This window comes from Cornus florida, unplaced genomic scaffold, assembly GCF_030987335.1.
Source record: "Cornus florida cultivar Cherokee Brave unplaced genomic scaffold, ASM3098733v1 CherokeeBrave_3.0.0_Hap2_Chr11, whole genome shotgun sequence".
NCBI classification, from domain to species: domain Eukaryota; kingdom Viridiplantae; phylum Streptophyta; class Magnoliopsida; order Cornales; family Cornaceae; genus Cornus; species Cornus florida.
Window position 1 is genome coordinate 62897814 of NW_026775581.1, and position 71666 is coordinate 62969479.

General features: G+C 34.7%; 7 protein-coding genes and 1 pseudogene across 7 annotated transcripts; 4 read left to right on the forward strand and 4 right to left on the reverse strand.

Annotated features, from left to right (window-relative positions):
- Positions 1–628: 628 nt before the first annotated feature.
- LOC132282957 (small ribosomal subunit protein bS21c-like) lies at positions 629–8391 on the reverse strand. Its single transcript, XM_059784807.1, has 2 exons — positions 7756–8391; positions 629–1384 (listed from the first exon to the last, which is right to left on the reverse strand). Exons 1-2 carry the CDS (start codon positions 8205–8207, stop codon positions 1267–1269), a joined length of 570 nt encoding a protein of 189 aa, XP_059640790.1. The 5' UTR covers positions 8208–8391; the 3' UTR covers positions 629–1266.
- Positions 8392–9695: 1304 nt separating this feature from the next.
- On the forward strand, positions 9696–20799 carry LOC132283541 (elongator complex protein 3). Its single transcript, XM_059785505.1, has 9 exons — positions 9696–10238; positions 11941–12010; positions 12118–12290; positions 12847–13021; positions 18167–18333; positions 18519–18738; positions 18822–18926; positions 19983–20135; positions 20358–20799. Exons 1-9 carry the CDS (start codon positions 9769–9771, stop codon positions 20514–20516), a joined length of 1692 nt encoding a protein of 563 aa, XP_059641488.1. The 5' UTR covers positions 9696–9768; the 3' UTR covers positions 20517–20799.
- A 571-nt stretch (positions 20800–21370) lies between these two features.
- Positions 21371–23565, forward strand: LOC132284214 (uncharacterized). Its single transcript, XM_059786299.1, has 2 exons — positions 21371–22359; positions 22438–23565. The coding sequence occupies exons 1-2, from the start codon at positions 21566–21568 to the stop codon at positions 23063–23065; spliced, it is 1422 nt and encodes a 473-aa protein (XP_059642282.1). The 5' UTR covers positions 21371–21565; the 3' UTR covers positions 23066–23565.
- A 735-nt stretch (positions 23566–24300) lies between these two features.
- On the reverse strand, positions 24301–25295 carry LOC132281173 (GDSL esterase/lipase 7-like). Its single transcript, XM_059782900.1, has 3 exons — positions 25290–25295; positions 24878–25132; positions 24301–24558 (listed from the first exon to the last, which is right to left on the reverse strand). Exons 1-3 carry the CDS (start codon positions 25293–25295, stop codon positions 24301–24303), a joined length of 519 nt encoding a protein of 172 aa, XP_059638883.1.
- Positions 25296–25951: 656 nt separating this feature from the next.
- On the forward strand, positions 25952–32522 carry LOC132286683 (uncharacterized; annotated as a pseudogene).
- On the reverse strand, positions 29749–32362 carry LOC132281174 (GDSL esterase/lipase At5g08460-like). Its single transcript, XM_059782902.1, has 5 exons — positions 32122–32362; positions 31723–31850; positions 30831–31082; positions 30160–30403; positions 29749–29963 (listed from the first exon to the last, which is right to left on the reverse strand). The coding sequence occupies exons 1-5, from the start codon at positions 32360–32362 to the stop codon at positions 29749–29751; spliced, it is 1080 nt and encodes a 359-aa protein (XP_059638885.1).
- A 20067-nt stretch (positions 32523–52589) lies between the features above and the next one.
- LOC132284575 (E3 ubiquitin-protein ligase AIRP2-like) lies at positions 52590–55991 on the forward strand. The gene is made up of 5 exons (XM_059786684.1): positions 52590–53014; positions 54121–54283; positions 54408–54474; positions 54770–55004; positions 55588–55991. Exons 1-5 carry the CDS (start codon positions 52926–52928, stop codon positions 55796–55798), a joined length of 765 nt encoding a protein of 254 aa, XP_059642667.1. The 5' UTR covers positions 52590–52925; the 3' UTR covers positions 55799–55991.
- A 1129-nt stretch (positions 55992–57120) lies between these two features.
- On the reverse strand, positions 57121–61182 carry LOC132286494 (probable phosphopantothenoylcysteine decarboxylase). Its single transcript, XM_059788842.1, has 3 exons — positions 60920–61182; positions 59324–59714; positions 57121–57614 (listed from the first exon to the last, which is right to left on the reverse strand). Exons 2-3 carry the CDS (start codon positions 59666–59668, stop codon positions 57321–57323), a joined length of 639 nt encoding a protein of 212 aa, XP_059644825.1. The 5' UTR covers positions 59669–59714; positions 60920–61182; the 3' UTR covers positions 57121–57320.
- Between the last annotated feature and the right edge of the window lie 10484 nt (positions 61183–71666).

Here is a 71666-nt window from a genome sequence, read left to right on the forward strand (position 1 = left end):
GCTTATTTGTTAAAATGCTTTATTTGTTTTTGTTTTTTGTTTTTTTCTTCTAAGCTTATTTGTTAAATTTCAAGTTTTCTAAGTAACCGAGACATGTTCTTATTTCTAAATCATTTCAGAAATTACAGCATACTTTACTAGTGGTTCAAAGTGCTCAAAATTTTAAATATTTTAAGACATTAACTAATTTGCAACTATAAATCAAATATATTAAGGGCAAAAAATGTTTGCAGAAGCAAAGCCTAACAAATCCCAGCTGTAGCTGCTGCGTGGATGAAAGGGGTAACTGAAATGACCAGATTACCAAAAATTGTCCCACACACGAACCAGATGGACTATCAAGGTTTTACACTACAAAATGAGGCTCATGATCATTTCTCACAAGTTTAACATGCGAATTTTCTATATGTTCTACACACACACACAGACACACATATATATATATAATCATAAATGATCTCTTGCTTATAGGTAATCAACAACATTGGCTTCGAATTCTGCTGTTTTCCATCCTTAAGAATGAAACAAAGCATGGAAGTTTCACAAAGTTGCTACACCTTAATGCTGTTTATCCAAAGCTCCTCTTGTACTGTATAGGTCAATTATCTAAAACAACTTTTAAAATCACTAGTAACAAAAAAGAAACTTTTAGAGAGTAATAAAAATTCTATACCATCAACCAAATGTATTGAACTGTCTTCTGTCAGAATTTGCTTATAAATGCAAATTTTGATAGCCATTCTTGTACATCCCTCTCTATCAATCTCAACTTCAGTCCTACCATCTCCTGGACTTCCATAAGATTATCACAATCTTAATAAGCAGACCAAGAATCAAAATCTCAATATATGGTAGAACCTCAAAGCTACTTTGCTTCGACGTTCATGTTCTTTTTATTGGTCAACCCCCCACAAAGTGAAGTCGTATGAAGTGGTAAAACGTAATTGCAATAACATTTTTTTTTTGCTCAGGAAGCCATTTTTCAGCAGCTGTCTAAAGTTTCACTAATAAACTATAAGAGCAATCAAGTAGCTCAAGCAAATAGAACTTCTTCCACTAATTAGTAGCTACTAGCTACACTGTTGAACAATGTAGCAAAACATACATTCACAAGAAAGTATAGTTAGTATATGCAAAAATGGTGTGTTATGCTGCACGGTAGTCTCTACTCTCTACACCTCCAGAACGGTAAAACCCAAAACCAAAAATATCAAGAATCCGCTTTATATTCTCGGCATTTCCAGTACAGCATTGTCTCTATTCCTTTCACAGATAGGGGAGGTCTACATCAATGAATTCCCAGTTATCCTTTTCGTCGTCGTCGTCGTCGTCCTTCTTTGTGCCTCCCTGCTTGTCCTGTTGCGGAGCTTTTGCTAGTGGGCGCCTGGTTATAGAATGAACAGATAAGTAGAGAGATAATCATTCTTAAGGAAATTCAAAGAAATAAAATTCATTAATACTGAAATTAGCCGTGTCGTTACAAATAGGAGAGGGAAAAAAGAGTCTATAAACAAGGAGAACAGCCTAAGAGAACTATCACACCCACATATGAACAAAATAGCAATGGCAAATAGCTCAAGTACTCCAGATCAGACAATCAAGTTCAATTCTAGCATATGAAAGAAGAATTTTAGTGATTTTTAAACAAGACAGAAGGTGGGAGCAGGGGTTTAATTATTAAAAACAAAAGAGAAAAAGGAAACTAACCGCTCTTTTCCACTTAACACTGCCTCTCAATTAATAAAATTCAACAAACCAGGGATGTTATATACAGAGTTCCGGTCCTAACACTCCTAGAGAGGTCAGTGATTTGTTTAATTCCCTCTTTTGGAGGGATTAACACATTAAAATCTTTGCTAGATCTTCTTCTTCTTTATGCAAGACGATATATTTGGGGCTCCTCAAGAATGAGGTTGTTCTGGAGATTCAAGGCTGACGGCAGCTGCTTTCTCACTTGAAATTCAAATATTTGTAAATTAAGTACTAAAAATTTTAAGAACTGGATTTTAGGTGCTGAATTTTTGAAGTGCTAGCTATAAATGGTTTCGATATTTTTTTGACCAAAAGTGTTCAGTGTTCAATGATAAGTGAAGTCTCCATCAATTAAAATTTTACTTCTTTTAAGTGGTATCCTAATTGCGTTATCAAAAGCACTTAATTAAACAACCTTCAATCTTTTCAAAATTAAATACTTAATTGGATTATCAAATAATGCATTAGTGTCAGCAATTTTCGTAACAAATGCCGAAGTATATATTCTAATTTCTAGCTTTGATTAGATTTGCACAAGTCAGTTTAGAGCTTGTTTGCCAAACGGGTCATAGTTAGTTAGTTATTGGTGGTACCTAGGTCCAAGGGTAAAATTAGAATTTGAAATTACGTCAAAGGGCAAAAAGGTAAAACTACCTATTGAATAACTAACTAATTAAGATTTACGCTCATGCATTCATATCGTAACTTGTTTTAGGGCACAATTTGGTAGACAAGCATCATTCCATTCCAAATATTAATCAAAGCTTGGAAACTACACACTGTAAGGTTGGACACTGCTGCAACTACCTCACTTTCTTGGTTTCATTGATTCAATGATCTGCTGGTGCAGTGGGACAAGCATGAGGATAAAGAAGACATGTTGTGCCTTGTTGCCTATCTTTGTAGGAGCATAGAGTCAAAATAAATTTGTGTTTGAGGGTAAATGCATTAATGAGCAGGAAATTCTCTCGTGCTCCATAAAGCAGCAAGATATTTCGAAAATGCAGAGATAACTCAACTACAGCTCAGACCAGATCTTCTGTTGCTTCTCGGATACATTGGAGGCGTCCTGATGTAGGTTTTATAAAAACCAATTTTGATGACTCGTTCAACAATCTCACAGGGAAGCTGCAGGAGGGATGATCTTGAGAGATCCTTTGGGCAATATTCTGAAACCTGCTATATGTTTCTTCCCTATGGTTGCATTGTGCTTATAGCTGAGGTTATGGTGGCTAAAGATGCAGTCAAATGGGCTTCTAGTTGGGGTTTGAAGAGAGTAATTTTTTAAAGTGAGTGCAGGTTAGTTATAATCCCAACTAATCCTAATTCTTCTATAGCTGCAACTTGAGAAGACTTAAGAGTTTTCTACTGACTAAGCAACCTTTCTGGAGGGTGAAATGATCAAGCAAAAAGGAATGGCGTGGCTCACTTATGGGCTCAACTAGCTTTGTCTAGGAACTGTGGTATTGAATGATGCCATTCCTGCATCTGTTATGGAATTAGCTAATGCTGAATGTAGCTAGAACTGCTCTTATCAATAAACTTTTGATCTTACTTGCCTTGGGGAAAAAAGAGTTACGGAATTATACATGCTTTGATTCATGAAAAAAGATGTTTTAAATACATGAAATTATTTTCAGATCAAATACATTTAAACAGGACAAAAGACAATAAGCCTCGACTGATATGTCAACAAATTAAAAATTTCTAGAAAAGTTTTATAGAAGTCCAAAATGCTTCAATCAAAGGCTCGATTGATTAAAGCAGTACTAGTGTCGTTTGATTGAAGGCTCGTTCGATCAATTGGCACGAAATATTTTGTGAAAACTTCTCAAATCATTATTCTAAAGGTTTAGGTTTCCTTTTCTGACAACAACTAAGAAATTCTAATTCCTTTGAGCTCAAAGCACTATATAAACACCTCTAGGTACTCATAACAAATGCATATCGATATAGAGAACTCTACACACATTATTGCTACTTGCTAGAGCATATAGAGAGAGGTCATAAAAATTTTTTAGAAAGCATTTTTTCTTTCATAATTCATTATTGCATTAGATGGTGAGAATATGTTCTTGAAGTGTCGATCTTTATTGTTGTTGTGCTTACGGAGAATTCAAAACTCAAGTGTTTATACACAATAAACACACAACTTGGACAACTGGTCATGGAAATCAATGTGTTTATGGAGAAGCAGATCAAATGAGAAGCGGGCTGTTGGCGAAGGGAATGACCTGGAGACTTGAGTAGAGAGCTTGGCATCAGTCTATGTCAAGAGGTGAGGTTATATAGAATTTGGAAAACTGCTAACCTAGTTGTAAAATCTCTTTCTCATAGTGGATTTGATCTACCTGGACTAGGTCCCATGATTTTTTCCATTGGGGTTTTTCAAGTAAACTGAGTGTTTATATGTGATCTTGATTTCTCACAAATGCAAGCTGTTGCATCAAAGTTTCCCAAAAACCTCTGAGGAGATCAACTCAAAAGTAAATTCTTTGGGGAATGAATTTCAGAAGGGATTACCGGATTAGTGAATTGAAAAACTTATCTACATTGGAACTCAAGGGTGGGATGACCTCCAACATTCTCTAACTTCAATTAACCAGTCTGAGCTTGCAAACGTTGGAGAATCACATTGCTTCCTATTTTCGATTTATTAAGGTGGTTTAATTTTCATAGACTTGCTCAGAACCTATAACTTAAAAATGCATATATACTTCTAGACAGGTGTCTTATCTGTATCATATCCTTACTAGATATGGATAATCCTTCTAGGATTCTCTTCTTTTTTCTATGAATCTCGTGCACACAATACTTTCCAAAATTATCCACAATTTGAAACAAACTACTTAATCTCCAAACTTATCAGCAAAACATTACACAAAATTCGATACAAATTGGATAGGATACTCAAGGACCTGTTTCTGATATCTCCTAAAATATGGGATGTGACATTTCAAGTACAACAATGGAGTATATGAATTGAAATATCACCAGGATGAAAAGACAAGTGAAATTTCTTAAAAGAAGAAGAATTCAGATATAATAAAAGGTAAAATGTGTCAACTTTGGTTCCAAATCCATGTTTTTGCAACATTATGTGAATTCTGACACTAAGAAACTTAAAAGTATTTCATGGAACCATAAAAAATGACTACTTGACATAACATGTTTATTTAAATATGCCAATAACTACTTGACATAACATGTTTATTTAAATATGCCAATAACTACTTTAATTTTTACACACACAAATACACTTTGTCCTCTCCTTGTCATATCCATATCCTGTTTTTTATAATAGGTCATATTGCGTCATATCCATGCTTCATAGCCATAAGCCCTCTCAGGCAAGGCCTATTTTCTCCAAAGGTAGAAAGCTAATTCTGTACATAATGATTTGGCAGTTTCTGATGGCAAGTACATACATGAAAGAAGGGGGAAATTAGTTGACTCATTTTTGCGGAAGAGGTGAGGATATAAACAAAATCTCCAGGTTTTCATTCCATTAAGCCATATCTTCTTGGCCATGAAGAAAGGGTCAAAAGCAGTAAGTTCATACATTACTCCATCAATGTCATGGAAAAGAAAATTGGAGTGGACATGGTACTTCAGTCTTCAGGTGTGAATGTTATTTAGAGTGAACCCATTTGCAAAATCAATATCAATGTATTGCTCATTTGCAACATCAGGGAGAATACATCATTAAGGATATTCAGCTTGCTGAAATCAGAGATCTTTACCAAGGACAGAGCTCTCCTTTATCTTTCATGACAAACATTTTTGAATAGAATACAAATAGTAGCTTGGTTGTTTCTCATTGCCTTATACAATCTAAGTAATGTAAATGTCATGCGTATGTGTGTGTGAGAAGGAACCATAACTATATTTGAAATGTATAGGAAACATATATGTTCTACATACATCAAACACAGTATTATTAAAGGTTCAAGGCGCGTGCTAGAGGTCCTTTGGAGCCTAGGCGCACAGCTGAGTGAAGTGAGGCGCACAATTGAACTTTTAAACTACCATAAAAGCATTCATATCTCATAAGTCATATCAACATTTAAAAAATTAATATCAAATATAAAAAAGTAAATCCATCAACTATATAAGCATTCAAGAACCATAAAACAAAGCACAAATTTGTTTTTTTGAAATGCAAAATAAAGAACAAAAAGAAATAAATCTATTAACGAAAAAAAAAATGTTAACAAGAAAAGAAAAGAAAAAGACGCAGAAACGAAAGAAGTAGATGAAGAGAGAGAAAGTGTTAAAGAAGAAAAAGGAGAAACAATAGAGCCCGAAAAAAAAAAAGACGGAGAGGAGAGCTAGACGAAGGAAGAGAGAAAAGTAAACAAAGATGAAAAGAGAAGAGTAGAGGAGAAGAAAGAGACAGAAGTAGAGGAGAAGAGAAAGAAGAAGAAGAAGAAGAAGAAGAAGAAAGAACTGACATGGCTTCGTCGTCCATCTCTGCCACTAGGGCTTCCTCATCCGTCTCACAGTCTCACTCTTTCTATTTTCGGTTAATACTTTGACTCTTAGGCTTTATTATTTGTTTATTAAGTTGCCAAAATTACCCTTTTTTGCTTAAGAAATAGAACAATCATTTTAAAATAAAATAAAAATGATGAGGCGCGCCTAGGCACGCCTGACAAATAGGACAAGGCGCAACCGAGGCACGCGCCTAGTAAACATTAGTGCGCCTAGGATGACAATAGGCGCTAGAATTACGCCTCGAGCCTAGGTGCATAATAGATACTGTCTAGACACTTCAATAATTTGAGAATTAATTTTTGATCTCCTTGATACATGTATGGCATGCCTTAGGCATTGAGCAACCATTCTAATAAAAAATTGGAGTATAATTGTAAGAGAATTCATGCTATAGGTTTTGAAGAATCGAAGCACAAAAACGAAGTAGATAAGATAAGGCTAAATCAAGTCAACCACGATATAACTTAAAAACAAAAAGACAAAACAAAACAAAAATTTGAAGCTTGATATTTTAATTAATTCATATAAATGATTGTTTATCTATATTTAAGCCTTTTGATGCATCCACACTATATCCCTATCCCTATTATGTGACATTATCCCTACCAGTGTGTTTCTATTGTGTCATGTAGAAATCCTAAATCTCTTACATGCTTCATAGGTTACAATCCCAAATGGTACAGTGTCGCCAGGTTTGCCACGTTCGTGCCAAATTGAATACAGATTTTACTCTAAGGAAATTGATCCTCTTTATTCTTTAAATGGGTCTTCAGGACTAACACCTGAAATTAAATAGCTCTCTCCACTCCATTCTTTAAATGGGTTGCCATGCCATCGGTTGGTCGAATGAAGTTCAAATGAAGCAAATCTTTTTCGATCGTTATTCGAAAAAGATCACCATACAGCTCTTTTCATGGGGTGATCTGTCTTATTTTCCTATAATTTCGTTAGATCAGCTCTCACTCACCCTTACAAGTGCTGTTTAGAGAGAGCTTTAGAGAGACTAAAACAAAAATAACAAAACCTGAAACACCTACGAAAACCAAAAATTCAACCAAAAGTTCAAATACCTCCACATAGATTAAGCAATCAAATCAATCTCTCCATCCAATACAACACCCACTAAATCATAAATTCTACAAACACATAGCAAAACTAATAACAACCGCATTTACAATAAGAACATAACAAACACACATACATATATATATGTGCATATGAATGTATATAAGTTATCGCCTATCGGTGTCTTCCTTTCATGTTTTGATCTGTGTCATTCTCATCCTTACAAGTGATGCTTCTAGATAGTGTATTAATATGTATGAAAACCAAAAATTCAATCAAAAGTTCTAATATCTTTACATAGATTGAGCAACCAAATCAATAACTTTGCCCACTAAATCACAAATTTTAGTAGCATCTAGTAAAACTAATACTGACCACATTTTACGTTAGGAAAAAAATAAAAAAACGCACACATATATATGTCTTATATATAACCCTAACCTTTTGCGATTGCGCTTAGCAGCCTCACGAGTCTTCCTCTTCTTCGCTTCCCGCTTAGTCTCGAAGAACCTCCTTCGCTTACATTCTTGGATGACACCAGCCCTCAATACCTCCCTGCGAAACCGACCGATCAGCTTCTCTTCGTGCTCGTTCTCGCCGACTATGACCTGAACGTTGTACGCCGATTTGAAGAAAAGGGTATTTGCGAAAGCCAGTGAAGGACACACCACTGAGAGAAAATCAGAAGATTGATGTTGGTTGGGAATTACTGGGACCAACCCATCTCTGTCTTTGAGAGTCAGAGACAATGCAGGAGTGATGGTGGTTGCTTTTGACGACGACGATGAGGAGGAGGAGAGAGAGAGGAGAGAGGAAGAGGAGAGAGAAGGGGTTGGCGTTGGTTCTGAAAGGGAGAGAGACAAGAGGAAGTTGGACAGAGAGGAAACAGCCATTGATTCTTTTGGCCCTTCTTCTTTGTGGGGGTTTTTTTTTTTTTTTTTTTCCGGAAATTTCTTCTTCTTTGTGGGTTTGATTTGCTGGTTTTCTTCGTCCCTGCGACTTCAACTCATGTACAACAGTCCAATCGCATTAAACGAAAATTTCGAAGATAAAATAAACATGAATAAAATTTATAGAAATGATACAGATAACCATTTTTTTTTTTTTTTTTTTTTTTTTTTCTCTTTTTATATTTTAGCGGGGTGAAGACACGCGCACTCATTCAGGCACGAGCCGCACAAACCCATTCGAAAAGTTGAACCACTCATTCAGGCACGAAAGAGGACACACCCATCCTTTAGGTCATGAAAGGTACACACCATTCGGGAGCTGAAGACACTCATTCAAGGCACGAAAGATGGAGACACTCATTTCGAAAGTTCGACGTCATTCCATCTAGACTACTGAGTTGGGTAATGCTCCAAAAGTGTCCTTGTAATATTTTATCTCTCTCTCATAATGAACGATGGACATTTGAGTTTTCAAATAACTAAAATAGGTAAATAAGTAGTGTGTGAGTTTTTTGTCAATAAAAATATATATATATACACACAGTTAATTTAATTTAACTTTTCTAACTTCAAATATAATGTTACAATATTTTAATATAACTTTTCACCTTTAGATAAAATATTTGTGTGAAAATATTTTACTTAACAAAAATATTTTTTGATCATGTTGGATTAAAAGAATAAGGAAATTGAGAAAATGTGATAGAATGAGTCGTGCTATAAGCGTATAACACAGGCAAGCACTCTAATTAATAATTTATTGGTTAAATTAGTAAGCTACAAATAGAATAATATAATGTTTTAGATAATAGATAGTTATCTAAATTTAATTTGCTCTGACAAATTGAATTATTTATCATTTTTTAATATTTTCATATTTCATGTCATGATATATAATCTACCATTTATGATTTAAGGGATGATGTTAGATTTATGACTACGGGGAATTTTATTATTGAAGTTCATGAAAAGAAAAAGTGATATATTTTTTTTAGCACAAGAAAAAATGAAGATCAAATATTGTTTAATTTGTTTGAACATACCCAAATGTAGTATTTGGCCTGAAACTGTTATTTAGTATCCAATCACTCAACACAAACGCACACAAGTAAATACAAAAAAAAAAAAAAATGAATAAAGGTTATTAATTTCAATCTTCACTATTACACAAATATTGATCTCTCTTAAATATATGAGTACCCAAAAAAAATATATATATATATATATATATATTTATTTATTTAAAGAGAGGACTAACCTATAAAAAATCATTCAAGCAAACTATTGTTGTCAATCTTACTTTCCGATAAAAAAAATATATATTCAACAATTAATATTTGTTATACTTACCCCTACAAAATTTAAAATTGTAATTTTTGACAAGCTTAGACGCTTATTACATAATAACATACCCCATTTTTTAAATTAATTCTACATAAGAACTAATATATCAAAATATATCTCTCTCTCTATTTTCTCTGTTTCTCTCTCCTCTCTCTCTCTCATGGCGACGGCGGTGGTGGCCGAGCCTCGGAAGCTCCCTCGGCCGGGTCGCGGCGGCGTCATTTCGCAGGGACTCAGCGAAGAAGAAGCCCGTGTCAAAGCCATAGCAGAGATCGTCAACAACATGGTGGACCTTTCACGCAGAGGCGAGAACGTCGACCTCAACGCCCTCAAATCCGCCGCGTGCCGCAAGTACGGCCTGGCTCGCGCTCCCAAGCTTGTTGAGATGATTGCGGCTCTGCCGGAGTCAGAACGTGATGCCCTGCTCCCCAAACTCCGAGCCAAGCCGGTCCGAACCGCCTCCGGCATCGCCGTCGTGGCCGTCATGTCGAAGCCCCACCGGTGTCCACACATCGCCACCACCGGTAACATATGCGTGTACTGTCCTGGTGGTCCTGATTCGGATTTCGAGTACAGTACGCAGTCCTACACTGGATACGAGCCCACCAGTATGCGCGCAATTCGTGCCAGGTTAGGGTTTTTCTGAGTACTAATGCTATGGATTTTTTTTTTTCTTTCCTGAATATAATGCTATGAATTTCACATTTTCACAATTCGTGCAAGAGCCAAGAGGTGTGCTTTAGCAGACAAATTATTGCCAATTTGAAAGCTAAATCTATCTATGTTATATATATATCACATATACACACATGTATAACTCTTTGGATTATATGGAAAACTAAACTATTCTGTTTCCTTGGTATAGTGGATGTATAGTTAGGAATATTTTCCCTTCTTTTCTGCTCTTGTATGCTTCATGTGCAATTGTTTCGCACCCTCATGGAAGATTATCATTTGCCTATCAAGAAAAAGGAAATTTTCAATTCCACTCTTGAATATAAATACTGCAAATGCCCCTTAACATGCTCCCGCACATAAATACACTATACTGAGGGTAAGTAGCTACAAAAAGTACTCTCTCTCTTTTTCTTTCTAATAATAAAAATTGTTGAAAGTAACACCTCAAATATATATATATATATATATATATGAACTTCTTTATTAAAGAAACTATTGCTACTATGAAATTTTTAAAATTATGAGTTTCGATACAAGAAAGTAAGTAATTTGTTTCTCAAGGGATTTGTTAAATTTATCTAATTTCTAATTTTGAGTTGCATTGTTAGTTGCATTTATGGTCATTTGTGTGGGAACTAATGTAGTGATCTTGTGTGGAATCGTGTTACTCTATGCAATTTCCTTTGAAGGAGGAGAAAAAGATTTTCTCCCAAGTCAAATTGATTTTAAAAAATCTGTAGATCGTGCTTGAAAAATTTCAATGCCTTCATAGAAATCTCTTTTGATAAGTGAAGCTACTGAAAGGTTGATATTTATGCTACTTGATAGTAAGTCAAATTTATGGTAATTGCATCTCTCTATATTAACTTATTGCTTCTCTATGTATTTTCTATTTGTAGGTTTTAAAATTTACTTAAATTGTTTTCAGATACGGGTGTCATCCCAATAGTTGTTTTCTTCTAGGCTCTACCTATAGGATCATTTATAAATTTGAATCTCACAACATGTTTTTGGCAATATAGTGATGGTTGAATAGGAGGCATCTCCTAAGGTGGATATAGTGTGGATTAGAAGAGAAAGGGGGGACAATAAGGTATTGGGGAATTTTAACCATTTTGCAGTATTCGAATTTTTGTGAAAACTGGCACTATAAATGTCATAGTGCAGCAATGCATTCTTGAAAGAGGGATTCAAGGTTCAGCCAATTGCCAAAGTTATTTATTAGTCCATAGTCAGGATGGCAATTTACCCACCCCGATGGATATTGGGATAGGGTTGAGGGAGTTTATTGGGGGCATGGGTATTGGGGGGAGAAAAAGACCGTGCAGCGTTGTGGAAAGGCCCTCCCTCCCAGCCCCTCCCAATTTATATATAAATTCGTAATCGTACCCTTTACATTTTAGTATTTGGGTGAATGACAGAGGCAGAGATGGGGGTGGGCTGGGTATCTAAAACGGGGACATTGATGGGAGTTTTTTCAGATGGGACCGGGATGGGTGTGGGTATGTTTTCTTAAATAGGGTAGGGAGAGGAGGGGGGAACCGAACCTGCCCCATTGCCATCCCTTTTCTTTTTCCTGATATTTGTGTGAATAATGTATCTGAAATTGTATATCCTATAGGAAAATCATTAACTGTTACCTTCTTGGTTTCAGATATAACCCGTATGTCCAGGCCAGAAGCAGGATAGATCAGCTGAAGCGATTGGGTCATAGTGTAGATAAGGTTTGGATTTTTCCATATATTCTGATCTTCTAAATTTCAACTGGGCAAATCCTCATGATTTAGTCAAACATTCTTGTTCTTTATTGATATGCTCATTTATTGTGCAGGTTGAATTCATCCTGATGGGCGGTACTTTCATGTCACTGCCATCAGAATATCGTGATTACTTTATAAGGAACCTTCATGATGCTTTGTCAGGGCACACTTCTGCCAATGTTGAAGAGGCAGTTTCCTACTCTGAGCACGGTGCAACAAAGTGCATTGGGATGACTATTGAAACGTGAGTTACTACTTCTGTTCCATATTATGGAAAGTTCAATCCACCAGAACCCACTGCTGAACTTGCATTTTAGTTAGACTGGCCTTTCTAATTGATCCTACCAAAGTGATCTACTTGACTAAAGCTTTGTCACACACATAATTGTAACCATGCAAACTACATATTTTGAAATTTGTTGCATCCAGATGATTCTTGCCCTATAAAATTATCGTATATTTAAAAATTTTAAAACTTTGATACATTATATAAGTATGCATGAAGTCAGGTTTCTTTTATTTTTATCTTTTATGGTTGTTCTTTTTGAGGGTAAGAAGGAGAGGTGGTTATCTAGGTCTTTCTAGATGGATTGATCTAGTTTCACTATCTGAAAACAGAACTTGTTTCCACTCTCCCTTATTCTAGATGCTTTATTTATTTATTTATTTATTAAAAGTGTCATGTGTTATATTTACTTACCACAATTTGGAATGCTATATATATATATATATATATATATATAGATGCTATATTTATTATATTAGTGATGTGATGTCTTTTGTTTCTTAAAAACTATCAGGAGGCCAGATTATTGTCTTGGACCTCATTTGAGGCAGATGCTTACTTATGGTTGTACACGACTGGAGATTGGAGTTCAAAGCACATATGAGGATGTTGCCCGTGACACTAATAGAGGACATACAGTAGCTGCTGTGGCTGACTGCTTTTGCTTGGCAAAGGATGCTGGTTTTAAGGTGCAACCCTGTCCTATCTTATAAATATGTCCCTTAATTGCAAATCTGAATTTAGCTTCCATGGGTTCAATTTTATTTCAACCTAAGTTGTTTCCTCATAAAATGATTTTGGGACCTCGTTGACAAATTTACCTTAAAATTTAGCTTTGCAGCTTAAACTTGACTTCTTATAAATCAAGTCCAAATGAAGGCATGCTCTCCATTAATTTAGTGAAAAAAAAATGTTTTTATGAATTCAAGAGCAAGATGTTTTTATTCTTTTTCTCTAGAACAAGAGGAGGCACATGTATCCTCGTAGCCCGCAGTTTTTTTCTAATAAAGCCACTTTTTGATGTCTTTCTCCTTAGAGTGATTTTTGTACAATGGGGACCTTAGCATAAAATTTTCGTGCTAATCATTTTTTCTTTTTTCCTTTTTAGAGTGTTGGAAGAGAAAGAGTGAGAAAGAGAATATATGAAAACGTATATGTTATCGAGTGAGTAATACAATAATACAATGGTGTTTATATAGGAGAAGCTACGGGAGTAGGTGAGTGGAGAACAAGTAAACCCTATACATGGTAATTCTATATATGGTAATGAGGGGTAGGTGACAACTCATACAATACTAACTGTACACGTGTGACAACTCGTACAATGCTAACTGTACACGTATAACAACTCATACAACATTGTACAACACTCCCCCTCAAGCTGGAGAGTAAATGTCAATTACTCCCAACTTGTTACATATGGAATCAATAGAGTTCTTGGGAAGCGCCTTAGTGAAAATGTTTGGCAGCTGTCTACTAAAAGGAACAAAAGGTGTAACAATCTCATTCGAGTCAACTTTAGATCGAATGAAATGGCAATGTACTTCAATGTGTTTAGTCCTCTCATGGTAGACTGGATTTTTAGCAATATGAATAGTTGCCTGATTGTCACAATAGAGAGGAATTGGGTACTGGCTGAAATCCCAAGTTCCTGTAAAAGAGTTTTCGACCAAGTAAGTTCACAGGCAGTGTGTGCCATGGCACGATGCTCTGCTTCAACACTGGAACGAGCCATAACTGACTATTTCTTACTCCTCCAAGGTACTAGATTTCCTCCTATGAAGGTGCAGTAACCCGTGGTAGACCGTCGATCAGAAGGAGAACCGTCCAATCTGCATCTGTGTATCCCTCAATCCAAAGATGTCCAGAAGATTAATAAAGCAGACCACGTCTTGGAGCAGATGCATACAATTGCCTCCATGTGAGGTACCCGAGGACTGGTCATGAACTGGCTCACAACACTGACTACATAGGAGATGTCTGGATGAGTGATTGTGAGATAAATAAGTTTATCTACAAGTCTCCGATACATCTCTGGATCATCGAGTGGGTCACCATCATCCACCTTAAGTTTTACATTAGTCTCCATGGGTGTAATTACAGGTTTCGAACCAAGATATCCAGTATCCTGTAAGAGATCAAGAGTATACTTCCGCTGAGAAAGACAAATGCCTTGCTTCAACCGAGCCACCTCAATTCACAGAAAATACTGAAGTTTGCCCAAATCCTTAGTAAGGAAGCTAGAACTTGTATCCCATCTTTGTCACTGCCAGTGATAACGATATCATCTACATACACCACAAGAATCACAATATCACGTTTCGTTTTCTTAAAAAGGCGAGTGGCCAGCTTGGCTTCTTGTCATACCATGAGCTACCACTGCTTTACTGAACTTATCCAACCATGGACAAGGGGACTGGTTGAGGCCATAGATAGACTTCTTGAGATGACACACACACTCCCCTTTATACTCAAACCCAGGTGGTTGAGTCATATAGACTGTCTCACTACGATCACTGTACAGAAAGGCATTTTTAACATCAAATTGATGAAGTGGCTGGTCTAGGTTAGTTGCAAGAGAGATTATCACACGAACATAATTCAGTTTGGCCACAGGAGAGAACGTCTTAGTATAATCAAGGCCACAAGTCTGAGTGTAGCCTTTAGCAACAAGTCGAGCTTTGAGACGGTCAACAGTACCATCAGGCTTATGTTTAACAGTAAAAACCCAACGACAACCAACAACCTGAGTATCAGCAGGCTTAGGAACAAGGTCCCAAGTATGATTCAATTTTAAAGCGTTTATTTCTTCTTCCATAGCTTTCCTCCACCCTGGATGAGAAAGTGCCTCCCTGTAGAACTTAGGAAGAGCAATAGAGGATAATGGCAAAGAAAAAGCTTGAAAGGAGGAGGACAATTTATTATACGATACAAAATTGGAGATAAGGTGATTGGTACAAGACAGTTTACCTTTCCAAACAACAATATGTTGATCAAGATTAGAGTCTGAAGAGATGGAAGAATCTCCAAGCGTTGAAACGACTAGTGGAAGTGGCAAGGCTAGGTTTACTACTTTAGTCTTTGGAACATGATTAACTACTCTTTTCCGGCGACGAGTATAGACACGAAGAGCTGGTGGGATGCCAGAATAAAAAACTGGAGTTAGAAGAACAGATTCTTGAAGAACAGAGTCCTCCAGACGACTGCCTTCCTGGGAATAATAAGGAACATCCTCAAAGAAAGTTACATCTGCACGCACAAATTATTTATGAAGAGTTGGACTGTAACATTTATATCCCTTTTGAGTGCGAGAATAACATAAGAAAATACATTTGTGAGCACAAGGATCAAGTTTATCTCGTCCCGGGCTTTCATTATGAACAAAACAGACAAACCCAAACACATTTGGAGGGATGGAAAAAGGGTTTTTGTCAGAAAACATCATTTAGAAGGGTGATTTTCCTTGAAGGACCCTAGAAGGCATGCGGTTTAAAAGATAAGCAGCAACCAGAACTGCATTTGCCCAAAAATGTTTTGGAACATGCATTTGAATTATTAAGGCACGAGCAATAGCTGGGAGTGGGCCATTCTTCCGTTCAGCAACTCCATTTTTTTGAGGGTATCAACACAAGATATTTGATGGATAATGCCTCTAGACTCAAGAAACTTTTGAAAAACTTTAAGTTTATATTCAAGGGCATTTTTAGTTCTAAGAACAAGTAATTTTGCATCGAACTGATTTTGAATTTCAGCATAAAAGATTGAAAAACAAAGAATACTTGAGATCTATCTTAAAAAATATAAACCCAAGTTAAATGTGAATAATCATCAATAAATGACACAAAATAACGAGCACCAAATAAACAAGTAGTACGAGTTGGTCCCCTAACATCCAAATGTACTAACTCAAAAGGTTTTAAATTTTTATTATCAAAACAAGACTCAAAAGTAGCCCGACGATGTTTACTAAGTTCGCAAGTAGCACAATTAAACTTAGAAAAATCAACTAAAGAAGGGACCAAGGCTCGAAGATTTTTTGAAGAGGAATGTCCAAGGCGGCAATGCCATTGGTAAGCTGAAGAGGAGGTGGAATGTAGGGCTGTTGGAGCAGTAGTTGGCTGGAAGTAGTAAAGACCATCCTTCTCAAACCCCCACCAATCGTCTTTTTCGTCTTGAAATCCTGAAAGACACAACCAGAAGGAGAAAAAGTAACTGAGCAATTTAAATCTAATATGATTTTGCGAACTGACAATAAATTGAATGAAAATTGAGGGATATATAAAACTAATGAAAAAGTGAGACCCGAAGTGCGGAAGGTACCAATTCCATGAACAGGTGATTTGGCACCATTCTCTATAGTAGCAACCGACGGTGAGAAAACATGAAAAATATTATAAAGATGGAGCATGGAGACACGTATTACCTGAAGTAACGATAGTAGCGGTGGAGGAGGGCTGATTTGCATGCTTACGCTTTACCAGAGAATCATATTCGGCTTTGGAGAGAACGACTTGTTCATTTGCAGGAGTGGGAGTAGTCTCCTCCGAAATCAAAGCTTGATTAGCCCAAGTTGGCTTGCCATGAAGAGCCCAGCAGAAGTCAATAAAGTGATTGTTTCGGCCACAATGAGTACAGTTCTTGCTGCTGTGACCCCCTCTATCGCCATGAGTACCACGACCGGGGTTGGAAGGACCTCTGCCCCTTCGTCCTCCACGGAAAGTATAATGTCGCTCAGTAGGAACAACAAGAGAAAAGCTCTTCGAACTCGAGCAAATGTCTCACTTGATGTGGGTATCTCCTTGCCAGACAAAATTTGCGAACTGATCGGAGCGAGTTCAGGTTTAAGTCCAGATAAAAATTTTGCCACCTGAAACTCCTCCCTGTGCCCTTTTTTTTATTCTATGTCTATAGTCAATGGTTGGTAGACATTCAATTCTTCCCATATGCCCTTCAGTTCTGAGTAATAATCTTCAACATAACGATCTCCCTGCTGGAGACTAAATATATCTTGGTACAACTAATAAATACGAGAATACATGACCCTGAGATTTTCCCAGATATCTTTGGCAGATTCTAAGAATGACACATTGTTGAAGATCTCAGGCTCCAAGCTGTTCCATAACCAAGTCATAATCGGAGCATCTTCTTTCTCCCAAGCCTCAATAATCTTTTCATCACTGGTGGGTTTGGTTGATTTAAGATAGGACAATTTTCCTCGAGTCCGTAAGAACACCTCTACTGCTCGAGACCATTGAAGGTAGTTCGAGCCTTTCAGTTTGGTGCTGGTGATTGACCCAAGAAGATGGGATTCCTTGATATCCATCACAAGAGTTACCGAACAAATGAGATATAGTAGCGAGAGGGAGCCGAGATAAGAGAACCAAGCTCTAGCCGAGGTGAACCCGAGAGAAATTATTGAGGAGAGAGCTGAGGAGGATCCGAGAGAGATTGCCGAGACGAGCTGAGATCACCGAGGAGAGATCGCCGAGAAGAGATTGAGAGAAAGCCGAGATGGAATGAAGATTGGAGTCTGAATAAGACTTAAAAAAAAAAAATTAAAGAGGGATTGATTTCTGCTCTGATACCATGTTGAGAGAGAGAGAGAGAGAGAGAATATATGAAAACGTATATGTTATTGAGTAACACAATGGTGCTTATATAGGAGAAGCTACGGGAGTATGTGAGTGGAGAACAAGTAAACCCTATACATGGTAATTCTATATATGGTAATGAGGGGTAGGTGACAACTCATACAATACTGTACAACATAGAGTTACTCAGACATCCTTTTGTCTTTGCTTTCATGATGCTAATTTTCATGCATTTTGTTGTAGGTTGTTGCTCATATGATGCCTGATCTTCCAAATGTTGGGGTTGAAAGGGACTTGGAAAGTTTTAAGGAGTTCTTTGAAAGTCCTTCATTCAGAGCTGATGGGCTTAAGATCTATCCCACTCTTGTAATTCGTGGAACGGGGCTTTATGAGCTCTGGAAAACTGGCAGGTACTCATTTTAGATTCATTTATAGACATAATGTTTTCTTCTTCTTTTTTGGGGGTCATTTGAACGGATCAATTTTCTTATTATTGATTTTAAGATATATGCGTTGTAAGCACCGTTTTGAACTATTATATAAGCTGATGATGGATTGCAGCTTGTGGTAAGTACTATTTTTTTTCCATGTGCAGATACAGAAATTACCCACCTGAGCAGCTTGTGGACATTGTAGCCAGGATTCTAGCCATGGTACCCCCTTGGACACGTGTTTATAGAGTTCAGCGAGATATTCCCATGCCTCTAGTTACTTCTGGGGTTGAAAAAGGGAACCTTCGCGAGCTTGCTTTAGCTCGGATGGATGACTTGGGCTTGAAGTGTCGTGATGTTCGAACACGTGAAGCTGGAATCCAGGTAAGTGAACGTTGTCATACTCACTTACCATGTATGTACTAAAGGGTGTAACAGAGAAAATTTTGTCAATTTTATATATTCAGGACATTCACCACAAAATAAAGCCAGAAGAAGTTGAGTTAGTCCGGCGTGATTATACAGCAAATGAGGGTTGGGAAACTTTTCTTTCATATGAAGATACACGCCAGGTATCTGGATCTGCCCCTTTTCTTTTTTCTACCTCTCTGTGTATGTGTGTACACCTCCACTGGTTGTTGTTTATAGTACATGCCCATTGACCATGTTTGCATGCTCCATTGTTGATTTGAGACATTGCAAAAGGATCTAGACATCATTTCAGTTTTAACTTATTAGATTTCATATAAAAAGTTTTACTTGAAAATATATTGAAAGATAATCTGATTCTAATCCTGGGAATCATGTTGCTGTGGATCTTCGAGTGTACGCATATTCATGTCTAAGGTGTATTTTTAGTGCCAATGTACGAAAGCAGAAATGAGTGCTGCTTGTTTCATCTTCGCTGCTGCTATTGGTTGATGAAATGGAAGCTCAGACGTTCTCATTGAAGTTATCACTTTTTTTTCCCGTATTCCTTTTTTTCGAGTGGAGTTTAGTTTGCTTATTTCCAGACACAGAATCCTATGAAAACTATTATTCGAAAATCCAAATTATTTGAAGTTTGTATCAATGAAATTACATCAGTGTGATGTCAAAACATGCAACCCCAATTACATCAGTGTGGTTTCTTTTCCAAAAGCAAATTTGCATTCTTTTTTTTTGGTCTAATATCAAACATATTTTGCACTGGAGTAGTTTGTTCATGTTCTTAACAAGTTCAAGAAAAAAAGAAAAAAAAAAGATTTTTTGTACACAAGCCTGTTTTTTCTTCATGCTTGTAACATCTAAATGTAGCTGATCATTATCTTCCTGGGTAATGACTATTGAGAACCTTACACCTCTGACTGTAATCATCATCTTGGGTAACTTGGTCTTCACGTAAATAGTTTGTAGATGAATTTTTTAATCATATTGATCCACAACCAAGCATGTCTCTTGCCGTTATTGGTAATTTGTAGTTTAAGTCGGGGTTCTAGTGCCTTGCTTTGTCTTGTTTGCTTCCAAAAAAAAACAAAAGTATAGGTTTTTATTGGAGCAACTTGGCCTTGCTTAACTTTCGGAAAAAGAAAAAAAAAAAAATTGGCCTTGCTGACATAGGATGTGCCACTATCCCTTTCTGGGTGCAGGATATTCTTGTTGGGTTACTGCGCTTGCGAAAATGTGGCCGGAACACGACTTGCCCAGAACTTATTGGGAAATGTTCTATTGTTCGTGAACTCCATGTTTATGGGACTGCAGTTCCAGTTCATGGGCGGGATGCTGATAAGCTGCAACACCAGGTAATTATGTATTGTTTTTTATGTTGGATAAACGTAAAATTAATCGAAGTGTAATTCTACTGGTTGCCATTAAGTCACCCTATTCAAGTCGTTATATATCCTACTACTGTGGGTGCATTTCATTTCGTTTTGACACCATAAAATCTTAAATGAAGGTGAATTTATTTGTAAATTTGTCTCTTACTGGATTGTTTTTCTTTTCTTTCTCGTTGATGTTCGCAGGGTTATGGAACTCTGCTGATGGAGGAGGCAGAGCGGATTGCTCGTAGGGAGCATAGGTCAACAAAGATGGCTGTTATTTCAGGAGTCGGAACGCGTCACTACTATAGGAAATTGGGATATGAGCTCGAAGGTCCTTACATGGTGAAGTACCTTGTGTAAGAAAAAGCTTGATGTTCAACACAGTTTTGTAATCCATGTTTTGGAGTTGAGAGTTTTCTGACATGTAACATAACAATAATTATATATTAGTAGTATATAGTGGTTTTGTTTGTGCCATTTTCTTTCTTATTTCTTACCTAATGACTACCTAGGATTCAAATTGCGTTTGACTTTGCGAACTTTGTAAAAGATTAAGAAAACTGTTGCCATTGCTATTGTACATTTATTTAAATTTTGAAGAAGGTCAATAATCTAGAAAAGTAAAAGTTTTGGTTTATTAGTATTTTGGTTGTGAATCTTGTATTTGGTCGATTACGGTGGTGTCGTTAGAGCACTTAATAATTCGTTACCGGAAAATTTCTTGAGTTGGCTCCAATTGGATGTAGTCCCTCTTACCACATGCCCTATTACTGAGTAAACAAAAAAATAGTGTAAACCATATCTATACACGAAAATAGTGTAAACTATATATATAAACTATTTATGTACACAGTGTATATAATGGTTATACAATGATTTAAATAATCTCTTTCGAACTTAACCAAATGCATGAAATTAGGACAATCTCTCTTACGAGCTTTCTTTTTTATCAAAACTTGCAAAAAAATGCTGACTACAAGTTAATTGGAGTTATCCTAAAGTTTTAGGCTCTATTTATTTGTCGCTCATAAAATAATTATTAATAATTAATATATATATATATATATGTTTTTATAGAATTATAAAAAACAATTATCTAAAAATAAATATTTTTTAAAACTGAATTTAAAAAAAATGGCTTTCAGAAATGATTCAGTTTATATATATATATATATATATATATATATATATATATTGTATCAGCAAATTGAACTGAGCGTGCCGTTAATTTTGCAAGTAGACATCCCTTAAAAAAAATAATAATAATAAATAAAATAAAAACTCCAAACTTTTTCTCATCCTGCTACTTCCTGAAACGAAGCCATAGAACTCAATCCACATTATTTGGCCCCTTCCGTCCTCTTCTCTCTCTAGCCTTTGTTCCCTTCGTCGTCCACTTATGCATTGCAATGCTCAGAGCAACATTCATTCCCATCTTGACAACCATTCCCACCAAAACTAGCCATCTAAAGCTTTCACGAGCTTTCACCAATGCACTGAGTCATACCCCAGCAACTGTTCGACAAAATGACTCACCCAACTCTCCAATCACAACCCCATCACACAAACTGCCTCCATCTTCGGCTTACGTCCACCTGCCTTTCTGTCGGAAACGCTGCCACTACTGTGACTTCCCCATTGTCGCTCTTGGCTCGTCCTCAAGCCAGACCGATGACGACCCACGAATTTCCAACTACGTTGAACTCATCTGCCGCGAAATTAAAGCAACCCAATTGGATTTCAACTACAACCCACCCCTTGAAACGGTCTTTTTTGGAGGTGGCACGCCTTCACTCGTGTCGCCAAGGCTCGTTTCCTTGGTCCTCGAGGCGTTGAGTTTGAAATTCGGGTTGTCATCGAATACCGAGATAAGTATGGAAATGGACCCTGGAACATTTGATGCTAAGAAAATGAAGGAAATGATGGAGTTGGGTGTGAATAGAGTGTCTTTGGGTGTTCAGGCTTTTCAGGATGAGTTGCTCAAGGCTTGTGGGAGAGCCCATGATGTTAAGGAGGTTTACAGCGCAATTGAGATTGTTGGGTCATGTGGGGTTGAGAATTGGAGTATGGACCTCATATCTTCTCTCCCTCATCAGACACCAGAAATGTGGGAAGAGAGTTTGAGGCTGACTATTGAAGCACAGCCGACCCATGTATCGGTCTATGATTTGCAAGTTGAACAAGGCACCAAATTTGGTATATTGTAAGTAAACTAGTAGTTGTAGTAGTTGAGAAAACAGTTGGTGTTTAATTTTTGAAATTGATATTGGAGTGTTTACAGGTACACACCAGGGGAGTCCCCTCTGCCATCCGAGACCCAATCAGCCGAATTCTATAAAATGGCTTCAATAATGCTTCCCGGTGCTCTTTACGACCATTACGAAATCAGCAGTTATTGCAAGAGTGGTTTCGAGTGCAAACACAATTATACGTACTGGAAGAACAGGCCTTTCTATGGTTTTGGCCTTGGATCGGCCAGCTTTCTTGGTGGAGTGAGGTTTTCAAGGCCAAAGAAGATGAAAGGATACATGAATTATGTGCAGGATTTGGAGGATGGTGTGGTGGATCGATGTGAGAATAATTGCATTGATGCCAAGGACATGGCCATGGATGTTGTGATGCTGTCTCTTAGAACTTCAAAGGGCTTGGACTTGAAGTCCTTTATTGAAACATTTGGTAACTCTTTTGTTCTCTCTCTTTGTGAGGCTTATAAACCATATGTTGAAAGTGGGCATGTGATTTGCTTGGATGAGCATAGGAGGACCATAACAGCAGATGAATTCAGCTCCATACTATCTGACAAGCACAAGATTGAAAAAGTCTTGGCATTTATTAGACTCAGTGATCCGGATGGTTTCCTCCTCTCTAATGAGTTAATATCCCTTGCATTTCGGGCCATAGCGCCATAAACTGCAATCTTACTTCAAAGAATTTTGGATGTCATTAAGATTGCTGGCCTCAACATCTATCAAGTGGATGTTTTTAAAGATCATCAGATATTTGCAATGCAGTTGAGTGCAATGATGCTATCCTGTAAGAAGTTTGTGTGGTCAAATCAAACTTTGTCTCCACTAAAACCTCCCTTCCTGCATCTGGCTTGTGCATCTGAATGGATTTAATATTTCATCATCCAGGCTGGACTAATCAGGTGATAATTTTTACATGTAGCAACCAGTTTGATTTTGATTAGAAAAATCTGTATTCATATTAAGCTCTTTCAGTCCTCTTTATAGTTTAACCATAAGTAAAGCAATCAAGTTGACAAGAGTAAGCAATTTGAGAACATATATTGTACAGATTAAGTCTTTTGCACTTTGAGAACATCCTTTTTTTGATATGTGTACTTTGAGAACAGCCTAAGAACATGAAATCTGTTTAATGAACAAATGCATCTGTTATTTATTAAGAAGTTGGATAATTGTTTGAGTATTTGTTTCTTTTCTTTTCCCTTTTTGTGCTTACATTCGTCAGTGTGAAGATTAAGAATCGCTTCGTGTTCACATAACAGACACACACGTATATATATGAGAGTGAGAGAAACGAAATTAAAGTACAATTTAGAAGCAATTTTCACAATAAAATTTTTACCAACTAGTTTTTTTTTTTTTTTTTTTTCATAAGTAATGTTATTTTTTCTTCTCTTTTCTATCCTACTTATCCAAACGAAGCCTGATTTCAGGAGTCCTGAACGTATTAGAGCTTATAAAGGCCGACATCTTAAGTTTTGTGCGTGTTTTACTGTAAATAATTCTCTGAACTAGTTGGGGTCGAGTAGAACTACAATTCAGGAGCTTTGAGCGAACATGTTGAAGCTTGCAAGGCTTGACACTTTAATTTTTTTGCATGAGTTCAACCATATTCATTGGAGTGCACACTCCAGTGCCATTAAAACATTTTCTTGCGAAAATCAAATTTGATGCTTCTGTTGGGTGACCAAAATCCCAAAACTGATATGACTTCCTATCTTGGCAAGGAACTTGATTCCTCATGCATGGTCCTGTTCCATCTCCACTCGCGCAACATGGTTTCCTAGTCTCTTTAAAGCCTGCTGAGAATGGCTTAACTTCGATGGGTTTTCAAGATACAACAACAATCATCGTAAATAACATTAAAAAGGAAAAATAAAATAGTAATAACATAATATCTAACCATAGCTACTGGGATTTTCCAAAATTTCTCGAGCAATAGTGTAAATATTTCCCATAATGAATGTTGAGCCTTTGAGAGTAGAGCCCAATTCCTTAAGCTTGGCCTCAAGCTTGGTGTTGAAAACTTTGACTACATCATTCAGACTCTCGACGCACCTCGTCTCAGTTTTCATCTTATCTAGGATACAAGGTAAACAACCCAGTGGACTGATTCCAAACACTGAAAGTTTCCTGGCTCCCAGATTGTATAAATCCTACAAAAGTATATAACCAAAAAGATGGTGATTGCAAATACATATGTTTAACTTCACTTCTTCTTCTCCTCCTCCTCCTCCTCTGAGCATGAAAGAACTGAGGGCAGACTACCAAACCACGTAAAGCAAGTTTTACGCGGTTTGGTAGTCTGCCCATGTATAATAGTATCATAAAATCTAGAACAACACCAAGCCTTTTCATACAATCTAAAGCACTAAATTTCTATTCCATTTTGTCATCTCAATTTAGAATTTTTCTTCAATTTCTCAAGATTAGAAAATAAAATTGCTGATAACAAGTGCTAAAGAATTGAATTACCTGTAAACTTTTTCCTAATTCTGTAACTAGAAGATCGGCAAATTGTTCAGGATTGTATTGTTGGGCTGTAGTTCCATTAGGAACGAAATAGTTCAAGAGATAGTCATCACTGCCCATATGAACAATGAAAAGAGACTTTGCTATATGGCCTGACAGTTGAGCTGCTTTATTGTTGTACATTTGCAAGGATGGCAGGTATTCTTTAACAGACTTTTTAAATAAATCCACCTGTCTACCCAAGCATAATGGGTTTTTCTGTAAAAACAAACCAAGTTGTTAAATGAACAAATAGCTCTATACTCTTCAGGTTATACATGCATTTTCTACCCTCATTTTTCCTTTTTGATCTTTGATTTACATTTTCTGACTCTAGCATATAATTTTTTTTTTTTTTTTTTTTTGGTACTCACACACGCATGTCTCTTCTAAGACTTGAACCTTGACCTCCCTTTGGGAAGTAAGAGACTGATACCGCTAGGCCACTGGCCCGTTGGTTAAATTACTATAAGGTTTTTTTTTTTTTTTCCTAGTTGAATTACTGTAAGATTTAGTTTCATAGAACCTTATACCGCCACCAAAGACTGTAATTTAGTGGTGTCTTGTTCAAGTCCCCATATGAAAAAATGTATGTGTGTGTATCCATCTTTTCTTTTGTTTGGTTGAACTGAAAGGAAGCAAAGAAATGATATTATTATTTTATTTCTTTCCTATCTCTGTAGTCTAAACTCTCTTTACCCTTAAATATATGTAAATGATGTTAATAACATCTTTTACATTTTATTCAACAATCCTTGTTTCTCTCTCCTCTTCCTTCGGATTTTGATTGGAAATAAAATGGTGGCCTAGGAGGGATGCCACATCCGTCCTCTTATCCTTTCTTCAACCAAACAATGTAAGTTTGCTCCATCCTCCTCCCTAACCTCTCTTCTCTTCCCTTCCCTCCTAACAAAGGAAGGCTTCAGGCACTTTTAATGGGTTATTATATTGCCCATATATTGCAGTTAATCAAGAGTGTTAGTAGGAATAGACTGGATACAAACCTAATTATTGGCATTATTTACACAAAGTGACTGCTCTCAGAGTATGAACTCACACTGCCATTTTCGACAGACCGAGCATTTATCTGTACAACAAGCAATGACCTCTTGTCAAATTGTCATGTGGTTTGTTCAAAATCTGTTTACAACATGTGGCATTCAGATGGGATTTATTTCAAGGTATGTAGATGCATAATTTATCATTTGTCAAATTAAAGGTGCTTGTTTCCTAGACAAATTTATGGTACAGATCTAGGATGAGCTCCTACCTCTATCATGTTGAGGGTTCTTAAAGGTATTGACTAGATAAGGTTATCACTCTTATGTAGACATTGAAGACTTGTGAGTGTGATTTGTGAACAGAAAAATAATAGATGTAGGGACAAGAGACGGTATTTCTTACAGTAACTTCACAGGTCTTGGGGAGTATACCAGCTGAACCAGATGCATAGTTAAAACCTTTAGTGTTTGCACCCTCTGTACTCTGACTATCCATGATTGGGGCTGGGAAGCTTTGGCCAAACCATTGAGCTGCATACAAATTCAAAATGTTAAAAAGTGTTACATACAAAAAACTTCTGCATTTTTGGTTCTTAAACCGGAATGAGTGACACCTTCCTTTACAAGTCCTAGATCAGCCAGGCTTAATTCACACCATGCAAGAACAAAACTGGCAATTAATATCTATATATATGCTGTTGCATGTGGCTTACCCATGAAATCAACAAATGTATAGCCGTTTGTGAATCTGCCTGTGGTTCCGCCTGGGTAATCTATGCCATAAGGTGCAAAATTCACTTTTGCTTCTATGTCTAAGAAATTGTTGTTACCAGTGTCCACAGCTGAGTCTCCAAATGCATAGATGGCTGGTGGTGACGAATGTGAGTGTGTGTGAGTACAAAGAAGAAGAATAAGCAAAATCAGACAAGTTAGAGTCAATGCTGTTGCCAATATGTTTGTTGCCATCTTCCTTGCCTTTGTGCTCCTTTGTTCTACTTCTGCATATGGTGTCATGGAAGACAACGGAAGGGGGTCACAACATACTCACACACACACAAGCAAATGCTTGAAAACAGTTGGAGGGTATCCAATCGAGGGTCACAACATACATATATACATACAAATAACTGAAAACAATAAGTGGGTACCCCTTTGTATGAGATTGTTACATTACAGGAGAGAATGAAGGGTAACTCATTCTAATTTATTATTAGGCGACTCAAAATTAGTATCTGTCAAGCTTTTTGGGATTAAAATCTAACAAAAACAATCTAAGACTTAGAACTCCTCATTCCACATTATTATCCCTTTCCACCCTCTTCTCTTTATCTAGCCTTGCTTCATTGTCAACTTAACCATTGCAATGCCCAGATCAACATTCGGTCTCATTTTGACAATCATTCCCAACAAAACCAGCCTCTAAAGCTTTCGCGTCCTATCATCAATGCGCTGACTTGTACCCCACCAACTGTTTGATAAAATGCCTCACCCAACTCTCCAATCACAACCCCATCATACAACCTGTTGGAGTTATGTTTCAAAATTATTAGCTATTAAATTTAATGAAACTCCAAATGAAGTCTTAATGAAGTTTCAGTGAAGTAATTAATAAAGGTCTTTACCTGATGCAATTAATCTAATTTAATTAATAAAGGTCTTCACCTAAAACAGTTAATCTAATTTATTTAACATGCTATTTATGTATAATTAATTACAAGTTCATTAAATGTTTGGTTAAATGTCAAGTCTTCTAAACTAGCATAAATAGAAGTCCTACGAAGCCTACAAAACACACACTTCTAAACAAGAAGAGATTAGTGAGAGAAGAATTTTGTAGGAACTTTGAGAAATATTTTTAAACTATTGAGTTTGAGTGTGAGTATTCTACTATGAGTTGATTGGACGGAGATGAATACATGGGTTCATGAAGAGATGTGCAACCTTCATGAACATACAAATTTCATATATGAGCTTAGTTGAATCACAGAGTGAGAGAAGCATGGAAATGGACCGTGGGAGAGAGAATATACTGATGGAGTTGGGTGTGAATCGAGTGTCTTTTGGAGTTCAGGCCTTTCAGGATGAGTTGCTCGAGGCTTGTGGGAGAGCCCATGATGTCAAGGAGGTTTATGAGGCGATTAAGATTGTTGGGTGATGTGGGGTTGAGAATTGGAGTATGTACCTCACATCTTCTCTCCTTCATCAAACACCAGAAATGTGGGAAGAGAGTGTTAGCCTAACTATTGAAGCACAATCGACCCATGTATCGGTCTAAGATTTGCAAGTTGAACTAGGCCCCAAACTTTGTATATCGTAAGTAAACTAGTAGTTGTAGCTGTTGAGAAAACAGTTGGTGTTTAATTTTTGAAATTGACATTGTAGTGTTTACAGGTACACACCAGGGGAGTCCCCTCTACCCTCTGAGACCCAATCAGCCGAATTCTATAGAATGGCTTCAAGAATGCTATCCCATGCCCTTTATGACCATTACGAAATCAGCAGTTACTGCAAGAGTGGTTTTGAGTGCGAGCACAATTATACGTAGTGGAAGAACAGGCCTTTCTGTAGTTTTGGCCTTGTAGCTATATTGGTGGAATAAGGTTTTCGAGGCCAAAGAAGATGAAAGGATACATGAATTATGTGCAGGATTTGGAGGATGGGGTAGGCGATCTATGTGAACATAATTGTGTTGATGCCAATAACATGGCCATGGATGTTGTGATGCTGTCTCGTAGAACTGCGAATGGATTGGATTTGAAGTCCTTTAGAGAAGCATTTGGTAATTCTTCTATACTCTCTTTGAGGCTTATAGATCATATGTTGAAAGTGGGCACGTGATTTGCTTGGATGGGCACAGGAGGACCATCACAGCAGATGAATTCAGCTCCTTGCCATCTGATAAGCACAAGATTGAAAAAATCTTGGCAGGTATTAGACTCGGTGATCCAGATGTCGAATGAATCAGGAAGATCATTGAATATTTACCCATTAAGAGCGATCCTACTTCAGAGCATTTCGGTTGAATCTGGAAGATTATCGGATATTTGCAATGCAGTTGAGTGGCAAGGATGCAATCCTGTGAGAAGTTTGGCTGGTCAGATCAAACTTTGGCTCCACGAAAATCAGCCATCTTGCATCTGGCTTGTGCATCTGAATGGATGTAAGATTTGTATCATCCAGGCGGACTAATCAGGTGATAATTTTTTATTTTAGTAACCAGTTTGATTTTGATTAGAAAAATATGCGTTCGTATTAAGCTCTTTCAGTCCTCTTTATAGTTTTTTTCTGGATGAGTAATCCTCTTTATAGTTTAACCATTAGTAAAGCAATCAAGTTGAAACTTATCAAAAAAAAAGCAATCAAGTTGACAACATTAGACATTTTGAGGACATATATTTTGAGGACAAAAAAATCTTAAGGCACTTTTTTTTTTTTTCGCGAGTCTTGGCACGTTGAGAACATTCTAAGAACATAAAACATGTTTCATGAACAAATGCATCTGTTTCTTATATAGAAGTTGGATAATTGCTCGAGTCCTTGTTCCTTTTCTTTCCCCTTTCTGCGCTAACATTCATCAGTGAAAATTAATAACCTCTTCGTGCTCACATCACATAGACACAAATATGAACTTAAATTCAGGAACATTTTCTACAATACAATATTTTCCCAACTAGTTAGAGTCGGCTCACACTCAGTTCAGGATCTCTAAACGTAGGGTCAACGTCTCGAGTTTATTGCATTTTTTGCAATAAATCATTCTCCAAACTAGTTGGGGTCGATTAGAAAACTACAATTCAGGAGCTGCAAACAATATTCTTTCAAGGGCTCGATGCGCTAAATCTTTTGCATGAGTTCAATCAAATTCAATGGAGTGCACACTCCAGTGCCATCAAAACATTTTTTTGCTAAAAGCTCATGTGTTGCTTGTGTTGGGTGAGTAAAATCCCAGAATTTGTATGCCGTCCTATCTTGGCAAGGAACTTGATTCCTCGAGCATGGTCCTTTTCCATCTCCACTTCCGCAACATGGTTTTCTAGTCTCTTTAAAGCCTGCAGAGAATGGCTTAACTTCGATCAGTTTTCAAGATGAGTGAGATGATACAACGTCCGAAAGTCGAACAATATTTCCGTTGAATTTATGTGAGTGGGAGATGACCTCATCCCACATTCACATAAAACAGTCGGATATGTCTATAACATTAAAAAGGAAAGAAATAGTAATAACATAATTTCTCACCATAGTTACCGGGGTTGTCCATAACTTCTCGACCAAGATTGTAGGGATTTCCCATAGTGAATGTTGAGCCCTTGAGAGTAGAGCACAATTGGACAAGCTTAGCCTCAAGCTTGGTGTTGAAAATTTTAACTGCTTCATTCACACTCTCAGCGCACTTCGTCTCTACTTTCATTTTATCTATGACAACAGGCGTACAACCCAATAGACCGATTCCGAACACTATAAATTTCCTGGCTCCCAGATTGCTCAACTCCTACAAATATATATTACCGAAAATGTTATTACAACCACCGTGAATCAAGAACAAGAATTAAGCAAAAAAGTTGACGCTGGGTGAAGATCTGGCTCCAAACCCTAGCTCTCTCTCTCTCTCCCCCTCTCCTTCCGGCCCTTATATACTGAGCTACAAGAGAGTCCTAAATAAGGTCTTGACCTATAAGAGAAAAACGGGTAAAATTTTGTTTTTCCCCGCACAAAGTCCATTTTATGGATCAGAAACAAAATTCCAGCCACAATATCATAGAAATGATGATGAGTGAAAATGCGTTTTAAAATTTTCATACCATCTAAAGCACTACATTTCTATTGCATTTTGTCATCTCAATCATAGAATTTAACTTCAATTTCTACAAGATTAAACGATAGAATTACTAATGAGAAGTGCTAAAGAATTGGATTACCTCTAAACTTTTTCCTAATTCTGTAACGAGAAGATCGGCAAATTGTTCAGGATTGTGTTCTTTGGCTGTAGAAAAATTAGGATCGAAATAGTTCAACATATAGTCATTACTGCCCATATGAACAAGGAAAAAAGACTTTGACAAGTCGCTTGACAGAGCTGCTTTATCCTTGTACATTGGCAAGGATGGCAGGTATTCGTTAACAGTCTTTGTAAATAACTCCACCTGTTTTCCCATGCTCATGGGGTTTTTCTGTTCAGAAAAACAAAACACCAAGTTAGTCAATGAACAAAAAACTCTATAGGGTTGTACATGCATTTTTTACCCTCATTTTTTTCTTTTTCATCTTTGATTCACGTTTTCTGACGAGTAATGATAGGGAGTCTGACGGTTGGACAATTCCGAAAGGATCACCATGAATGGGGACGTGGGTCTCACATAGTAATCCTTTCGAATATGTTCTACATTCTGACTCCAAATAATTTTTCTTTCCCGACACTAGCATATTAACTGCCTATAAGATTTATATTCATAGAACCTATACCACTACGAAGGACTCTAACTCAGCGGTATCTCGTTCAAGTCCCCTCTGAGTAAATGGTTATGTGAGTATCCTTCTTTTCTCTTGTTTGGTTGAATGGAAAGGAGGCGAAGAAGTTGATAGATCTAAGATGAACTCCCACCTCTATCATGTTGGAGTCAGATGTATGTAACCTTATCTTCATATGAAGAGAGGTTATGTGCGGTTTAAAAATATTGGTTACATAGGTTGGTTGGGATTTCATCATCATGTATGCGTTGAGGACTTGTGATTAATTTGTGAAAAAAAAAATAATAATAAATAAATAAATCAAAACTAATAGATGTAGGGATGAGAATGAGAATTACTTACAGTAACTTCGCAGGTCTTGGGGAGTAAACCAGCTGCAGCGGATGCATAGTTGAAACCTTTAGTGTTTGCACCCTGTGTAGAATGACCATCCATGATCGGCGGTATGAGCATTAGGCCAAACCATTGAGCTGCATACAAATTCAAAATATTAAAATGTTTTTACATATAAAAAACTTTAGCATCGTTTGCTTTTAAAACCAGAATGTGTGTGTGTGTGTCTATATATATATGTGTGTGTGTGTGTGTGCGTGCTGCTGTTGCATGTAGTTATATAATACTGAGAGTTATAACAAAATGATCATTAAGGAGTTGAGAATAGGATCGAGCCCTGCTAAGGGCAATATTGTGATTGTGTGCGTTTGCTTGTAACGTTCGAAAAAAACACGAAAAAAAACTTACAAATGAAATCAGCAAACGTAAGACCGTTTGTGAATCTGCCTGTAGCGACTCCACCGGGGTAATCTATGCCATAAGGTGCGAAATTCGATTTTATTTCTATGTCCAAGAAATTGTTGTTACCGGCGTCCACAGCGGAGTCGCCAAAGACGTAGATGGCCGGCGGTGAAGTCGAGTGTGCGGGTGTAGAAAGAAGAAGAAGAAGAAGAGCCAATGTCAGGAGGGTCAATGTGGTTTTGGCCATCTTTGCTTTCTCTTGCAGCTGCAAATGGTGATTATGTGTAAAATGGATACATATATAGATAATGTTAGTTGAAAACAGTTGGTGAGTATCCCCTTTGGATAGCTAAATTTAGTGTGTACATATGTAATTTCATTCTAATTATGAATAGGAGGTTCCAATCTATCTGTCAAATATTTTTTTCAAATAAGTTTGAAGGCCCTAAATCTATGGTACAGTACAGATCATATGGATCTTTGTCCCATATTATATAGGACATGTGGAGTAACTATTTAGTTAGCAACTGCTTAGTTAGTAACTAATCGTTAGTTAGCAACTGTTTAGTTAGTAACTAATCAGTTTGTATCTACAACACTGCTGACAGTTCGTGAACTTCTTGAGCTAAACGAGAATACACCATTTTTAAACTTTCTGTTAAAGGTCAAAAAATGAAGGTGTAATCACCCAAAAACAACCATTTTTAAGTATTATTAGCATTGCATGCTCTTCATACTGATTGATTTCAAAATGTATCTACATATTTAAGAGGTATCACACATATAAGTGCCAACCAAGTTCGGGTGTCACATATAAGGCAAACTTTTCGTTAACAAAACCCCTGCTTCAAAAATACTATTCTAAGATCTTTTCATGAAGCATTGGTTATATTTATAACATAATAGTATTCAATGGTTAATTGTTGGGTATTCCCTTCATTCATCACAATCACATCAACAATCAATTATGTATGAAAATCCAATCACACAACAAATAATTAATACACAACATTTACTTGGTTTATCCCAACTATATGGTTGCCAACCTGGAAAGAATAGTTTCACTGTCATGAATTAAGAAGAGAACGAATAATTCCAGCCAGTGGATGATTGTTTGGTGTTAGTTTCACCTAATAACTTAAGCTTTTGGGTTGGATCGCAAAGCACCCACCCGTTGGTGTCAGAATCAAACACAATCATTGATTCGGGGTCAAAGCTAATCGTCTTGCTCGGATGTGTCCGGGTAGACAGGGTGATCCGACTACAACAAGAGCGTTGCAAGTTTGGGAAGGAGAGACTTGTCCCACATCAGATTCTGTTGCGAAGCACCCACCCGTTACAAGATGCCACCAGGCTACACCATCTTTGGTTATTTTTTAAAATAATTAAAAAGGAAAATAAATGAAAATCATTTCAAAGAAAAGTTAAATTTTATATTAAGGGAAAATTTTGTCATTATAACATTATTTTAATGTTATAAATTTTTTTTAAAATTCTATTTTTTGGAAATTAAAAAGAAAAAGAATACCAATAATGAAAATTATTTTTTTAGAAAAAAAAAATCAAATTTTCTTAAACTTCTGTTAAGGGACCTTTTCGTCATTAGAAAATCACTTTAATTGTGCGTAATCTTCAAAATTTTCTTAATTTTCTATTTATTATAAATTAAAAAGAGAAAGAAAACCTAAAATGAAAATTATTTTGAAGATTTGATTTAATAATTTTCTTAAATTTCTATTCTCTTAAATTTCTATTAAGGGAGTTTTGTGTAAAAATTTAATAGTTCAAGGGGATTTTATGCAATTTAATCTTTTTAAAATTTCTATTAAGAAGCATTTTTGCCATTACAATCTGACATTGGTCTCAAAGTTGCAATAATTGAATAGTCCAGAGGCCATAAGGTTAAATTATTAGCTAACGGAGAGTTTTGTGCCAATTTCATATAGTCAAGGGGAATGTTTTACAATTTGATCTTTTAAGAGATGCATAATCTTCAATATAGCTTATGTAGCAGTGGGTCCTGAACTACCAGATGCATCTTCATGCCTCCTATTTTAGGTGTTAGAGACAGAGTTGATGTATGTAGTAATTGTTTTATTATTATTATTATTTTGTTTTATTTTTGTTGGATTAGGTAAGCAATTGACATAAACGCACACAATTTTGTTTCCACGAAAGCTTGAATTCTCGCCTCTCTTTTGAAAAAAAATACATCAACCGTTAAATTAATTAATTGTTCGTATAGTTATATTTAAAATTATCTTAGATATGATGATTTCATGGATGATACTTGGCTAATTTTTTTTGGTAAATAAATAAATGAATTGTTCATATGATTACAGATTAAAATTTCTTGGATTTTGCCTACAGTGTTTTTTAATAGTTATGAAGCAAGTATGATTTTTTTCGATAATCGGATGTCCAGAATTTTACCCTGACTAATCGACAGGAATCGTCCAAAGACCTCCTACACGAATCAAGTAAAATTCAAACTATATTTGTGATTATGGCTCAAAAGAAAAGCAAGTATGATTTCGCAATGACATATCCAACACAAAAATGTCAGTGACAGCCACTGCTTCAATTGTTACACAAAAAAAGGTAGATTATTATTATTATTATCATTATTAGTATTATTATAAGGCAAATAGTTATAAGGGTAGTTGAGTTAGTTGATCTCATGCTAAGTCAAAGGCTCTCTCTCTCTCATCAAAAAGTGTGATACCCAAGTTTTGACCATTTCAAGGTCTCCATATTTTATATCTGCGTTATTGCTTGTTAGTGAAAGTTTGAATTATAATGTTTCTTTTTGGTGATGGTTGTTTAATTATCATTCATTACAAATTATAAATACACACAAATGCATATATGGAATCTACATACTAACTTTGAAATAATAAGATGCTTAAACGCAGCCGCACGAATGTAGACAGGGTTTGTATAGTCAGGTTCCCAATTTTTTTTTAAGGATTCGATATCGTAATCAGCCAATTTATATCGATATTTATCCGAACCCGTTACACGATTACATGGCGACCACAAACAATATTTTAACCGATACCGCGACTGCGAACTATGATGTAGGTATACACATGTATATTTATTGGGTTAATTATATTGACCTCTTTCAAGATTTGGAAAAAATTACATAGGTTTGGATAGACTATTCAACGTTTACTACGTTGACCTCCCTTAAACCCATTTTTCCGACATCAAAAAAGTGAGTTTGAGTGTAAAAGTTCATAATGCCCTTATATTATAGTAATATATTATTCTACATTTTATACCACAAAAAAAAAAAAAAAGGGAAGAAGAAGATAAAATTGTCATTTTATATAATTTGATCAACAAGGATGTCGAAAAGAAAATACTAGGGATTTTGTTAAGCATGGCACCAAAACTTAAAAGAGGTCAAAGTAATAAATATTAAACAATTTATTTGTGTCTAATTTGTCCAAACTTCAATAGAAATCTATCGTGTGTGCGTGTGTATTAGTGCTTCTTTTTGTGGGTTGGGGATACAAGTTCATATGATTCATCAAAACCATTTGTATGTTGTGCTCATATATTATTATATTTATCTTCGTTTATAATGAATTAGAATATTTAGTTGGTAGAGAGTAAATCCAATAACCTCAAATTATTGACTTGATCACATTAGTCTACTGAACTTGGAACCTTAGTTATTCTTAATTGCTAGGAAGTAGTATAAGGTATCTAATATCTTATTATGTTAGGCACAGTAATAACAATTTTATTTTGTTACTTATATTATATTGTTAATTAAATAAGATCATTGGTCTCATAAATCATAGTGTCCATATTGGACTAAGTAGCAATAGTAAGTTTAGTGAAGTGTCACACATCAACGAGTGCATGCTAATTTATCTTCAAGCGAGTCACTTGACTTTATCCATACAATAATTTAATTGCATAGTCGTATATGTCCTGCTAATTTCAACTAGAAATTGGATTTTTTATTTTTTTATTTTTATTTTCACAATGGAACATGTACTATGTATGATAAAATGTGATGACAATAGTATAGGGAAAGAAATTTTATGATTTTTTTTTTTTAATTGACGATAGTGGTGTTGTACCTCTTAAAATATCTGATAATTCATCACCGGTCACATATAATCACCCGTCTCACAAAATCTTAAGAGAATTCAAATTTGTTTTCTCTTGTTTAAAAATGTGATTGCTAAAATTTGTCAATAAAAAACACCTATAAAATTTGGCATAAAAAATGAGGCAAAATTCTGTAAACACCCGGTACTTTCAAAAAGTGATCATAAAACCCCAACCAGTTTTAAAAACCCCCAACAATATAATAACGTTATCATTTTACTCCAACTCTGTCAATTGACAGTCAAGGGTATGTGAAATGACTAAATTACCCTTATTATATTCCCTTATATTTAAAAAACCAAAAATTTTTATTTTTGAAATTACAATATTATCCTTTAGAACAAAAGGACCGTTTTTATTTATTTTTTTTTTTTGTATTTGTTGGAGCTTCATCTCTCTGTTAGCACCCTTTTGATTTCTGAATCCTATAACCAAAAAAAAAAAAAATGATTTATGGGCATTGTATTTTCTCCTATCTCTGTTTACCCCACCGACTATAGATTTGCTCTCTGTTGTTGAGATTCGGGATCTGTTGCTTCTGATAATATGCTGTAACAAAATATATATATATATATATATATATATATATATATATATATAATAAATAATAAAATCTGTTATCGTTCTTATTGTCACCGGTTCTTTATCTCTCTGCTCTGCTTCCATTGATGTTGTTGCCATCACCGTCAGGCCAATCCCTGGTCACCGGCCTCGGTGCGTCTTCACCGCCGCTCCTTGAAGACTGTCATTTTTGTTATCATCTCGCCGTCGAACTCGCCGAAATCTGCCATAGTCGCCAGTGACCTGTCCTCTCTGCCGAATCCCGGTTCAACCCTGCCGCCTCACTGCCGAACCAGTCACTCACCATCACCGGCGACCTGTTCCTCCCTCTGGTTCAGTTCGAACCAAATGAACATGCCCAGATTAAGATTTACTCAAAAAAACACACCCAGATAAAAAAAGAGAAAATGATTCAATAATTCACAAAAGAATCTCAAATTTATTGATAAATCAAAAGTGAACAAGAGCTTACTTTGCTCAAATTGGCTACGAGCGAACTCCTCTCAAGAAGGAAGGGATCTTACTAATCTTTCATGAACTGAAATTGGAAACAAAACAAGTAAGAAGGGAATAACTCCAATCCTCCAGCATCATAATATAGGTCTTGACTGGAAACTGAACCTTTTCTTGATTTAAAAGATTGGAATATGAATAAGCATTTATGGATTTCCAAACATATTATTAGAAAGGTGCTCGCTATCTTTCAAATAATCCAAGTTGGAAACGGATGATCTATTGAGATTGGTGATGAAGAAAGCTTACCGGAACTTACACTTAGATGACAACCACGGAACTTGACGTGAATTTTATGCCAGGCATTTTTCGTTTTTATTGAGTATTGAGTAAGTGAACATTTTGTTGGCTTGCCACTTCACCCATTGTAAACTCTTCCTGAGTAGCCATTTTCAAGGAACCATAATAATAGAAAAGTGAATGAACGTACCCCACTCTTACTAAAATACCTGTTCCTCCCTCTGGTTCAGTCCGCACCAAATGAACATGCCTAGATTAAGATTTACCCAAAAAAACACACCCAGATAGAAAGAGAAAATGGTTCAATAATTCACAAAAGAATCTCAAATTTATTGATAAATCAAAAGTGAACAAGAGCTCACTGTGCTCAGATCAGATCTAGAGGCCATAGGAAAGGAATGTCTGAACACACTCAATTGAATCCGAGCACAAATGAGCCTGGTACAGACGAATACAAGCTTGGGGGTATTTTCGGTATAACATTTTTAAATACACACTACTTGTTTGGCACATGTGACAGCAGGGGTATTTTCGTCACAAAAGTCAAATTGTCAAAGCAATTGTTAAGCACGCGCTGGGTTAACGGCCCCAATTGACAGAGTTGGGGTAAAATGATAACGTTATTATATTGTTGGGGGTTTTTTAAACTAGTTGGGGTTTTAGGATCATTTTTTGAAAGTATTGAGGGTTTACAAAAATTTGCCCTAAAAAATGTGTAAGTTCTTCACATATCTAGATTCTTTCTTCTTTCAACTTGGATGGGCTGACTTGGGCACAAGGTGGAGGGAAAGGAAAGAGGAGGTTTGCTTGGTTCATTTTTTTAAGAACGGTTTTTAAATTTTTTTGATAACTGAAAATTAGAAAATTATACAAAAACTTACTTACGTTGAAAATTATTTTCTAAAAACTCAGTAAAAAAATAATATTTTTCAATAAATTGTTTTTAAAAATAGTTTGATGTTTTTTAAGTGACAAATGATGATACCCTAAGTTTTTTTTTCTCGAATGCTTTGAACTTTTTTCAAGAGAGAGGGGAAATTAATAAAAGGAATGGATCCCTCTAGCTGAGCCTTCATTATGCTGTCAAAAAATAGTAGAAAAAATAGAGAGGAAAAATAGAAAAGAAATTATTGATTTTATCCTCTTTTTCTAAAAAATAAATAATAATATATTTTTTTTTCTTATTCTCTCCCCTCATTATTGCATTATTCCCTTTCTTTTTTATTTTCCATTTTACTTAAATCATTATGAGTAAAAAAACAAACACCCACATCAATTTAGTGAAGAAAATCCAACTCATTAAAAAGTTAACTCTCCCTTGCAAAAACAAAATTATGTATTTCACCACTTCTTAAATTTTTTGCACCTTTTAAATGGTAAGAATTTTAGCAAATTTAAAAAAAAAAATTAAAAAAAAAAATAATTATGTGTTTTTTTCCCCTTCCAACGGTAACTTTTTAATGCTTTAATATCACTCAATCCTCCCATGGAAAAAACTAATTTCTATTTTCTAACATTTATACTTGGGTCTTCGTTCTCCATACCCATGTTTGACCAACTATACGAATGTTGACTTTTAACTTGATTTAATGCAAAGACAATTGATCTCTATCTCTCCCAAATTTCAACATGCTGAATCTAAATTTAAAGTTCGTTAGTCTTTTAAGGGCAATGAATTGCAGTCAGAGTTGAAAATCAATAGAGTTGACTATTTTTTTCTTAATAAGGGTTTGATTATTAAGCATAGCTTGTAGAATGGATAATGAGTGAGTTGCGCATATCAAGTTAATTGTATATTTGATTAATGAAAATCATCATAATAGTTAATTGTTAAGAACAATTTTAAACAATAAGTAAGATTAATTTTTTTAAAGTGAAACAAAATAAGTATTTTGTTTTATGGTATTTTTAATAATAATTGAAAATAAAAGTATGTTTGGTAATGTTTGTTTGTTATAAAAAAAATTAAAAATTAAAATATAAAAATATGTTTGGTGGAAAAGTATTGTAAATTAAAAAAATATAATAGCTAGTTGAAAAAGTCATTTAAGAGTTTTTTTTTTTTTTTTTTTTTTTTTTACTATTCATTATTACAGTAGTCGTTGTTACAATACGGAAACATGTAAAAAATACTAAATTTGTGTTTCGACTTTTGGCCACTATTCACGAAACGTTTCGATATTGTACAAAACGAAACATTTTTTACGAAATTCGTTTTTTCCACTGTTTACTGTTACATCGCCTAACAAAAATAAAAACACCAAAAACAAAATGTATACCAAACGGACCCTAAATAATATATATATATATATATTTTTTAATGTGTTTTATCAAAACTTGTACTACTATTGCATTTGTACAATTCTTACTATCTACAGAATACTCAAGAGGATACATTTGTGACAATAAGTACTGAATTGGTTGTGGGGATCTTGTGGGCGGGTGTAAGAGGTACTGACAGGTTATTACACTAGGCGAGTTACGAGTGCACAATCCCACATCGTCTGGGTAAGGGAAAGGTGAAGTGCTTATATGTGGTGGTGTTATCTCCAATTGGTATGAGGTCCTTTGGGGTAAAACCCAAGAGCAAAACCGTGCAGGCTCAGGTCCAAAGCAAACATATCATACCATGTGGTGGTTTGAGTCGTTACAAATGGTTCAGAGCCTGACCGAGCCGAAAGTGTGCCGACGGGGATGTCAGGCCTCGTAGAGGGGTGAATTGTGACGACCTTGTGGACAGGTGCATGTGGCATTGGCAGTCAACCACACTAGACGAGCTATAGGTACACAATCCCACATCGCTTGAGTAAAGGAGGCGATGAGTAAAGGAAAGGTAAAGTGTTTATATGTAGTTAGTAAATATATGCTTCAAGTGATATTTAAGATATAACTAACCCTATACTAATATGCCATAAAATATTTGTAATATGTTAAAAATAATTAATTAAATATTCAACTAGATATTTAATTAAACATGCAAATTAAAACAATAAAATAATAATAATAAATAAAAAACCTGGATCGAGGTTAGTATTGGATACTATGTCCTTAAGACAGATTCGCCCCGTTATGGTGCTAACGGACTCAGTGGCGTCTATTTCCCAGGATATAACGATCTACATCCACCAGTAGCAACACTACAAACTTGTAAATACGGCGAACCTCCTCTATGTAATACTCTTTTTGACTCAAAAATGCATCTATACTATATAAATGCTGAATTTGGTGCAATCCAAACCAAATGGTTCGGACCAATCTTAATATGGCTCGATGAAATTAGATTAGGGTCTAAGTAGCTTGGACCACTTAACCTATGGTTTGAACCCACTTGGGTTGGGTTCAAGTCTAGAGAGGGAGATAGAAGAAAATGAAATGAATGATTTGCAAATGATCCAAAAGGGGGTATTTATAGGCAACAAGGTGCCTTTTCGGGTGAGTGCAACCATTTGGAAAAAAGTAAAAAGTAGTTTTTTAAGCAAGGTGCCTTTTCGGATTGGGCGTGTCTCTTCATCATTGGACACAACTATTTATATGTGTCTCTTCATCATTGGACACAACCATTTATATGTGTCTCTTCACATTGGACACATCCACTCCAATTTGTTGCAATGGTTCACATTATGTTTGTTCACCAATAGACACATACACTCTAATAGGTTGTAATGGTTCACATAAATAGTTATGTCTGTTGGTTTTGAGTTGCATCTTTTCATCACATAACCAACCAGTAATCACACTTGTTCAGTCAAAGGCATCTATTGATGACTAATCAAATTTCATTCACAATTTCTAACAATCCCCCACATGAATGGAAATTGGCTGCTTAAATGCAAAAGATGATCATGCAGACACTAGAGAGAGTATAGTCGGAAAGTCATTGCATCAGGATAGGTAGTTTTGGCTTTGAACCTTCCGTAGTGTATTGTTATCGGATTTACTGGCTAACCAATGAACGCGATGTCTGAACTGTTCAGCCGTTTGTGTAAACCAAGACAGTAACAAACACACAATACCTTTCCTCACAAAGTTGGTTCTCATTGTTGTGTTCATTTTGTCCCTGAACAAGTCCTGGTATTCAATGAGTGCTCTATAAAACTTAGCATTTATAGTTCTCATAGAAGCGGCCTGTGATACCCCTCGATTCTAGAGCCACGGGTGATCAAGTCCGAGCACAGATCCGAGGGATATCAGACAATTAATATGTAACCAAGCAAGAATAAATTTGAACGTTAAAAAAAACACAGAACAGATTACCGAAATCATCTAGCATGCACAAAGTCCATTTTTAAACGTTTAATTAAGTTCCTGGAGTCTATAAAAGATGCACAGAACACAAGTTTACAGGAGAGGAATAGACTGAAACTTGCCTTTAGATTTCGGTGTGAAACCTTAAGCGTCGTCTCTAAATTTAAGTTTCAGAATTCTCTAAGTCTGTTTCCCCTCTGCTCTGCTTACAGTTCCCTTCCTCTATTACTTCTTGGTTCCATCCAGAAGCAGCCCCTCTGTTCTTCCTCCAGTTTCCTCCTTTAGCCTCACAGATTATATTTCGAGACTCTCTCTGTTTTCCTCTAAAAGAAACTATTTCGTGAATAGGGTTTTTTTTCCTAACAGACGTAAAAGAACATAAATATATATAGCCGTATATAAAATCCTAACCCTAATTCCAATCCTAACATGTGATGGCTAAAACTCACAAAAGAAAACCCTAAATTTACACTATATATAAAACCAAATAAAACAAATAATCCATTTAAACCATAAATTAATCAAATAATTAAATTAACTCACAAATAAAACAATTACAGTAAAACCACAAACTAATCAGATAATTTAAATTAAAACAATTTCAATTCAACAATTAAATTAAACACATAAATTATAATTAAGCAATTAAGCAAATACACATAAAATAATTTCACCAATTAAAACAATTAATTTAAACAACTAAGTCATATAATTAAATACAAATTAAATCAAAATCAAAATCTAAAATTTAAATTCCCATTTTATCCTTTTGAAAATTAGGGGTATTACATTCTTCCCCCCTAACAAAAGGTATTCCGTCCTTGGAATTCACGAAAACTCTGAATTAATGACTTTGCAAAATTCATTTCCGTTTTCACGTGGCACAACCGTTTATATGAGCTCCACCAAATTCCCAACATAACCAACAACACACTAAGTTTCTATGGAAAAAAAAAAAAAAAAAAAAAATAGTATAAATATACATCTCCTAGGTTGTATCTATCAACGATCCAATCATACCCATATTTAGCGAAGGGTAACAATCCCTATTCCTTCCAGTTCCATTGAACACACACATAAAATTCCGATGCATCCAGCGCTTAACAAGTTGGTAAAGCTATAATATAAACAACTGCCTAACTTGATTAACAAAATCCGTGAAAAGGCAGTGTAATACAGAAAACTGACCTTCCTCCAAAACAACCATTTCCTGATAGAGAACTCCTATATACAAGTTCAACTATCCACAAAATCCGACTGTCACCTCCAAACTATGCGCACTCATTACCAAAAGAGGGTATATTTCTCCGATGTATCCTTACATGAAGTCAAGGTCTTATCAAATAACCTCGCTTCCATACCAGACCAACTAGTGAGAGATCGGCACAACCTACTATCCAAAATCCCAAACATTGTTGCACGAACCTCCTTGTGCCAACAATAACACAGATAATATCGGAAAAGCTAAATAATGCTTTTAATTACCCATGCCCACCTAGGAGGTATATCCTAAGCATATTTGCCATGATCAAATATAATATCGCGATCCAATTTCCTCTCTAGAGATGCGAAGCATAGTTGTTGCTCCAACACCTTCAGAAAGCTCCTTTGACATAGCACCGGTTATCTTCCATATTGAATAACCACATGCTATAACTCCGTTATCAGCGCAATGTACAACTGATAAGAAACGCCAAAGTAAACTCCACTAAAGTGTAGTCCACAAGCGAACTTGCTCTATCCACTACTCTTAAACCATATGGAATTAAAATTCCAACAAATGTCAGTAATTTCTACCAACCATCCCCTACTGATTAGTCCTACTCCCATTTCGATATAAGAAAGGACTAAAACCTCCAGTGATATCCAAGTATCAATTTTCCACCTTACTAACAGATGATATTATTGGAGACAGTTGTGTACATGTCCCTATCCGTACCGCACCAAAACTAACATTGTATGTCGGGATGCAAACCATAACCAGTTGACTGCACCGTAAAATTTATGAATTTTACAGCTCAGTCACTCCGACCTTCCTAGAAGCAGAAAGATAACTACCAATCTTCCTTCAGTACCTAAAACTCATCTGAGTAAGGTACTACCTCCTATGGGGTCAGCTCAAATATTCTAAGTTGACCACTTCTATTTCCCTGGTAATAGCAAGTGGTATTATTTCCACATGCTAAACCACAACGGATTGCGCAATAACCACCGAAGGTTCAATTTCCATACCGGTTGATTAGATCATCCTGTTCCCTATTACTTCCACTAGACGTAGCTTAACGCAAAGTGTGAGTCACCACATTTATCCATCTAAGCCGTCTCGTGATCCGCGCTATTCGTAGGAACTGATATCTTACTAGTTCCCAAAATAGACAAAATGAAACTGATTTAATTTTATTAGTCAACGATCTCCCAACCAGAATCCTGACCCTTATGTAGAATCAGTAATCTCTCATCTAGATCCGTGGAAACTACTCTGTCAGTCCCGCTCTAGCATGAGAAGTGGCCGCAAAGATCTAATGATCTCTGACGGTCCATCTAGATTATTTACCAAACATCAGACTTTGAGACAGATATTAGATGTTCGGTCTCATCTTCAAGTCTTTGACATCTTACTTTTCTAACACAAGTAAGTGTCTATTAGACATCCCGTTTAACTGCAACCGCATATGGAAATCTTTTCATCCTCCAAATAGTCAAAAAATATTCGGGCAACAACTACTTGTTGCGAACGGTAACCTAAAAAAAAATTCCATATTATTTGTACAAATGAGTGACTCTGCCTCCTCCTTGATATGCATCGCCAGCACCTCCTCCTAATGACACCCCCTGATGAGAATAAAATTCTTAATTAAGAATTGATTGATGACTAGTAAATTCGTCTATTATCCTCAGTCGATGTCATTCCAACAAGTACTTAAACCAGTACCAAAATCCTCTTACTGACTTAGGAACACCTGTCTAAAATTTTCCTAGAAGATATTCAGCCAAGCCAGTTCCTTCGATAAACCAGCATGACGTTACAGCTTATCCAATGAATCTATATCATTTGACTTAAACTGCTGGTTTTTCTTATCCCATCCTGAACACATACTATAACTACGCATATCTAAGTTCACTAAATTGGCTAAGGGTAGGTATACTACCAAATCCTTGGACCCCATACCCAAAATCCTAGTATAGTTATCGCTATTCCTCCAAAATAATAGTTGGTTGATCACATACTCGTGTCCCCAACTAAACCACATTCCCCCTCCTAAACATTTAACAAAAAGAAACACATAATGCACACACAATAAAACACAATAAAATCTACGTAAAACATCATTCCTCCTTGCAAAGAAAATCTCCTTTAGAAATCAACTGTGCCTGATTGGTTCACAATCTCCTTTTCCAGTTTCGGAAGTAATCAACCAACCTCAAAACATAAGTTCCAACCATAGCTCCAAACTAAATCCATTTGCCTCAGCAAATTCCAAAGGCTTAACCTTCATCCTCCTTATACGCGGAATATAAACCGTCTAATGTAGCTTTATAAGGCAACTTAGAACGTCTCAACCTACTTCCTATACTTCCCGGAATGTGACATCAAATCATTGCTTCGTTTTGAGAAGAACTCCATCATATCCTAAACTCCTGAAGAGTTCTCTTTTATCTACCTCTTTTAAAGGTAAAACAAAAGTCTAACTATATGTAGGTCAATCCACACCAACTCTATAAGTATCGTTCACTATACTATTAGCAAACAAGATCACTTTCACGTGATCCTTGATTTTCAACATTTAATACCCTCTTTCTTGGGTTTGTTGAAATTTCCTCCACTAGAATCCTCTTTGGACTCCTATTCCTCGGTTGTCTCCTTTATGAGAATAACTAAAATCGTGTTAGTCCATTTATACGGGGACCTAAAACACACTCCTATATCCCTCATTGGCTTATACTTCTAAAAGTAGTGCCAACCGGAACTAAACCTTAAATCTCAAGTTCTGCTTCTGATAGAGAACTCAATAACGTACTCCTATACTTCTTCGGTCTGATTTGCTGTCGCCGCAGACCCCATCCTCCTTCTAGTGTCAACTATTCCATAATTATGGAATATAATTGACATCAGGAGCTCCTCCTAATGAACCGTAAAAGAGTACAACGAATCCTAATATGGCTCTAAGTTTTTAAGAGACGTAACGCGAAAGACTTCTAACAAAAGACACTCCTAAGGACACTATAACCTGGAGTGCTCTGATACCAACTGTGATACCCCTCGATTCTAGAGCCACGGGTGATCAAGTTCGAGCACAGATCCGAGGGATATCAGACAATTAATATGTAACCAAGCAAGAATAAATTTGAACGTTAAAAAAAACACAGAACAAATTACCGAAATCATCTAGCATGCACAAAGTCCATTTTTAAACGTTTAATTAAGTTCCTGGAGTCTATAAAAGATGCACAGAATACAAGTTTACAGGAGAGGAATAAACTAAAACTTGCCTTTAGATTTCGGTGTGAAACCTTAAGCGTCGTCTCTAAATTTAAGTTTCAGAATTCTCTAAGTCTGTTTCCCTTCTGCTCTGCTCACAGTTCCCTTCCTCTATTACTTCTTGGTTCCATCCAGAAGCAGCCCATCTATTCTTCCTCCAGTCTTCCTCCTTTAGCCTCACAGATTATATTCCGAGACTCTCTCTGTTTTCCTCTAAAAGAAACTATTTTGTGAATAGGGTTTTTTTCCTAACAGACGTAAAAGAACATAAATATATATAGCCGTCTATAAAATCCTAACCCTAATTCTAATCATAACATGTGACGGCTAAAACTCACAAAAGAAAACCCTAAATTTACACTATATATAAAACCAAATAAAACAAATAATCCATTTAAACCATAAATTAATCAAATAATTAAATTAACTCACAAATAAAACAATTACAGTAAAACCACAAACTAATCAGATAATTTAAATTAAAACAATTTCAATTCAACAATTAAATTAAACACATAAATTATAATTAAGCAATTAAGCAAATACACATAAAATAATTTCACCAATTAAAACAATTAATTTAAACAACTAAGTCATATAATTAAATACAAATGAAATCAAAATCAAAATCTAAAATTTAAATTCCCATTTTATCCTTTTGAAAATTAGGGGTATTACACGGCCTCACTTCACACTCATATAGGTGATTTCTTATTAAGAGTATCCTACCATACCCCACTAGAATTTTCAAGGTATAAGAGTCATTAAAATCGTAGCTTATCCTAATCTTCGTTGTAGGTAGCACTGTCTCATCATAGAAATGGGTAGAAGATTTACATCTTCCCAGTGCTTTTGGTGAGTCACTCAGAATTTCTGTTGTCCCTTTGAACCCAGATCTTGGGATCTCCAGTCAACTAGGTTGGGTTTTCATTAAGGTGACTCGTTAGCTTTCGGCTTTTAATCCCATTCCCCTTGATGATCTGTACAATTGCTCTCTAATACAACCCTCAATTTTATATGTGGCCACAAGGTTGTGTTTAGAAATATTACACTCTGTAGAGATTTCTCCAGTTGAGAGCAAATGTATACTTTGTGCCCTAAAATTGCTTATTATTGGCACATGTGTAGACTCATTTTGAAATGTCGTCTAAGTTAAGTCTATTAACTTTTCTGTTTGAGTTATTCAAAGTTTCTAATTTTGATTCTTTAAAAGAACATACAACTACACCTTTAATATTAAAGACATATCTACTACTAGATTTGAAGTCTTTAATATCTCTCGTCCAAATTGCATCACTGTTATACCTCCAATTTAGTTAGATATCTCGATCTATGCAATATTGGACTTAGGGTGTATCTCAACTACCCAATTTATTGCTTTTCAGTGATCCTATCATGGATTGAAAATGTGTAATTTAAAAACAGATATTAAGATGTCTTGCAATCTCAACTAATGATATACTTTGACTAGTATTTATATTTGAGATTTACATCTACAAAAGTTAGTTAGGCTTTTGTTATCATAACTAGTATTATCTCAATCTCACTTTATTGAGAATATACTATGTTATCAGATGTTAAATATTTCATATCAAATATACTAATTAGTATATCATTATTTTTTTTTTTTAAGGCATATAATAACTTATGCATTACATTTATGTCATTGTCTCGGTAGTAGCTTTAATCCACTCAAGGACTTATAAACTTGCACACTTGACTTTTCAACTAGAACAAATAACTCAGCATTTCAACTGGAAAAAGAACCCTTCTAGTTGTTCTGTAATATTTTCCTCGTAGGAAATAATATGTACTATTGTTATAATACTACAAATGATTTTTTGTTTTATCCAAAATCTCTTAAGATTAAGAATCTCCACATTTATAAGTATTTCTTATATGATGAGGTAACTCGTATCAAATTTCATCTATGGATAATATCCCCCCACAACTTTGGGATAATCCTAAAATTATTTATATATGATATATTTCTTATGATTTTCCAACTCCTGAAATACCATATATTAAATATTTTACCCCATCTACCTTTCTAAGGTTCTATATTCGCTTCTCAACAAGCATGATAATAGTCTCTAGTGCATAGGTATTCAATTTATCTCTAGCTTATTCTTATAATATGTTACAGACGTTACTGTGAATTAATGCTAGAGATATTAAATACAATGGGCTCTAATTAATATTTGTTTCTACATCTCTTGTATTTATGAATTAAGTTATTCATGTTAAGTCAGTCATATTAACATGTCATAACCTTTCATGTATCACACACATCACATAACTCAATAATTTAAGCAAATAATTCTCTAATTATTTAAGCTTTGGATACAATCACCACAGAGTGAAAACTCACTTCTCAGCTATCATTACTAGTTAAAAATGAGTTATTAGCTATCATTACTAGCTTAGATTAAATACACTCTTCTTATATCTCACTACTAGGTTATGATGAACATCCACTTCTCAACTATTATCGCTAACTTGAAGTTAAGTTTGTTTAGCTATCAATTCTAGTAACTCATAGCTTTAGTACATACTTATCTAAGTAGTCTACCTTGGCAGTAAAGTAATTTGTTTTACAAGTAGTACCTCCTACACGAGCAGATATGATGTATAGCTCAAATACCTTATAGCAAAAATAGCTACTCATCACCCTCGTGTTTTTTACTATCAAGTTGAGAGGTAGAACTGACTAATAGATTTTTCTCTTCCTCTTAGGTTTAGTGCACCTCATTAATCATTGTAGCTTATAACTAAGCTAACTAGTTTGCAACTCAATAATATTTTAGTTTTTAACTAAATTGTAAATTATAGCTAATTAGCTTGATTCAGCTTGTCTAAGTGTACTAACTTAGTGTATCCATAACATTTTCCATTAAACTTTTTAAAGTTATCGGAAAATCTTTTCTTATTTAGTCCATTCACAGCTATATATGTCTTAGACACTAGTATAGATTTTTTTCCCTTGATTATCGGGAGAATTGACATAGCTACACTAGTCAATTTTTATCTGTTGTATTAAATACACAAACCAGTCATGAACTCATACAAAATTAATAATATCACACAATAAATAAACTACATTGTCAAATTAAATTACTATGTACACTAAGTAATTCAACTACATAACTCAATATTATAATCTCAAATAAAAGTAAGCACTTATATAAATAATATTGAACTAACATAAATAATATAGTTTAATATTATCTCACATGATTAATTATATCACATAAGTAATCCAAGAAATAATAATATTCAAGAGAAGACTTTGCTTCCTTAAAGCTTTGTGGATCATTCTCTAATAAACATGCTAGAAAATCATGACCAAAAAATTTAGACGTTCTAACCCTCTTGCTACTTCTAAGCTCATCCTTATTTTCATTTTATGATTTATGTACAAGAAAATGATATGCACTACTATTATGAGCATAACCTATCAAAGGTTTTATGTAACGATCCACTCCACCACATGGTATGATATTGTCTGCTTTGAGTTCGAGTCCACACTATTTTGTTCTTGGGTTTTATCCCGAAAATGCCATATACCAATTAGAGATAACACCACCACATAAAATCACTTCACATTTCCCTTACCTAAGCGATGTGGGACTGTGCACTTGTAGCTTGTCCAGTGTGGTAGCTTGTCAGTACCTCTTGCACCCATCCACGATACACTCACCTGGAAGGCCGTCACATTATAGGTCCCTCTTTAACTTTCTTAGGAGTAGGAACTACAATCTTAGATAGACATCCCCACACTTTTAAGAATTTATAGGAAAGTTTTCAACTTTTTCAAAATTCATATGGTGTCACATTAGTTTTCTTTTGAGGTATTTTATTGAGAATATAATTTGCGAAAAGCAAACTTCCCCCCACAAATTTTGAGTTAAATCAGAATTTATCAATATAGCATTTATCATATCTTCATGAATGATATCATGTTCTGAACAAATATTAGTAAAAGTGTTTTGATCTTTTTGCTAAGTTGATTTTCAACCTCATTTTTGTAGTGTTTAAAACATTTCTAAGATTTTATATTTACTTCGTAGCAAATATACAAAACAGTATCTTATGCAATCATTGATAAAACTCACGAAGTACTCTTTTCGATCTCTTGTTGATACAAATTTAAGATAATATAATATAGTACATTATATTACAAAATTAAAATAATTCAACCAATATTGAATTATATAAATAATTCAATATTCTACTTATATAATATGCTTCAATTTTATATAATATTGAACACATCAATATTTAGCATATTATCATATAATAATGTATATAACATTATTTTATTATATCTCAATTATTAGTATAATCTCTACTTATTTTTATCTTAAATAGAAGCATATAATAAAAATCTACGTAATGAATGAATCTGTCTTAAGATTGTTAGTAAATATATGTTTCAAGTGATATTTAAGATATAACTAACCCTATACTAATATGCCATAAAATATTTGTAATATGCTAAAAATAATTAATTAAATATTCAACTAAATTAAACATGCAAATTAAAGTAATAAAATAATAATAATAAATAAAGAACCTGGACCGAGGCTAGTATTGGATACTATGTCCTTAAGACAGATTCGCTCCGCTATAGTGCTAACGGACTCAGTGGCGTCTATCTCCCAAGATACAACGGTTTACATCCACCAATAGCAGCATTACAAACTCGTAGATACGACGAACCTCCTCCTTGTAATATTCTCTCTAACTCAAAAATATATCTATACTATATAAATGCTGAATTGGGTGCAATCCGAACCAAATGTTTCAGACCAATCTTAATATGGCTCGATGAAATTGGATTACGGTCTAAGTGGCTTGGACCACTTAACATATGGTTTGAACTACTTGGGTTGGGTTCAAGTCTAAAGAGGGAGATAGAAGAAAATGAAATGAATGATTTGCAAATGCTTCAAGGGGGGTATTTATAGGCAACAATGTGCCTTTTTGGGTGGGTGCAACCCTTTGGAAAAAAGTAAAAAGTAGTTTTTTAAGCAATGTGCTTTTTCGGATTGGGTGTGTCTCTTCATCATTAGACACAACTATTTATATGTGTCTCTTCATCATTGGACATAACCATTTATATGTGTCTCTTCACACTGAACACATCCACTCCAATATGTTGCAATGGTTCACATGGTGTCTGTTCACCAATAGACACATCCATTCCAATTGGTTGGAATGGTTCACACAAATTGTTATGTCTGTTGGTTTTGAGTTACATCTTTTCATCCCATAACCAACCAGTAATTGCACATGTTCAATCAAAGGCATCTATTGATGACTAATCAAACAATTTTCATTCACAATTTCTAACAGGTGTGTCACTCCAATTGGTATGATGCCTTTTGGGGTAAAACCCAAGAGCAAAACCATGCGGGTTCAGGCCCAGAGTGAACAGTATCATACCATATGATGGAATGAGTATTACAAATAGTATCAGAGCCTGACCCAGCCGAAAGTGTGGCCAACGAGGATGTTGGGCCCAAAAGGGGTGATTGTGGCGACCCTATGGGCGGGTGCAAGAGGCTTACAGGTACACAATCCCACGTCGTCTGGGTAAGGGAAAGATGGTATGAGCCCTTTTGGAATAAAACTCAAAAACAAAACCGTGCAAATTCAGACCCAAAACGAACAATATTATACCATTTGATTGAACTACAGAGGTAGTTATCATCTCAAAAATAATCATATTTAATAGAAAACTAACTCTGTAACAGTCTTTCGGAACTTTTGTTCTTCAGAACTGTTTTGTAGTTTTTCACACCAAATGAATTTTCATGCTCAAAAATTGAAAATTGTTTTCTATTTTTGTTAAATTATTATTGAAAACTTAAAAAAACAACAAAGTAAACCTAGCAGCTACATTAAATGTGTATAATGATGAAAAGAAAATTTAATGATAAGCATTATTTTCCTTTTAAATTAAATGCACGAGGGTAAAATTGAATTTAAAAAATCAATGATAAGTATTATTTTCCTTTTAAACTAAATGCATGAGGGTAATATTGAATTAAAAAAATTCAAGATAAGCATTATTTTCGATTTAAATTAAATGCATGAGGGTAAAATTGTGTTAAAAAAAGTTAATGATAAATATTATTTTCCTTTTAAATTAAATGCACGAGGGTAAAATTATCTTTTTCTATTTTCTGATGGTTGTAGTAGTTCCCAGTTGTCAATTAAGACTGGCCAAGCAAAATTATTGGGTGAGTTGGGATAGGGTTTCTCTCTTTTTTATCATAATCTGACCAAAACTAACAACTCTCTTGCTGTTTGCTCAACTAAAATAACAAAATCAGTCTAAGGGCAGTTTCACATCTACAAAAAAAAAAATCAAATTTCAAACGAATAAAGACCAACAAACACTCTCTCTCCCTACTCTCTCTCTCTCTCTCTCTCTCTCTCTCTTGTTTCCGTTTCTTGACAGGTCTCCATAATCAACCCATTCCATAGCCCACAGCTTCTAGATAACGAAGACCTTTCTTTGCCTCCTTGTTCAACACTCCATAAATCAACATATATATATATATATATGACCATTCATTGCTGAAATAATGCTTCTGATCAGCCTTTGATTTGTGACATTGGAGAGAAAGAGATGATGGATTATCATCGACTTGCTGGTAGATCCTCTTACGAGGATAAACTCAAACTCCTTGAGGCTGATATACAGCATGCCAATTTGCTGTGAGCTCTCTCTTTCTCTCTTCCCCTAAATTGGTTTCTCTATTGATTTTTTTTAAAAAAATTCCAGAATTTTAAGACTGTTTTGTTTGTGGGTTCTATGAAAATTTACAACAATGTATGAATTTTCTTGGGGTTTTAGGTTATCCCCTGTTTTCTACTTTACTGATTTTTTAATGGGTACATTTTCATTATCTTCATTTTTAAAGTATTCTGTAATTTCAGCAAGGGTGCATTCCCAATTTGAGATTTTTGATGTTGGCTATTTTGTTTGAGTTGTGCTTTTGATGGGTAATATAAATAACACACACACACACACACATATATATGCATATATATATAAATATTCTTTTTTTTTTTTCAAGTATTCTGTAATTTCACGAAGAGGGCATTTCCAATTTGAGATTTTTTATGTTGGAAATGGTCAATTGTTTGAGTTGTGGTTTTGATGCGTTTATACAAAATAATATATATATATATATATATATATATATCAGGCAATCTGTGCTTGCTAATTTAGTTATAACAGTTTGTTATTCCAGCGTAATTATATTTGATGGCTTTAATCTCTGATAATTCAGACCAAAAATAAAAGAGAATGAGAGAGACAGGTAATAAAAAACTTTCATTCAGCCAAGGAAATTGAAATTCAAGAAGTTTGGCTTTACTGAATTTTAATAAAATTTATTTTAGATGTTGAATGTTAAAAACTGCACATCATTATGAAATGATGGTTTTTTTTTTTTTTTTTTTTTTTTTTTTTGGTTAGGTAAATACTCGCCCACTGTAGGCCTCGAACCCCTGTGCTAATGGCCCAGTGGTATGGGTTTGATGAGTTTGCATACAGGAAACCTTATCATTTATGTGGAATTTAATGAGCTTATTACCAAATTCAAAACCACTCAAAAAAATAAATAAAAAAAAAATTCTCAATTTTGTTTGTTTAGTTCTTACTTTCTTTTTCTTTCTTTTAAACTTTTTAAACGTTGATTCGCCTAGTAATTCCATATTATGAACACTTGATTATTTATGGTCCGATGGAGGCTGCTAATTAATGTCACTGGCTAATGGAAGTGATTATCTTATTCTTAGTTGATTTATGGTTGCAGGGCTTCTTCTATTCCAAGTGTAAAGGGCAGTGCTTGTCTTCAAATGAAATTGGTCTACAACCCCTTTGCACCCATTTTTTTGCTATTTCTCCAATGGATGGACTGCTCATGCACATGTCTGTTTCCGAGTTATTTGAATCTCTTCCACATAGTTGTATACAAGGTTGTTCCCTACTTGCTTACTCATGCATTTTTTCGGGCAAAATCTTTTTCTTTTTTATTTTGTTTTTCTTTGGGGAGTTGGTGATCATATCGTTGGTCCATGGTTAATCTCTTATATCCTTTAGGTGTGCCCAGATGGTAAGCCACTTCTCTCTTCATATAGAAGGAAAGCAACCATTAGAGAGTTCTACGGTATGCCAACGATCTTCAGTTCTTTTTCGGTTAATTTGATTTGTTTAAGTGGCCTATTTGGCATTACAAAGACATGGAACCACTAAATGTGTTTCACATAGCATTTGAAGTTAGTATATTTTGCTTTGTAGAGAATGTTTAATTTAGTTTGATTCATTGCATTCATCATGTCATTTTAGTACTTTTTGCACTTTTAGTGCAAGGAACACCAAAGGGAATGGTTTCATTTTGTGTTTTTAATCTGGTTTTTACAGTTACTTTTAATTTGTATATTCTAAAAGGAAAAATATTGCAGCCGTGATATTTCCATCTCTTCAACGTCTCCAAAGCAACCCATCAGAGCTGGATATTGATAAGGACAAATGTCACGGCCTGGACTCGATAGTCACGAAAGGACTAGAGAAAAAGAGAAAGCATCCGGACGTTGATTTGGAGAGAGAAGATGAATGTGGGATCTGCTTAGAGCCCTGCACCAAAATGGTTCTGCCAAACTGCTGTCATGCAATGTGCATCAATTGCTACCATGACTGGTATATATGACCCCCTTTCTATTTTAATTTGTTTAATGTGGTTCATTGGTAATATGTGGTAGAATAGAAGGTCCTTTACAAAGGGCTTAATGCAAGTGTTAGGGGGCAAATTGGCCCTTTCCCATTGGGCACCCGTCCCGTGTAGAATGGTTTATAATGCGAAAATACTATTTTACCCTTATACCTTATGTTATATGCAAAATTACCCCCCCTTCTTCGAAGAATGTTAATGTTTATTTGATTAATTTAGTACGACGGTGTAAATTTTGGAGAAAGGTTTTTTGGTTTATATTCCTAAATTTGAGTTTTGAATTTTTGAATGAGAAAATTAGGGGGGAAAATGAGTTGGAATTGCTTAAACAGGTGCGGGGGTGGTTTACTAAAAAGTTTAGGGCGGGGAGGAGTGGGGGAATGGGGATGGGAAGGGCCCTGCCCCATTGCCATCCCCACCCTAGTGGGATCGCCTCCTCCTTCCAAATGGAAGGTTGAAAGTTGGAGTCCCTAACGTGTGTGCAAGTATGATTTCTTTACCAAAGAAACAAAATATGAAGTTCCTTTCCGTAACACTTCTCTCTTTTTACAGGAACACGAGGTCAGAATCGTGCCCATTTTGCCGGGGTAGCCTTAAAAGAGTTAATTCAGGGGACTTGTGGGTTCTCACACACGGTGGGGATGTAGCTGATGCAGAAACCGTTTCCAAGGAAGAAATGCTGCGCTTCTACCTCTACATGAACAGGCTGCCCAAAGATGTTCCAGATGCTCTTTTCTTAGTGTATTACGAGTATCTAATGTGATTGGTAGCAGAGAAGAATTGATGTACAGGATGAGAAATCTGTTAATACATGTGGATAGTCTCGGTGAGTTTTTTTTTTTTTGCCCTTTTAATTGAACATTTTTCTTCCACAAGATCTTTGTGCAGAATAATGTGTATCTCAGTGTAGAAGAACTAATAGTTTAACATATAAATAAAGAAAAACAATTTTTTAATTTGCGGTATGGAATTATTTCATGTGTGTGGTTATGTCATCTGTTGAGATTGCATAAGGATGGGTGAAGCTTCTGATCTCATGGAATAAGGAACGAAAAGTGGAACAAATATTTAACGTTATTAAATTTTCAATAAATGGGCACAATCAAACCTTATATGATAATTATTTCATTGAGATTTTTATTTGTGATAATTATATTTGATTATATAAGTCACTTATTTTATTTAAAATAATTGTCATTCCATTTGGTTGACCAATTTGTCAAGTGGGTTTGGAATTATTAGGCAATTTGGTCTAAGTTACTCTTCATAGGGGACAGTTGATATTAATTGATCAATTAAAGAAAATTTGGACTTTTTGACAATCAAACAGTGGTCAAATCATCGAATTTTGTAAACCTGATTCTAATGGTAAATTTAAAGGAAGAAATGTGAAGGCAAACGATAATAAGAGCTTGATTTTAAAGATTACAGTGAAAGAAGTGAAAGATCCATTGAATTTTTTTTATTTTTTATTTAACAAGACAAAGATCCATTGAATGGTATTCATCAAATTGTAGGTTCAGATTTAACACAGAGAAGCCCTTTCCTTTTGGATTGCTTCCGACTCCAAACCCTAATTCCACAAGGGGTTCCATAGAATTCATACCCATTTTTCTAATGGAGATCGTGGTTGGGATGCAAACTCAGGCGGGAAGCCCTTTCCTTTTGGATTGCTTCTGAATCCAAGCCCTAATTCCACAAGGGTTCCATGGATTGCTTCTGAATCAAAACCCTAATTCCACAAGGGTTCCATGGAATCCATACCCATTTTTCTAATGGAGATCACGGTTGGGATGCAAACTCGGGCCGGAAGCCCTTTACTTTTGGATTGCTTCCGAATCCAAACCTCAACTCCACAAGAGTTCCATAGAATCCATACCCATTTTTCTAATGGAGATCGTGGTTGGAATGCAAACTCAGGCGGGAAGCCCTTTCCTTTTGGATTGCTTCTGAATCCAAACCCTAATTCCACAAGGGTTCCATGGAATCCATAACAATTTTCTAATGGAGATCATAGTTGGGATGCAAACTCAGACGGATTGAGCAGTTGTCAGCGAGCTCAACCCGAGCTTGAGCTCAAGTCCAACCTGACCTCCAACTCGATGAATCCGAACACACTTATCTAATAAACAACACATGATTTGAGCAAAACACAATTAATAACACATGATTCGAACAAACTCTCACACCCTACATGTGAAAATTACAAGAAGTCTTAACATTCTGTACATATAAATTGAATCACTCTTCCATCATTTCTGGAAATGAAAGATTTTAGTCACGAATTACTGAACACTACCAGCACTTGATTGAGCCTTTGACTCTAAAAAGAGTCTTACCGTTGAGAAGATGAGGGAAGGTTCAGCCATTGCACCATTTCCGTAATCCCTACAAGCTAGCATTTTCGTCACGGGTGGGATAAGCGAAATTCCGAGCTCGTCAATTAACACAAGATGCCGTTCTGTGAAGGGATTGTTCCACATGAATGTGTTCATGGCTGGTGCCACAAAGAGTGGCTTACTGTAATCCCATGCTCGCACAACGCTAGTCAGCAGGTTGTCACACAATCCCCCAGCAATCTGTCATAGAATACAAAAAGAGAAGAAAAAAAAGTAATTAAAAAAAAAAAAAAAAAAAAAAAAAATTAGATGAAGACAAAAAATATATCTGCAGAGGAGAACATCATGAAGGCCAAGACAAATCATTCTCAGCAGAATAAAATTCTCAATATGTCTCATTATATGTAAGGTTTATGTGAATGCGTGCTTGTTGTACTTGACTCAACAAAACCTTGCCCCAAGTACCAACTCATCGCAGTCAGCTACATGACTTGTGTGTAACCATTCCGCTCAAAGATCATAGTTTCAGATACAAATACAAATTCATGCTAGAACTCATTCAAGTAACTGTTAGTTCATTCAAGTAACTTCGAAATTGAACAACGACGTGGTTGTCCATGATTTAATCAAATAATTAGTTTGCATACTATAACACAGGGATATCCAACAGGGAAGGCACAAAAATGTATCATATTGTACTAATATCATAGACGCGTGGTTTAACTAATTAAGGAAAGTAAACTAGTCCAAGTAGCATACAAATCTTGTTTTGATTTTGAGAAGAATTATTAATTCTTTTTTATAGGTAAATAATCCACAATAGTCTGACAATAAAAATGCAAAATAGCCAAATTAATATATATTAAGCTGTAATTTGTTTCTTAAAAAGCGACAAAGGACACAGCTATAGCCAAGATAAAAATCATAAAACTTTTTTTGTGGCTATACAAACCAAGGTTTGAAAATGTTGATTGGCTACAAACAAGAAAGGCAGAGTAGCCAGATGAACAGCATAAACTGAGTTTTTCTTTTTTAAAAGTGACGAAGCCTGTAGAAATAGTCTTAACACATGATACATGATTCGAACACACTCTCAATGACGCACATACAAACTCACCCACGTATGATGCTAGAACTCATTCAAGTAATTGTTAGTTCACTCAAGTCAACTTCAAAATCAAACAACAGCACAACTGTCCATGCTCCAATCAAATAATTAGTTTGCCTACCATATAACTCAGGTACATGCAACAGGCCAGGCACAAAAATGTATCATATTGTACCAATATTATGGACGTATGGTTTAACAAATATTGATTATTAAGGCTAGTAACCTAGTCCTAGTATATCACAAATCACGTTGTCACTTTTGAGTCAATAATTATTGATGGCTCCTATGTCAAATATAGCATGCTTTTTTATAGGTAAAGTAATCCACAGTAATCAACAACAAAAATGCAAAATAGTCAATTGAATAAATATCAAGCTGTATTTTCTTTCTTAAAAAGTGACAAAGGAAACAGCAATAGCCACGATAAAACTTTTTTTGTGGCTGTATAAACCAGGTTCTAAATAGTTGATCGTCCAAAAAACACAAAATAGATACAGGAACAATATACAAGAGTATTTGCTTTTTAAAAAGTGATAAAAGTGTATAGGGATAGTCTGAACAAAAAAAAAAAAAATTGTGGCCATATAAACCAAGGTTTGAAAAGCTGGCAGTAGTGACCTTGCAAGTTCATTCAGTTGACGAGAAAAACTAAGAAACATAACATGTTGAGTTTGGTCAATTATGGAAGGGGGCTATAATGTACATATTATAACTTTAGTTAGTACATGCTGAAACTCCAGTTCAATGACTTGAAAATTTGATATCTAACAAACCTCACCATTCCCCAGATTCCCCACTCCCCTCAAAAATAGTTTACAAGATTGGTGCACATTATTACCTTGCCAAGTGTGTTTGCAGACAATGGAGCAATAACCATGATATCAGCCCACCTGCGGAGCTCAATGTGAAGCACGCCATCACCTATCTTCGTCCAAGTTGACCACTCATCTTCATCAGTATAAAGCATTACATCTTGTGGAAGTGATGCTTTTTCGATGAAAGGCAAAGAAGCCCTAGTGGCGACTGCTTTTACTTCTGCCCATTCAGAAAAACAACGGCAGAGGTTCCCAAACTTTATAGCAGCTACACTTCCACTAGCAGCAAGTAGAATCCGTGGCTTCCTCGTACAAGTATTAGCTTGTGTTGCGTTCCTTTCTGCACTTGCAGGTTCTGAGAATGCCATGAAGTATGCAACAAGTCCAACAATATTCTTGGGAGTCCTTGGTATACTGTAAAACCCAACAACTTATCACCTTATTTAGTCCAACAAAATCAGTAACCTGTTTAGATTAGCATTGGACTCACAGACAAAAGCAAGTCCACTAAATCCAATGTAAGATGTTCAAAGAATATCTTGAAAGAAACTGAATAACTAATTCAAGTCACTTGGCAATTTCCTGGCGGCCATGCACTTATTTATCAAAAAGTAGCAAGAAGGGAAAGAGGTTTCATCTATGACCAATCCTCCATGGCCACACTATATGTGAAATTTTTAGTTCATTAAGGTCTTGCTTGAGAAGACGAAAAATGAAATATTGAAAAATTTAAGAACTAAACTCTAAATGTTGAATTTTAAGCACTGAATTCAAGAAAACCATTAAACACAGTATATTCAGCAAAAATTTGTCAAGTTCGATAAAAAGTTTAAGCACACAGCATGTTTAGCTAAAATTTGTCAAGTTCAATAAAATCTTTAAACACATAGCATATTCAGCTATCAGTGAAGTTCCATTCACTTACAACTTTGACTACTTTAAGTGTATCTGATTTTAATTTTTCAATTAACACTTGAATTGCATTATCAACTGCAATTGTTTGCAAAATCACTTACATTTCGTTTGGATGCATGAAATCAGTGTCTTAGGATTGGTATTGAAGTTCTAATTTAAGTTGAATTAGTTTTTCTCCAATTCCAGTTCCAATGTCAAAATTTGCATGCTACCAAAAGGAGCACCATGTTCTGTTTTAAGTGCTGAATTAGTGTATCATACATCACCCAACTCTTAAAAATTCTCCTACTTACTTACCCACATGGTTGCTCCATAACACCAAAAAAAGCACACAATGGTACCAAGGACATGCTTGGTCCAGGTTTCAAAACATACTTCTCAGAAACGGAAAACTATTTTCGAAAATACCCCTTTTCTAGTTTTCTTAGGGGAGTTTTCAAAAATCAGTTCTCAGAAAATGTCAACCAAATAAAATTTGTTAAGTTTCCATTTTCAGTTCTGAAAAATAAAAATTACCCTGAACCAAGCAGGTTCTAAAAAACCCAAACACAATAAACATCCAACTAAAAAAAAAAAAATTAATAATAATAAAAACAATATAAACAATAACAATCGCTTGCACTGAAGTTGCTGAGCTGAGGTACACAAAGACAAACATTTTTTCTTTGAAGGAATAAAACCCACTGAAAACAAGAGAGAGGTACCTCCGGCGGTGTTAATGGCCCGCGATGTCACTGGTAGGGCCCACAAAAGCGATCGCGGGAATGAGCTCCGACTACTAGTGTAAGTGACTGACTATCAAAGTGGTAGTTTAAAGCAGATCGAAATGGAAGTGATGGCTACAAGGTAATATGTTGTTCCAATGGCGCCCCAAAAATGCCCCAGTAGTGGACGACACCCTCTCTCTAGTCCCCAAGAAACCCACAAACCATGAGGCCCTACCTTGGGCTTTCTCAGTAATGAAAAGATTAAAGTGGGCTCTCTTAGGACTAGTGAGATTTTCTTTTTGACCATGACTCTTATCCTGGGTGACGGACAACAACAACAAACAAATATATATATATATATATATACTAGAAATTCGTACGTAATTAAAAGCTAATAAATATAAATAAATAAATAAGTGGATTAAAAGTATTGCAAACAATTATACATTTGTTATTTAATATTGACTTAAAATTATGATCACGAAGTTTGTCATCCTTATACATACCATGTCAATTGCCACTCGATTTCATTTCTTTATTGAATTTCTTACCTTCCGAATATGGTTGTCTCTTTGGTCAGGTGACAAATTTTCATAACTATTTCTATAATATGCATTCAATTTATTGCATCTATTTTCGTGTCTCATTGAATTGTTCCACCTAATAATAGAAAATACGAAGTAAGTAAAGATGTTGTTTTCATATGCAATCTATGTGTCTAATTGAATAGTTCACCTTGTAAACATAATCTTGTTACATCTAATAATCAAGTAATAGAAAATATAAAGTAAATTAAGTTGGTGTTTCATATAAAATCTGTGTCTAATTAAACAGTCTATCTTACAAAGATGATGATATTTTTCTACTTACAAATTTTTCTGTATTTTATATATTCATTGAAATAAAATAAGAAAATGGTTTTAACAATAAGAAATAATAAACTAGTCTAGACCATAATAAATACTTTATTATTTAATGCACAAAAAAAGTACACATAAGTCAACATAATAGAAGATTTTTATTAACTACGAGATAAAAAAAACCAAATTATAAAGTATAAATTTTTCACTCACTTGTAATTTTTATCCCCTTTTATTTGAAATTAGCAGTGTTCTCATCAAGGATATAAACATAATTAGGTTAGCATTATAAAAAATATATATATATAGATTTAAGTTTCATGCATATAATGAGATTGACAAAACTTTCGTGTGTCATTGAATTATTCCACATTATAAGTAAGCATAAAGTAATTTAAGATGATGATGAAAATTCTAGGAAAAAAAGGCCAAAGTTAATCGAAATGAGGTATGATACTTTTTATAAATTTTAATAAATGGCTAATTTTGTAAAAGAGTGACAAAAAAAAAAAAAGAAAAAAAAAAAGAAATAAAAGCATGATGCATTATGATAGTATTATAGTAACACTCAATAGGCTAATATCCACTAACATGATTAATATTTAGGTTATTTTAAAGTTATTTATATATAAAGAAAAGTGAAAACAAATATATATAGTAATAATAAATCAATAAAATGAATAACTAACGTTGACTTTTCATACGTTTTTGACCTTTTATTATTATAATAACCATTCCAAGTGCATGGTGTTAGATTTTTTTTAGATTATGGAAGAAGATATAAATGCTTTTAAGAAAAGATAAAGAGAGAAAGTTAAAGGTTTAGAGAGAAAGAATGAACTAATTTAAAATTGGTCATTTTTCATCAAAAAGGGAAAATGGTTATTTTATTAAAATGATTTTTAATTAAATCAATTGTTTTAATTATTTTTTTCGTTGGTACTGACCTCTTCTGACAATTTAAAATTGTTTAAAATTGTATAATCTAACTCAAGGATTAGATATGAACAAGGAATTAACCTTTAAAAGAACAATTTTTTTTTTTTTTTTGAGGAAAAAGGAAATTTGTCTCCAATCCAACGTCTTTGTGTTTTAAAGTGATATATATATATAATATTTCCTTAAAAGGGTTTAAAGTAAGGATGGGCTTTAGTTGGGCTTGGATGGTTAAAAATTAGAAGGTAAAATAGATTTTTAGTTTTTAAATATTGCGTTGACGTTTTCAATATTTTTACTTGAACGTGATTCATACTGAAAGTTGTATAATTATAGTTTGACACGTTTTCCTAAATAAAATGACTGGTTTTCATCTAAGCCGATATAATTCAGATAAAAAAGTTGTATTAGTTATTTTAAAAGACATGACTTTTAATGAATACATGATTACCTAATATTATTAAATGAAATGTTAATTATCTTATAAGATATGACTTTAAAAAATCGATTAATCATTAAAGAAGGGAAAAAAAAAATCCATGTCTGAGTTCTATTGAAACGTATTATTTATATATTTAAAAAGAACATTTTAGAATAATTGGAATGGAGTGAATCAATTATGGAAAGCTTCAAATGATAGGAATTTCAATTACTAACAATAATAAAGGAAAAAAAAATAATCATTGTATGAATCCTACTGGAATTTTATTTTTTCAATTTAAAAAGAATAGTTTGAAGTAATTGGGATAGAGTGAATAACAATTAAAAGGGGAGAAAAAAAAGAGAAAAACCATGGTATGAATTTTCTATTTAAGAATAATATTGAAAATACTGTTTAATTTTCAGAATGAGATATCTTCGAAAAATAAATCAAAGCACAATCTTTTTCTAATTTAAAATGACCAACTAAATAATTAATCAAACTGGAAACAATTTATGCAAATAGAACTATTACTTAGTTATTCTAAACACAACAGTAACGTATTAAAAGAAACAATCAATCAATTATGTTTTATAAGTACAATAAAATATATATTCAATAAAGTAAACAATCATATACACTGCAACAATCCAAATCAAGTAGATAAACAAACCAAAAACAAAAATATAGATAACTACTAAAATATAAAGCAATTTATGCTCAAGCGTGAACTCAAATAGGAATCAAAGTTTGATTCTAAGAAAGATCCATGTCATAATGTCACCATTGAAGTTGATTTTGTATACATAATATATATATAACTACTAATTCATACTATGTGTCAGGCTCGTCAGATATTATAGCATATATTTATATCTATAAATATATTAAACAATAAGCATATTGAGAACACATAGAATAGGAAAAACTTTTTCTGTATTCTCAAAAACAAAAATATAAGTAAAACGAAATATATATTACAACATACCTTAAGTCAAAATAAGCCTAAAGTTCTCTGCATAAATCAAATATTGACTTTCTTGGATACGCTTTGAAGTTGAGTTAGATGACAAAAGAAAATGTTGAAAGAAGAGATGGAATGATAGAGGATGAGAGAGACAAGATCCCAGCGGATTATATAATGTTCTTCGTACACCAACCGCCGTGTAGACGTGAAAAAGGAAGACGTGTTCGTTTGTTTCTATGTTTTTATAAACTATTTGATTTTTATTTTATTATTATTATTTTTTTTAAAGAAGAGGAACTTAAGGGAAGCTGTTTAATTTTTTTATAATTTTTTAAATAAAACTAAGTGACAATGTCTTCAACTAAAGGGTTAAAACTGTTTGATATCTTTTTTAAAAAAAGAAGGCGAACAGAAAGGGGAACTGTTTTGTTTTTTTTGGAATTTTAAAAATAAAATGAAAGGGTATCTTTTTTTTAAAGTCAAAACGTCGCCGTGTACAATAATACAAAAAGTGTATATAAAAAATGGAATAGAATATACTTTTATAGGGTATATATATATATATATATTGACAACTATGTTGCTATTGTGTTTATTAAAACATTTCATAATTCACCAACGATTACATGATGTAACCGGTAACAGACCCAAGAATTGTATAAAAGGGGCGGTCATCAACAATAATAATATATAGTGTAGTATCATTATAAATTGAGTAAATCCATTTTAAAGATTTTAACAAAAAAAAAAGGTAAGAAAGTTTAAAAAATTATACATAATTTTGTAAATAAAAAAATGTCGGTGAGAGCCCACTGAGCCCTTAATGGGTCCATGCCTACATGCAATCCCTCATTTCAGCATTTAGGCACGGACCTACTTGAGATCCAGTAGGGCAATTTCCCAACTGATATTTTTAAGTATTTTATACCTATTTGTCAGGGTTGGGACTATTAACAATTTTAAGATCCATTACAAAAGTTCCAAAGAGTTCCATTTGGCACTCAATTTTAATAAACATAATTGCTTATATTAACCATGATGTCATCAAAGGAATAAAATATTTCTTCTCTACCCTTATAACTAGGGATGACAATGGGCGGTTTGGGGCGGGGATCTCATTTCCCATCCTCATTTAATTTTTTCACCCCCATGACCACCCCAAAATCCATTAGGTTTTTCAAAGCAGCCTCCATCTCCGTCTCCATTTACATAATCGGTTCACCAAAATCGCCTCAAACGAGGCAGGGCCCCACCAAGGTAGGAATTTTTGCCAGCATTACTTGTGACTCTCTCTTTTTCATAAGACTTAAGACATGAAACGAAATGAGTGCTAGGGTTTTGTAATGTCCTAAAAAAATTTCAGATTTTTTTGTATTTTTAATTATTTTCTATTTTGTTTTCGTACCTCGTTTTATGTGCCACGTGGGTCCCGGGTATCATTTGTGACATTTTTATGAATTGGGGACTCTTAGAAATGTATTTTGATCATTTTCGCCATTTTCTGATTGACGGAGTCGTTTTTGAGTTTTCGAGGTCGGGACAAGATTTTCGTGCTCGGGAATTTTTTCGGTTTTTCTTTTTTATTATTATTTTGTATTGGCATGTTAAACTATGTATTTATATGTGTATATGTGTGTGTGTGTGTGTGTGTGTGAGAGGGAGAGATCTTTTGTGGCATGTACGCAATTAGTGGAGATTTGGGAGGGCATTTTGGAACATTTGGTATGACATGTGGGTCCACCTTTGTAATAATTGGGATCTAATTAATTTATTTATTTGCATTTTAATTTGATTTGGTGGCTATGTGCTTACGTGACTATGTGTTTATGCATTATGTGCTTAAGTAATTTAATTAATTGTTGATGTGTATTGTGTGTTTTATTGTGTGTATTTGTGTGATGTGATCTATGTGACTTGATTGTGTACTTGTTTGTAATTATGTGTTTGTTAAATGTTTAATTATCTATTATTTTTATTTTTTTTTCAAAATGAATGGATTTAGATAGTAGTAATGGACCAACCAAATGGGTTACATGAATTACTTGGATAAGAGCCTAAATTGATAAGATTATGACTCATGGGCATTTATTTTATATATATATATATATATATTAGTGTGTGTGTGTATATAGATATTTTTATTAGTATAATAATAATAATTATTATTATTATTAATGGATGGAGTGGTTATATATATATAGTAATGGGTATATATGTATATATATATATACGTGTATTACTATGGAATGTATTATTAGTATTTATAAATACTAATCCCCATGGGTCACTATCCAATCCATTTAGAATCCCACTCAAATAGTCGAAGACCCATTTAGTTGGTCCATGGGTTATAACCTAAATCCTTTAAAATGAAATAAATATAAAACTAAAATAAAATCATTTAACTCATCTGATATGTAATATATATATACACATACAACTATATATATATATATATATATATATATAATGAGGTGTGTGTATATATATCTATATTACCTTCATTAAAATAATATTTTATTTAATTAGTTACCTAGGTTGTGAGTTGTCAGACTTATGTTAGGTTTAGAGTAATAGGTAATATGTTTTATCTATATATATACATAGAGAATAGACCTAGAAAGAGAAAGCTAGAGAAAGAAAGAGGAAGAGAATGAATGAAGAAGAATCATTAGAGGAGAAGAACAAGGAAGAAAGAGTTTAACTTTTGATCCGGAAGTTTAAGGTAAGTTTTTTGTTCTACACTTCTCTTTTAGATCTGTAATATATATATATATCTCTATTGTAACTTTAGGGATGTTTAAAGGATTATTACAATTGGAATCCATGATTAAATTGATCTAGAACTTAGTTTTTATGAGTTATATTCATGATTGTTCTTGTTGCATGAATTGATAAATTCATAGCTTAGATTTGATTGTTTTTATCGATTTCTACATGTTATAATAATGTATTTTCATGCTTATGTATTAATGGGACTTAGTAGCATGTTTTAGAACCTTTAATAATAAGGATTGGGGTTTAAAATTAGGCTTTTTAGGTTGTTTCATGTAACAGTGCTCGAGCCTACTGTTACAGGGCTCGCGCAGAGTTAAAGCTCGCTTGCGCAGCGTTATGGCTCGTTCTTGGGCTCGAGCCTTATCTGGAGAATTTTCATAAAAGTGTTTAAATTGACCCCAAATTGATTATGAAGGGTCCCGAATATTAAATTGGAATTATGGATGATTTTAAATGAATTTTAAATAGGCTTGACACCATGATGCATGTTATTTGAATTATTTAAAGAATTGATGAATTTAATCTTTTAATTTATTTATCAATTGAGATTAAATGTTTAGTATAAGATGTATTTAGAGAATGCTTACTTAGCTGTAAAATAAATTATCAGCATGCTTAATATTCAGTTAATGTGAGATACATGATTTAGGAAGTTTAAATAAATTATAATTTTTTCCTATGATTTGATAACACAATATTATGTTATTATGCTTATTTCTGGATTAATTGATTAATTGTTATATCTGTTACATCAATTATTGGATTGTATGGATTGATGCACCATTATGGGTTGGGGGCATAAATTTATAAAGGAATGGATTAACTAAAAAGTTAAGTCCTACTGATTTTCATATCAGGCCACTGAATTAGTTGGATGACTTGCTGGATATTTATTTTATGCTTTGGATAGGATGAATTTTATATATGTATAAATATGTGTCGTGATATGAGCTTGAGTTTTAGGATCAGTGGTTATGGTGCGTATATTGCATTGGGGAAGTGTAGATGGATATAGTGGAAGTTATGTGTCCTGGTAGGTCTAGGTACTCATGCCCACACTATGTGCATTTTGCATGTTGTCTACTATTCAGGTTGAGGTCATTCTATAGTCCAGTAGAGTCCCTTTAGTGTGTGTGTGTATATATATATATACAGACTACTTAGCATTGCATAAGTTAGCTATAGGTGTGTATTTTCTCAGGTCTCTGTTTGAGTTGTCGTAGAAAGGACTTACTCGTAGGCTGACTCACTATTTATTTTTCAGGTCTATGTAGATTGTGATCGTACAGAGCAGAGACCAGTCATCATCATTCTTCCAGATTATGTACATAGGATTTTATTTTATGTTTCTGTAATTAGATGTAGGCTGATGAGCGCTGAAAAGCACGCATTTAAACCCCTTAAGCTTAGGTATTCTAGGACCTTTATCTATCTTACTTTCCCGTTTTAGACTAATTTCGTGTTATTGTCCTTTTTAGGTGTTTATCCCCAAAATAAGCTAATTCAGTCAAATAAGAGCTTCAAAGAAGCTAACTCAAGCTGGATGGAAGAAAGGAGCAGAGTCAAAACAGAATAAAGCAAAGTGTGGAAATCAGCATGTTCGATCGATCTCAAGAATACTTCGATCGATTGAAAGTTCATCGATCTAGACTCTCCAAAATGGATCTAAGCTCTTTTATTCTTATTCAAAGATCCTACAAAGTTCGATCGATCCAACAATTCTCAGATCGATCGAAAAGATTCCATCTTATCCTATTGTACCACCCTACCTACCACTTTTGTCTCTTTCCCCAAAATATCTCAGATCTATCCTTATCCAAAAAGGCGCCACCGTGGGAGGATCGATCCAGCCAAAGTTTGATAGATCTCAGCCATGTTCGATCGATCTCAACACAGTTCGATCGATTGAACTTCCTCAAGTCCGAAAAAAAATAGATTCCAGCTCATTAAAAGTTGTCTCATGGTGCAATTATTGGATGAGCCCTTGTGTACGAGCCTAGACTATTGGGTGTGACATTTGAGCTACCTATATAAGAATTATGAGCCACTTTTACACATATGCTTTTAGAAGTTGATAGATACAATTTTTTATTATTCTTAGAGAGGAAGAAAAGAGAAGAGGAGGCTAGAGACACATTCTTGGGAGGTCTTCCATCTAACTCAAGAAGAAGAGCATTTCTACCATAGCGATAGCCCTTGAGGCTTGGAGGACACCATCCATGAGTGGCTAGACATCCTCTTGGGGCTATAGTTACCCTAAGCATTCTTTCTTTACCTTAATTTTTGTATTTTTGAGGGGATTTGTGTTGTAATATATGTTTTGACATCTTTATATATATAGATCTTGTTTATTCAATGATTTGTGTGGTTTAATTCTTCTAATTGATCATTTCAATCATCCATATGTCTATGTATGCTAGAATAGATGTTCATGTGTTTATCTCCATCTCTTGTGTTGTTAATGCATGTTTATATGTGTTGATGCTATAGATCTAGAGATTGTCAAGACATAGTGCTTAATAGAATGCTCTTGTGATTTATTTGATGGTTCATACTCATTTCTTGATGAATTGTGCATCTCCCTTAGTTTAATTAGTTTAATTTTCATATCATTAGCTTAGATGTAGTGTAGTTACCTTAGTTGTTAAATGGGAGGACAATCCATGCTTGTTGTTTGATATTCCATACTTATGAATGCAAGTAGTATATTTCTCTAATTATGTAATGTGTTTGGATTGTGAGCTTAAAGAAGGATTAATGGCTTAGTTTGATATATTGCGCATTTATTGTGTTGTTTGGACAATATATACTTAATTGGTCATCCATACTTATTGAAACAACCACACACACTCACTATTGTTGCAACATATGTTTTCCCCCCTATTAATTGTAAATTAAGTGTATAGAAAGGTGATGCTTAGTGGTGATCTTTAAGTCCCAAGATCTCTCTCTCTTGTTTTCTCTATCCTTTAATTACTTGTTTTATATTGAGCTTGTTTAATCTTAATTGTAGTTTAATCAACCAAACAATCTACCTTTGATCACTCAACCTACTAACCCTAAGCATTGTTTCCATTACTAGTAGCCCTCTAATCCCTTGGGACGATCCCTACTCACTCTTACTACGTTAGTAGTAGTGATTTTTATAAATTTAAACTTGACCTAAAAGGTTTTTCTTGAACCGTACATTCACTACATTATTTTGGTGTATAGGAATGGCCATCGTTAAATTTTGGCGGCGTTGCCAGAGATTGAATTGGCAACGCCGTGTTTTGGAAACAATTAGGAAATAGTACACTTTTGATCGTGTCTTTACTTTATTTTTATTTTTGGTTACTTATTGTGTTTGTTCTTATTTAGCTAGGTGAATTAAGTGAAGGAAGTTGAGCAAAGGAGAATTCAAAGTAAGGAGCTAAGCTAAGCACAAAAAGGACTAAAAATCTAAAAAAATTTGCAAAGCATAGCAAAGCTTGGAAGTTGAAAATGAATTGAAGTTGATTAAGGACCCTTTGTGAGATCTTTCTAACTCAAGCTCTAGTTAAATCGTAAACCCGCGTGAAGGCTTGTTTTTCATTTCTTATATAAATCGTGAGCCCGCGTGGAGGCAATTTACTTTTCCTTGCATGCTGTTCAAGCATGGGATCATTGTATGTGAAGATTTGTTGATTGATTTGTTATGGGGGCGAAGTGTTCGTTACTTGCTTATTTGCTTGTTATTTGTCTTTGCTAGTGCACGCATGGTCGTAGGTCATTAAATCCTACTCTTGTCCTTCTTAATTTTCATCTTGAATCGGTTATTTGTAATCCTAGGGGGAGAGGTAGTTCTCATCACTCCGTTTCACCAATGGAGAATTTGAATGACGACCATGTGGAGGACCTTGGTCATATAGACCAACAAGGCATCCTCCACCCTAATGTGCATCATGAAAACATCCAAGTACCATTAGGCATGTCTAGACCATTTATTCCACCACAACAACAAGACCAAATTCCATTGGGAATGCCTCAACCAATATTTGTTCCACAACCTCCCATGGTTCAAGTTAACCACGGTGTTCGAGTAGCACCACTGGTTATAAATCCCTCTATTGCATTAAGAGACCATTATGTGCCTAATGAATAAAATGCACCTACTTGCATTCAATTGCCTCCATTTAGAGCACATCATTATGAAATTAAACCACAAACCATTCAAATGCTTCCTAACTATCATGGACTTCCTAGTGAAGAACCTTATAAGCATTTGGATGAGTTTCTTGAAGTGTGTTCCACCGTGAAATACATGGACATGCCAGAAGAAGTTTTAAGACTTAAACTTTTTCTTTTCACCCTTAAAGACAAGGCAAAATATTGGTTTAGAAATCTTAGGCCTTTTTCGATAACTTCTTGGGCGGAAATGCAATAAGAGTTTTTGAAAAGTACTATCCGGTTTCTAAGACCAATGCCATGAGAACTTCAATTAGAGAATTTTCTCATGGGGATGGGAAAATGTTTCATGAGGCATGAGAAAGATTTAATGACTTACTTAGGAAGTGCCCACATCATGACATACCTAAGTGGCAATTAGTTCAATATTTCTTTGAAAGTTTACCAGATAATCACAAGGGTATGGTTAATGCATCTATGAGTGGTTCTTATATTGATAAGCATGAAAATGATGTGTGGCAATTGTATGAAAGTATGAGTGAGAATTCAATACATAGGTCCTTATCTTCTAAAAATGGTAGAAATCTAGGTGGAAGGAAGAATGTCGACTTATATCAAGTTGACAACTCCAATAAT

Excerpts from the sequence above, each read along its gene's own strand:
- LOC132281173 (XM_059782900.1), bottom strand. Across the intron at positions 24,559-24,877 it reads AATTAGGAAAAAGTTTACAG|GATTTATACAATCTGGGAGC; the intron begins GTAATTCAATTC and ends ATACTTTTGTAG.
- LOC132282957 (XM_059784807.1), bottom strand. The coding sequence starts at position 8,207 with ATGGCTGTTTCCTCTCTGTCCAACTTCCTCTTGTCTCTCTCCCTTTCA. Across the intron at positions 1,385-7,755 it reads GCTAAGCGCAATCGCAAAAG|GCGCCCACTAGCAAAAGCTC; the intron begins GTTAGGGTTATA and ends TTCTATAACCAG.
- LOC132284575 (XM_059786684.1), top strand. The coding sequence starts at position 52,926 with ATGATGGATTATCATCGACTTGCTGGTAGATCCTCTTACGAGGATAAA. Across the intron at positions 53,015-54,120 it reads ATACAGCATGCCAATTTGCT|GGCTTCTTCTATTCCAAGTG; the intron begins GTGAGCTCTCTC and ends TTATGGTTGCAG. Across the intron at positions 55,005-55,587 it reads ATCAATTGCTACCATGACTG|GAACACGAGGTCAGAATCGT; the intron begins GTATATATGACC and ends CTCTTTTTACAG.
- LOC132281174 (XM_059782902.1), bottom strand. The coding sequence starts at position 32,362 with ATGGCCAAAACCACATTGACCCTCCTGACATTGGCTCTTCTTCTTCTT. Across the intron at positions 31,083-31,722 it reads CCAAGACCTGCGAAGTTACT|AAAAACCCCATGAGCATGGG; the intron begins GTAAGTAATTCT and ends TTTTCTGAACAG. Across the intron at positions 30,404-30,830 it reads AATTAGGAAAAAGTTTAGAG|GAGTTGAGCAATCTGGGAGC; the intron begins GTAATCCAATTC and ends ATATATTTGTAG.
- LOC132286494 (XM_059788842.1), bottom strand. The coding sequence starts at position 59,668 with ATGGCATTCTCAGAACCTGCAAGTGCAGAAAGGAACGCAACACAAGCT. Across the intron at positions 57,615-59,323 it reads CTGCAAACACACTTGGCAAG|ATTGCTGGGGGATTGTGTGA; the intron begins GTAATAATGTGC and ends ATTCTATGACAG.
- LOC132283541 (XM_059785505.1), top strand. The coding sequence starts at position 9,769 with ATGGCGACGGCGGTGGTGGCCGAGCCTCGGAAGCTCCCTCGGCCGGGT. Across the intron at positions 10,239-11,940 it reads ATGCGCGCAATTCGTGCCAG|ATATAACCCGTATGTCCAGG; the intron begins GTTAGGGTTTTT and ends TCTTGGTTTCAG. Across the intron at positions 18,739-18,821 it reads CACGTGAAGCTGGAATCCAG|GACATTCACCACAAAATAAA; the intron begins GTAAGTGAACGT and ends TTATATATTCAG.
- LOC132284214 (XM_059786299.1), top strand. The coding sequence starts at position 21,566 with ATGCTCAGAGCAACATTCATTCCCATCTTGACAACCATTCCCACCAAA. Across the intron at positions 22,360-22,437 it reads GGCACCAAATTTGGTATATT|GTACACACCAGGGGAGTCCC; the intron begins GTAAGTAAACTA and ends GAGTGTTTACAG.